Source organism: Cucumis melo, chromosome 2 (assembly GCF_025177605.1).
Source record: "Cucumis melo cultivar AY chromosome 2, USDA_Cmelo_AY_1.0, whole genome shotgun sequence".
Lineage (NCBI taxonomy): Eukaryota > Viridiplantae > Streptophyta > Magnoliopsida > Cucurbitales > Cucurbitaceae > Cucumis > Cucumis melo.
This window is the reverse complement of record NC_066858.1, coordinates 2,617,173-2,684,568: the sequence shown is the minus strand read 5'-3', so window position 1 is coordinate 2,684,568 and position 67,396 is coordinate 2,617,173. Positions and strand designations below refer to the sequence as shown.

The 67,396-nt window shown below is 32.5% G+C and overlaps 12 protein-coding genes and 2 long non-coding RNA genes across 25 annotated transcripts in view; 9 read left to right on the top strand and 5 right to left on the bottom strand.

Annotated features, from left to right (window-relative positions):
• Positions 1-957, top strand: part of LOC103492384 (photosystem I chlorophyll a/b-binding protein 6, chloroplastic) — a 2,921-nt gene extending 1,964 nt beyond the window's left edge. Inside the window, exons 4-5 of one of the 2 annotated variants that reach the window (XM_008452725.3) lie at positions 1-298; positions 763-957. The exon at positions 1-298 is cut by the window's left edge and continues 217 nt beyond it. In XM_008452725.3, coding sequence (XP_008450947.1) covers positions 1-298; positions 763-786 — 322 coding nt within the window. In that variant the 3' untranslated portion in view covers positions 787-957. Of the gene's footprint in view, positions 466-762 lie in introns of those variants that run through there. The other variant, XM_051081383.1, reaches the window with a different exon arrangement.
• Positions 958-1,849: 892 nt separating this feature from the next.
• LOC103492383 (uncharacterized) lies at positions 1,850-5,008 on the top strand. The gene is made up of 6 exons (XM_008452724.3): positions 1,850-2,394; positions 2,640-2,747; positions 3,291-3,452; positions 3,550-3,721; positions 4,360-4,433; positions 4,528-5,008. The coding sequence occupies exons 1-6, from the start codon at positions 2,059-2,061 to the stop codon at positions 4,606-4,608; spliced, it is 933 nt and encodes a 310-aa protein (XP_008450946.1). The 5' UTR covers positions 1,850-2,058; the 3' UTR covers positions 4,609-5,008.
• Positions 5,009-5,920: 912 nt separating this feature from the next.
• On the top strand, positions 5,921-7,961 carry LOC103492382 (uncharacterized). Its single transcript, XM_008452723.3, has 3 exons — positions 5,921-6,291; positions 6,434-6,555; positions 7,431-7,961. The coding sequence occupies exons 1-3, from the start codon at positions 6,168-6,170 to the stop codon at positions 7,752-7,754; spliced, it is 570 nt and encodes a 189-aa protein (XP_008450945.1). The 5' UTR covers positions 5,921-6,167; the 3' UTR covers positions 7,755-7,961.
• Positions 7,962-8,408: 447 nt separating this feature from the next.
• LOC103492380 (protein NEGATIVE GRAVITROPIC RESPONSE OF ROOTS) lies at positions 8,409-10,518 on the bottom strand. Of its 2 annotated transcripts, XM_008452722.3 has the most exons (5): positions 9,814-10,518; positions 9,662-9,734; positions 9,020-9,564; positions 8,764-8,932; positions 8,409-8,585 (listed from the first exon to the last, which is right to left on the bottom strand). In XM_008452722.3, the coding sequence occupies exons 1-5, from the start codon at positions 9,817-9,819 to the stop codon at positions 8,566-8,568; spliced, it is 813 nt and encodes a 270-aa protein (XP_008450944.1). In that variant the 5' UTR covers positions 9,820-10,518; the 3' UTR covers positions 8,409-8,565. The 2 variants fall into 2 exon arrangements, with proteins under 2 accessions (XP_008450944.1, XP_008450943.1); XM_008452721.3 differs by having other exon boundaries at positions 8,764-9,564; positions 9,814-9,994.
• Positions 9,181-12,350, top strand: LOC103492381 (uncharacterized). The gene is made up of 4 exons (XR_538248.3): positions 9,181-9,329; positions 9,431-9,541; positions 10,517-10,701; positions 11,832-12,350. It is a non-coding gene; the product is annotated as an uncharacterized LOC103492381 (long non-coding RNA).
• A 968-nt stretch (positions 12,351-13,318) lies between these two features.
• Positions 13,319-18,476, bottom strand: LOC103492379 (uncharacterized). Its single transcript, XM_008452719.3, has 13 exons — positions 17,757-18,476; positions 17,385-17,540; positions 17,061-17,276; positions 16,891-16,980; positions 16,657-16,770; positions 16,309-16,578; positions 15,701-15,863; positions 15,475-15,552; positions 15,218-15,318; positions 14,884-15,054; positions 14,536-14,610; positions 14,062-14,163; positions 13,319-13,965 (listed from the first exon to the last, which is right to left on the bottom strand). Exons 1-13 carry the CDS (start codon positions 18,144-18,146, stop codon positions 13,624-13,626), a joined length of 2,268 nt encoding a protein of 755 aa, XP_008450941.1. The 5' UTR covers positions 18,147-18,476; the 3' UTR covers positions 13,319-13,623.
• A 6,422-nt stretch (positions 18,477-24,898) lies between these two features.
• On the top strand, positions 24,899-31,434 carry LOC103492378 (methylthioribose-1-phosphate isomerase). Its single transcript, XM_051081381.1, has 11 exons — positions 24,899-25,235; positions 25,371-25,499; positions 25,664-25,719; positions 26,516-26,674; positions 26,829-26,928; positions 27,160-27,302; positions 27,384-27,489; positions 27,698-27,836; positions 27,921-28,189; positions 28,266-28,380; positions 30,632-31,434. The coding sequence occupies exons 2-10, from the start codon at positions 25,404-25,406 to the stop codon at positions 28,341-28,343; spliced, it is 1,146 nt and encodes a 381-aa protein (XP_050937338.1). The 5' UTR covers positions 24,899-25,235; positions 25,371-25,403; the 3' UTR covers positions 28,344-28,380; positions 30,632-31,434.
• Positions 29,235-30,632, bottom strand: LOC127148190 (uncharacterized). Its single transcript, XR_007818987.1, has 2 exons — positions 29,747-30,632; positions 29,235-29,546 (listed from the first exon to the last, which is right to left on the bottom strand). It is a non-coding gene; the product is annotated as an uncharacterized LOC127148190 (long non-coding RNA).
• Positions 30,681-31,573, top strand: LOC103492377 (uncharacterized). The gene has a single exon (XM_008452717.3). The coding sequence runs from the start codon at positions 30,681-30,683 to the stop codon at positions 31,134-31,136; it is 456 nt and encodes a 151-aa protein (XP_008450939.1). The 3' UTR covers positions 31,137-31,573.
• Positions 31,574-34,808: 3,235 nt separating this feature from the next.
• Positions 34,809-37,402, top strand: LOC103492376 (cation/calcium exchanger 4-like). The gene has a single exon (XM_008452716.3). It carries the CDS (start codon positions 35,225-35,227, stop codon positions 37,145-37,147), a length of 1,923 nt encoding a protein of 640 aa, XP_008450938.1. The 5' UTR covers positions 34,809-35,224; the 3' UTR covers positions 37,148-37,402.
• Positions 37,403-38,509: 1,107 nt separating this feature from the next.
• Positions 38,510-40,300, bottom strand: LOC103492375 (protein LURP-one-related 6). Its single transcript, XM_008452715.3, has 3 exons — positions 39,820-40,300; positions 39,457-39,705; positions 38,510-38,858 (listed from the first exon to the last, which is right to left on the bottom strand). The coding sequence occupies exons 1-3, from the start codon at positions 40,033-40,035 to the stop codon at positions 38,718-38,720; spliced, it is 606 nt and encodes a 201-aa protein (XP_008450937.1). The 5' UTR covers positions 40,036-40,300; the 3' UTR covers positions 38,510-38,717.
• A 3,417-nt stretch (positions 40,301-43,717) lies between these two features.
• LOC103492372 (guanine nucleotide-binding protein subunit gamma 3-like) lies at positions 43,718-47,169 on the top strand. Of its 10 annotated transcripts, none has more exons than XM_051081375.1 (9): positions 43,719-44,182; positions 44,326-44,417; positions 44,767-44,859; positions 45,124-45,193; positions 45,380-45,556; positions 46,226-46,278; positions 46,421-46,465; positions 46,556-46,600; positions 46,717-47,169. In XM_051081375.1, exons 5-9 carry the CDS (start codon positions 45,410-45,412, stop codon positions 47,078-47,080), a joined length of 654 nt encoding a protein of 217 aa, XP_050937332.1. In that variant the 5' UTR covers positions 43,719-44,182; positions 44,326-44,417; positions 44,767-44,859; positions 45,124-45,193; positions 45,380-45,409; the 3' UTR covers positions 47,081-47,169. The 10 variants fall into 10 exon arrangements, with proteins under 10 accessions (XP_050937337.1, XP_008450935.1, XP_050937332.1 ...); XM_051081374.1 differs by having other exon boundaries at positions 44,572-44,859; positions 45,112-45,193; XM_051081380.1 differs by lacking the exons at positions 44,767-44,859; positions 45,124-45,193 and having other exon boundaries at positions 43,718-44,182.
• A 713-nt stretch (positions 47,170-47,882) lies between these two features.
• LOC103492374 (subtilisin-like protease SBT1.8) lies at positions 47,883-50,815 on the bottom strand. The gene is made up of 2 exons (XM_008452714.3): positions 48,979-50,815; positions 47,883-48,851 (listed from the first exon to the last, which is right to left on the bottom strand). The coding sequence occupies exons 1-2, from the start codon at positions 50,609-50,611 to the stop codon at positions 48,187-48,189; spliced, it is 2,298 nt and encodes a 765-aa protein (XP_008450936.1). The 5' UTR covers positions 50,612-50,815; the 3' UTR covers positions 47,883-48,186.
• Positions 50,816-64,828: 14,013 nt separating this feature from the next.
• LOC103492371 (RING-box protein 1a) lies at positions 64,829-66,507 on the top strand. The gene is made up of 5 exons (XM_008452705.3): positions 64,829-65,182; positions 65,274-65,324; positions 65,416-65,475; positions 66,080-66,151; positions 66,242-66,507. Exons 1-5 carry the CDS (start codon positions 65,050-65,052, stop codon positions 66,277-66,279), a joined length of 354 nt encoding a protein of 117 aa, XP_008450927.1. The 5' UTR covers positions 64,829-65,049; the 3' UTR covers positions 66,280-66,507.
• Positions 66,508-67,396: the final 889 nt, after the last annotated feature.

The window sequence follows — 67,396 nt, the reverse complement described above, 5'->3', positions numbered from 1 at the left end:
GAGGCGATGGGCCGACTTGGTCAACCCGGGAAGTGTGGACGTTGACTTGAAGCTGCCCCACAAAAAGAAAGTAAAGGCAGATGTGGGCTACCCGGGGGGGTTCTGGTTTGACCCTATGATGTGGGGGAGGGGGTCGCCGGAGCCGGTGATGGTGCTCAGGACTAAAGAGATTAAGAATGGGAGGTTGGCTATGTTGGCCTTCGTTGGACTGTGGTTTCAAGCTATTTATACTGGCCAAGGGCCCCTTGAGAATCTTGCTGCACACGTCGCAGATCCCGGCCATTGCAATATCTTTTCGGTACGATTATCTTCCCTAATCAATAATGTGTTTCTCCTATCAGTACTATTGATTGCTAATAATAGAAATCCATTGATGTCTATCGTCAATGAAATCTAATATTTTGTAATATGTCATAAATATTTTAATTTATTTTATTATATTTAAAAGTATTTTTTTATTTGTAATTTTTTTTTTATTTTTGAAAAGGAATATAAATAAAAACCATGATAGAAAAGAGCCTAAACTAGTACACTTTTGAAAATTCATAACTAAAATTAAAATAATTAGTTGAATAAGGTCAATTTGTTATTTAAGTTCAATTCACACGACTTGAAAATATGTTGAATTGGTATATAGTTTTTAATTTTGTATCTAATAAATAAATTTTAATTTTGAGTTCGATAAGGGCTTATGAGAATCGAGTATTTTTTTTTCTTTTATAAAATTTGTTAACTTATTATTATTATATTTTTTTTTTGCAGGCATTTACTTCTGGTTCGGGTTGAAATCGAAACTTTCATTTTGGTTCGGTTGAGATGGTGAAGTGTGTACATAAAGCAAAGAGATGAGAAGAATTTGTGATGGTTTACTATATATAACCCTATAAGTACTATTCAAACTCTTAAATGATAGATTCCTATCTTAAATCATTGAATGACGATCTAAAAATTTACGTAGATGAGTGAAAACAAATTTGATATCATATCATCTATTAGAACCAAAATTTTTCGTTTAATTCATGGCTTTAAACCACATAAGCTAATTTTAATTACAAAAAATAAAAATAGAAATTGTCACTCAATATGTCACGCCATTTTACATGAGTTAACTAATGATAAAGTTTAAGCAAACACAATCGAAAATTATTTTTCAAAATTGAAGCTCTATAAGTATTAGTTTTGAAATCTGATTGAATCAAATAGAAGCGAAATAGTATTTTGGCTAAATTACCTAATGGTAGCTTAGATTCAGCTTTAATCAACAACTAATTGGTAAGATCTTGTCTACTTTGACCATAATCCCTCTTACTTTATATTATTTATTATAAATATAATCCTAAACACAAATCAAACAATAATTTAAATTGGTACGATATTTGTTACTTCAGTTTTACTTTTGGTTAAATCCATAATGTTTTTACTATTAACAAGATAGTTGTTCTCCTTCTAATAGATTACCACGACTAGATTTTTCGTGGTCACCCACTTCTTTATTTTGCACCAAGAAATCTAACAAACTAAAATGGTTAAGTTAGGGCATGACTCTATACCACTTGTTAGGGATAATGGACTTTTATATATCTCTAATATTACTCATTTTTAGCATAACCCTAACGATTTTACTTTTTTTATTTCACCTAAAAGGTCTCGTGCTATCAAAAATAGTTGTTTTCTTTTTATAAATACACTACCATCCTCTCATCTAGTTAATGTAGCAGTCTTAACAACAATATCAAAATGAACGAGTCTTATTATCCGTCCATGTCGATTTAAATACTATCTTAATTTAGTTTCACCAACTCTTAAATTTGATTATTCGAAGTGTTTTCTTTTGATCAAAATTAAATAATTATAATTTCATGCAAAGACATGAATATATTTTGCAATTTTATTACATATACAAATATTTTGGTTGTCAAAAGGCCACGTGGCGTTGAAATACATCGCTACGTGGAACCTATTATTGCTTTGGACTCTTTTTTTTCTCTTTTGTGAAAAAATTAACTAACAAATCACAGACTCACCCCATCATTTCCATAGCGGCGGACCGACGGAGACATGTATCGAACGGCGGCGAAGCGTCTGATCGGCGGCTTGACCCCTGGCAGAAATGGCATTCATCACCGTCTCAGGTTGCCATCGCCTTCCACTTTCCCTGACCATTGCTCCTTCTCCACAGCTACCAATTCACATGAATTTCCTAATTCTCAAATACCCAATCAACACCATATTCGTCAAGAGACTCCTACTTCTACCGATTCTGCATCTTCTTCATCTTCTTCTTGGTCCACATCAACTTCCGGCGAAGAAACCCGAAGCCATGAGAATCGGCGGCCGAGAGTTGAGTATCAAGAGGAGCAGGCTCGCATCCTCCAGGCTGCTCTTTCCCATGTGGTCTGACCTCTCATATATTTTAGTTTCCCGTAATTTATTTAGTTGTAATTCAAAGTTCTACACAGAAAAATGGATGCCCCTTTTCGATTCTATCAGAAATTTTATCATTTCTTATCTTCTACTGTAACTGGCATGTAGAGCTGGCTTTATTGCAAGAACTGAGGTCTCCTTGGTTTGATTCAATTTTTAACTTTTTCAAGATTTAGAGATTTTAAGTCGAATTTTGCATTTGTGAAATATTACAGGTGAAGCTAGGTTGGACCGAGGCGGCCATGATTGCTGGTGCAAGGGATATTGGGATGTCACCTTCCATTGTTGGATCCTTTGCCAGGAAGGAAGCTGAACTAGTCGAGGTACACTCTTCTTTTCTTGATTTACTTTCCCCATTTTTCGAATCTGTCATGTGTATTGCTTACATACAGGGCACTGAGGTTAATAAGCATGAAGTTCTTGACCTTGCCTCCTAGTTAGTTCAAAATCTGCAGTGTTCCTTTTTATATTCATAGTTCATTAGATCTATCAAATTATCAGGGTTCCTCTAGGAGATTTTTGTTATTTATACAATCACATTGTTATTTATAATTTCTTCTTGTTCGTTCCTATTGTTCTAAGTTTATTCAGTCTGATCGCTTGCACAATCTTATTCGTGATAAAAAGTTTTAAATAGTTTTTCAAGATGCACAAACAAAACAACCATAGCAGATGGTTTAATCTCATTAACTTTCTTGTGCTAGTAAGCTAACATTTCTTTTTATGTTGTTCTATTTTGGAAATTAACTTTAAGTTGCTATCTATGGTTCATCTGTTTGATTGTGTGCTTTTAAGTGGCTTCTCTCTTCTACTAGTCTGCTGTCTGCCTGACTGATCGAGGGATTTACATTCTCTTTCCATTTCAGTTTTTCATGGATGATTGCTTACAGCAGCTCATCGATCTAATTGAGGCAGACGAAGGCCTTAAGAATTTGATACTTCGTGAACGTGTTTACAAGCTTGTTAGGGCTCGCCTAGAAATGCAAACTCCCTTTATATCAAAATGGGCTCAGGCTCTTAGTATCCAGGTATCATTCTTGGTACAGCATACCCTTCAACATATTTAACATGGAATACCTGATCGGGATCTTAAAAAGTAGTAGTAGTTATGAGTTGGTCCTACAGGCACAACCAGCAAATCTAGCAACTAGCTTTAAACAACGGGCAATGCTTGTTGATGAGATATGGCATGCTGCTGGCGGTGACACGTCTGACATTGATTGGTACGTCAAGCGCACTATTTTGGGAGGAATATACTCAACAACTGAGATATACATGCTCACTGATAGTTCTCCAGGTGCATTTTCTCGAGTTCCTTGACTTTGATTTTGAATTTGCTTGAACTCTAAATCCTTTTCCTTGTTGGATGGATTGTCAGAGGTTTTTATATGGACGATCCATTTCTCAAGGTGTTAATTTGAGATGACCCAATCCTGAAAAATGAATGAAAACTAACCTTTTGTTGACGTTACGAGCTCTATCACGTAAGAGACATCCCTCCTATTGCGAAATAATTTGACCCCTGATGTGATATTCATTTCAGTTTAGATTTTTGTAAAATCAACAATCGGCCAACCAAGATTAAAAATAAAAGTCGCGTCAGTGCTCCAACTATTTCACGATGAACAAGACATCCCCAATGCACTAATGCATTCAGGTTGTGTGATGGAGTGCTCTGTGACATAAGTAAAGTGTTACTTCCATTAGTTTTCTAGTACTAGGTCATTTTGCATAAACGGTGCTGGGATTGGGTCAGCCGGACAAAAATATCTGATATCCAACTGACTTCCTACTCCTTGTAACTAAATACTAGAAATTCTTCAAAACCTCTTTTCATTTTGCTCATTCGTTTATATCATTGATCATTGATAGACATGACTCGCAGACATCTCTATGATGTGATTGAAAATCTGCCATTTTTCTCCTTCCCCGTAGGTTTTCAAGATACATGGACTTTCTTGGACAATCGCCTGAAAGATGCTTTTGATATAAAGAAAACCATCCAAGAGGTACCAATTGTGCACTTTTCGGTTCAAATATTGTAACATGCCCTAATGAGGAAATTTATCTGAAATGCAAATTCTTTTGATTGAGGTTATGCAGGCAAAGTATCTGGCAGAAGCTGTAGGTGCTGGGATGGGGAACTCCTTTCAAGGATTTGTTGGAAAACTTTTCCAGAGATAGATATTTGACAACAACTTTTTTAAGTTTCTAGAGTGAAGAGTTGCTTGTTTTTGTGTTTTTTTTAGTCTTGCCTACTTCCCGCATTCATCTCATTATGCATATCTTAGATAGATGAATTTGAAAACTTAGAGAGTTCCATGGAATTGTGAGAAACAGAAATGAGTTATGGTAATTGTTTAAAGCATAAGAATTCTGGTTTCACTTTGCTGTTTTCACCAATTAACTCCAGTTTATTCTTAAACTCTCAATGCCTTTCCCTCCAAAGATGTTAACAATTAGGAGGGAGTGTTTTGGTATTGATCAGTATTGCCAGATTCCATTAAATCAAATATATATGTGTTCGTGCACTCTCAAAAGAAAAAGAGAAAAAGAAAAAGAAGAGAAATCCACCTTTTTTTCATCTCCTGTTCCATCTCTCTCTATCCTTTCATTATTCTTTTATCTATCTTTTTGTGAACTTTTAAAATGATGTCTAAGGTATCGTTTATTATCTAGGTCGAACCTTCTAACTTATGGATATTTTAAATCTTGATGACATGAGCTCATATCAGCGCTCTGTTTGGTTGTAGCGACCGATACTCTATGACAATGTGTTTCGTTCAACAAATCTGCGGTCAATGAGTAGTAGTGTTGTGATTTGCCCCTCCCTCCCTTCATGTTTCCTTTTTGACAATACAACGATCTCTCTATTGATGCTGGACAAGCTGCGACAATTATAGCTTATCCATAAATGAACATTTTGATGTTTAGCTCCTTGCAAATCTGCAGTCATTTGACTTGAGTCGTTTGTTGCAGAAGACAATTAAGAATCTCCATATTAATTTGTCCTAGATTTCACCAAGAAAGACTAAACTAAATATATAGAATTTCTTTGTTAATTCGATGAAGATTTAATGATCAATCATTTAGAAGAAAATATAATAGTTTTGAAAAGTAAAAACTTGATGCGGCTGTCAATCATACTATCTAAGTCGAACATTCAAACTAAAACTGTAACTTATTTCAAAGATCAACAACAGAAAAGTAATCAGTTGGCTCATTTTTTCTTTTCTTCAACAAAAGTCATGACATTTCAAATTTATATACCTTTTTTACTTGTGAAAATGTATATTGAGACCGATCATATCATGCTTCTAACGAAAAGGGAAAAAAAAAAAAAAAAATCATATTTTAACTCAAAATGTTCCCCTATACTCGAATTACACACATAAGAGTTTAATTTAAAATATAGCAAAATGTAACTACAATGAACACCATAGAATAATATCATAATAGACAAAGATCAGTATCAAATTTAGTTAAAGTTTTGAAGACTCGAGTCTCGAGTTTATGTTCTTACGGTTGGTTGTATAACAATCGACCACAAAGTTAAAAACTACTAGATTGTTAAGTATCTTCCAACCTATTATAGGCTTAGGTTCAAGTTCAAAATTTTTGGATCTGCCAAATAGTCAATGTTATCTATCAGAATAGTTTGTTATATTTATATGAAATTATCAGTAATGAGTGATTGCTTTAGGTTGAAGGGGGTTTGGTGAAGAACAAAAGAAGCAAAAACAATGGCTACCGCATCACAAATTGTAGCGAAATTGAATCTGAAGCCACATCCCGAAGGCGGTTTTTACTCTGAAACCTTCAGGGACTACTCCGTACATCTCTCCAAATCTCAACTCCCATCCGAGTGTAAGTCCAATCTCCATTTCATTTCTCTATAATCTCTTCCTTTTCTTCAATTCATGGACTCCTTAATTTGTCGTCTATTGAATTTTTCCTTTTCCATGTTTGATCCATCTTTTTCATTGATTTCAATTTTATTCCGGTGCAGACAAAGTTGATCGAGAGGTCAGTACTTGTATTTACTTTTTGATGCCGTCTGGATGTGTTTCTGCTCTTCATCGTATACCATGTGCTGAGACTTGGCATTTTTACTTGGGAGAACCTCTCACGGTAGGTTTCTAATAATTGAGATAACGTGAAGTGATTCAAGTGATGTACTATTAGTTTGTCCATGTTTCTGATCGAATATTTTGTTGTTCTCCTAAGTATATTTCCTTTTTTTGTTTACATAATCAGAAGATTTTTCTGCTTCTGATCTGGTTTTTAGATCAGATATGATTTTCTTTTATCATGTCCACAGTTCTCGAGAGATTTGTATGCTATCGCTAGACTTCAAAAGACGAGTTTGACCTACTTTGTAATTACTTTTTTTCTTTCTTAAAAGCGATTTTAGTTACAAGTTCGTTTGGTTCTGCTAGACTTCATTTTGCGAAATTTCTCTAAAGTGATACTTGGACTACTTTTTTGGAGAATATGTTTTGAATTGATTCTTCAAACAATATTCTTTAACCAATCTAAAATTTTCAAAGTTGATTTCTTTTTGTTGTGGAACACTATAGACATTCTAAATCACTTAAGAAGCCAATCCGATCCAATTGATTCAAAAACTTAAGCTGGTGAGGTGGAAATCGATAGTAATTGCGGGAGGAATTTACATTACCTCCTAGGTCACTTGATCTGATATCATGTTAGATTATGAATCGACCTAAAAGCTTAAGCTAATGAGGGAAAATGTATATAATTATATCTTCTAACACAAGGTGATGCTGGAACTAAGGTACTGGACATAGTTCAAGGATAGTTGCATTAATGTGTATCCTCATGAAAATCAAAATCAGGTTACTTCTTTGTTTAATGCCGGGGGTAAAATTTGTAATGAATCCTGGTTTTTCTGTATTCAACTCATGTATGCTGTCTTCTTTATTCTTATCCCACCTCTATGATGATACTTTACTTATTCTGTATTTATTTCCTCTTGATTATAGGTTCTAGAGTTGAATGAAAAGGATGGTCGAGTCAAATTGACTTGTCTTGGGTCTGATCTCATAGGAGATAATCAATTACCTCAGTATACTGTGCCTCCTAATGTTTGGTTTGGTGCTTTTCCAACCAAAGATTTCAATATTTCTGCCGATGGAACTCTGACCAAAGCTGCACCAAGGGACTCTGAGAATCACTACTCGCTTGTGGGCTGCAGCTGTGCACCTGCTTTCCAGTTTGAGGACTTTGAGTTAGCAAAACGCTCTGATCTTGTTTCACGTTTTCCCGATAGTGAAGCATTTGTCTCGTTGCTGACACCAGGTGCCTGATTCAACTGAAGAATACCGTACCCTTTTTCTGGAAATCATAGCTTAGATTCTGATTATGGGGAGATGTGGATTGTATGATGTGATTTTGGTCTCTGTTTATTTTAATATCACAGTGTAGTTGAAGCTTTCCGTCAGTGGATTTTGTTCTATTGGAACCTCTTATGGCTTACTGAAGATAATAATAATGAATAAGGCTCTTTTTTACTACGAATCTTGTAATCCCGATATGTATTCAGGTTCTGTAGATGCCGCCCCCCACATGATAAGAGAAATGTACCCGTCACAAAAGGAAAAAAACAGTGAGAGAGACCTTACCTCTCTCTATCTCTCTCTCTCCATGAGTTTAAGTGTGAAGAATGTGGGCCATCTGTAAAGTTCTTGATTTCATTCTGTGATTTAGACATGTTCCTAATTTATTTTTTTCCATTCTAGAATATTGTCAGAATAATAATTTTGAGAACTTCTGGTGAAAGGCATATGATAAGAAAATTGTGATTTCAACATCTTTTACTTATAGGAAGGAAAGATTACGAAAGAATTATTCATCACGGCAGAGTCCTTTTGCTTCTCTGTGTGATGTTATATAATAGACACTGAATTGTGAGTAATCCCCAGTTGTTCATTTGTATTTCCAAAGGATATTGTAGGAGTCTCTTAAAAGATAAAATTGAGCTCAGTTTCAATTCCTCCAAATGTTAGATAAGTACAATAGCTAAATATTCAAATAAACAATCAAGAAACCAAGCATGAAAATAATGTCTTGTGAACTGTGATCTTTTCTTTGGCAGAGTCACACATGGCAGGTAGCTTCTCAGATTTCTAAAACGATATCTGCACAAGAAAATGAAAACAAATAATCAGGTTAGTCTATAAAAGTAAAACAGTTATAGAATTTTGTGTATTATGGGAAAAGCATATTAGAATTTTGTGTATATGATGGCAGAAACATGCATGGTTGATGTAACTTGAAAGTTGGTTCATAGGTACTGATTATATTGTTAATACTGACATTCAGAATCAGTCTGGACCCATTTACTTCCATCACTCGTCTTGTCGTTCTTTTCGTCTTCATTTTCATCTCTTTGCTTGTTTTTCTTCCTCAGGTACTTTTTCTTTGATGATGTTCTGACATTAGAGCTTCGGGGGTATATCTTCTTTTGGAGTATTGTCCTCAATATCTGTTTACATCCAGAAATACTTATCAATATTAGATTACCAAAGTTAAGATCGAAAATTTGAGCGTTGATGTGCGTTCTCGATTCTACCTTCTCCATTGTTGACTCTAGAGTTGTGATTCTCAGAGGAGGAGTAACCACAGCAGGTGGTGCGGTACCACCTCCACAGACAAAAATCTTCTTGAGAAGGAGGGATAAAGTTTTTTTGCCAATAATTGCGGTGTCATTAGCTTCCACACCTACATCTTTGCCTTTACTGAGTATGACATGCTGGAAAATATTGCTCTTCTTAATCAGCTCTTCATAATATAGTTCTTTCTTTGTTGTTTCAGATCCAAAGGTTAATTGTCTGTTAAGAAATATATTTGATGGACAATGCTTGCTGACTTCAAATTCCAAGGTTGGACCCGATTGCTTAAGGTGTTCAGCCAATAACAGATTGAACTCTTTTTGAAGTATATTTAGTTCTTCAGGTGTAAGATCTTTAAGATGTTGTTGCAGGGAAGATGATGGATTCTCTTGTGACCTTTTCGGCCGTGCTTCATTCAGATTCTCGTCTCCAAACGTTCCAATTGCCAGCAATACATGAGACCAGTTGCTGAATTCTTTTGGGTGAGTTTTGTGCACTATCTCATCTGTTTGATAAAGAATTTTTAAGTTACTTGCACTCAAATCATCTAAAAGATCATCATACCATTTGAAAAGAAACTGAATAGTAGAGTCTTTGCTCACCGTTGATTGAATTTGATGTTCTTTTGCTCCCCTTTCTGCCACTAGGCTTCTTCCCTTGCATCCAATTCAATATCTGCACCCAAAAACGAGTTGTAATCAATCATGAAGATTACAAGACAAAATCTAGATAGAACACTCTTGCATTAGCTTACCCTCATTTGTGAAAAGATGGATTCGCAACAGGGATGTACCCTGTTCTTCGTCCTCTTTGTGGCCTCTAGTTAGAGTTTGAATTCTTGTTGATAAGGCCAGATAGAACCAGGTCTTGAAAGATATACCTTTAATTTTGGGCTATGGATCCCACAGCAGGCACAGGGATTGCATACACCAAGGCAAGATGAGTGCAAAACACTTTATATAGTGAAGAGAAATGTGAGAAATTCCACAACCAAACTACTAGTTGCCACTGTTTCAAGTTCCAAAACGCTGACTCTCTTTTTCTCTCTCTCTTGGGTTTGTCACATCTTTGCCTCCCTTATTACAATGTCGTTTTCCTTCATAGAAATATTCAACCTCTCTTCTTTTCCATCAACTTTGATCAAAATGAAAAAGAACATTTAGCTACTTCTCCCTGTCTCTACATCACCTCATCATTTTAAGAACCCATATAGCTTTGCCCAACACATCAACAGTACATCACATGTGAAAAATAACACTGTTATTCCAATATCTCTACATAGGCAGATTATATAAACTACTACAACACACAGCTCGAGAAATCGCACAACCAACCGAATATAACATGGTTTAATGGGAAATCAAATAGCCGGTTATCTTGTTTAGAACGTTTTTCATTGGAGATAAAGGATTTTCACTATGCATCCATTATTATTGTTGATGTGTTTCTTATGATAGAGATCATCCAAGCGATGCAGAAAATCCGGGTGGCTGCTCTGTTGATGGAAGTGCATGGAAGAAGATGGACAAGGAAGAAAAGGACATGAAAGACTGAGCTATCACGCACGAAGAAGATTTGAGGAAGAACATCTCTTTTTTATCAGAAATATAAAATAATATATATGGATGGCCAATGGAAAGAGGTAATATCTCATACGTTATATATAATGTATATATATTTTCTATAGCCCACTTTCTCGTGGGGATGTCTCTTACTAACCGAACCACTAGGGTGCACATCCTAAATCTCACTAACATTGGTTTTAGCACCGAATATAATTTTAATTTTTTTTTGTTAAATTGTAAATTTGGTCCTTTGATTTGGAGAAAGAAGTCCACGTGTTTTATTATTAGTATTTATGCTCTATGGATTATGGTTTGATAAATACTCGTAAATAATCCCTAATTTTAATTTCTTTTGGGGTTTGCAATTTTGTTCCTCTAGTTTGGCTAAGTTAGAATTTAGCTCAACGTGGTGGTTTATAATTAAAATTTAGTTCCCTTGGAGTGTTTATCAAACCATACAGACTATTTAGGAAATTTTATTAAACCAAAGAGATTAAATCCTAATTTTTAAAACCACAGGGACTAGACTCTATGCGGACATTTGGGGTAAGGGGGTGAGTTATTATAATTCTAGATTATTGTAGTTAGGTTATAATAATTTGTGTTTGGGGTGTAGATTATTTTAGTTAGGGTTGTAAACATCGAATGTCAAATAGTAAATACTATAACAACTAGTCAATATTATAGCAAATGGAAAAATTCAAAATAGTGTTTACCGTAACCAATTGAAGAATTTTAACTAGTCCTTATTGTACCAAGAGATAGTTATTATAATCTTAGATAATCTTTGCCTCAAACAGCTTCTAAGAGAACGTTCAAACCCTTATCATGTCTTGTATGGGTAGAGCTATTATGACCCATCCAATTTTTGAATCTCCTATTATAATAGCTGAAGTTACCAATTATTATAACTCACCCTTAACAAATAGAAAACTATATATTTAAAACTCAAGAATTCAATATTTGAAAACCCTTATTATTTACCGTGTTTACCATTTTGTAGTCGAACATCTCCCATGCAAGCACTCAAACACATAGACTATTATAATTTATAACCCACGGACTATAATACTCGACCAAACAACTAGCAAACCTTTTTAAAGACATAGTAACCAAACTTATAATTCAATAATTTTCTTTAACCCACACTTGAATTTGAACCATTTTCGTGTCTACTTCCTTCCTAATTTATTTATTTATTTTCCAGAATCCTCCAAAAGCAGTAGCCTGGATTTGTTTTGGACACGTGAAGCTGTCCATAATTCATATGGCGGGCGGTGGAAGCTTTAAACAAAACTGCATATATCGGACCATAATCGAATCAGGCTTTGCTTGTTTACATGAAGGAGCAGGTGAGTAATTAATTGTATATATACAAAATAATACCCCTTCTTGTGAATGATGACCCTACACTTTGATGTCATTCCTCCCTTCAAACAGTATCCGAAGAATTGTCTTGAGTGCGTTTGGGCACAAGTTGAGTTGAATGAAGTGATCTATTATACACCATTCAGTGTTTGAACTTCTTGTTATTATAGATGATCAAGTTGGTTACAATCATAAATGATTAGCTATAGTGAAAGACTATTTGGAAAGCGTATGAAGCTACAGAGAAACCCACAATTAGCTACTAAATACGAATTAATGTAACTTTGTTTTGTTTTTGTATGTTTAAGTACTTGGAAATATTTTCACATAATTATTTTGTTCAGTGATTTTGGAAACGTGCTCAAAATATAGTAAAATTTCATATTATATTATAATTGATAATAGATAGATAACGATAGAAGTCTAGCTACGATAGAATATGGAATTTTGATATATTTTGTGAATATTTTGGTTTACTATACTACATTTGAAAATGTCCCATTAGTTTTCTATTTTCATTTGTATCTAAAATAATAGAGAACTATTAAATTACATCCAAAAGAATGTATTTTTCTTTACCATTCTTATACAAATAAGAAGTATAAGAAAAGTATTCAATTTTTTAAAAAAAATTAAAAGTATAAAAAAATGTAATTACAAATAAAAAATATTGAAAATTTTTCACTCTAACCTTTTTTTTTAGTTTTAGTGTATTTATATAAAAAAAGAAATAATTTTTTTTTCTTTTTTTTCCAAAATATTTACATTAGAGTAAAACATCATTGTCTGATGTCGATAGATATTGATAAACGTCGATAAACATCGATTATCTACCCTTCATAAACCCTAAAGTTTGTTTATTAAATTTTGTTTTTGCTATATTCGTAAATGTTTTTTCGGTAGTTTTTTCATTTATAATAACGATAATCAAATTTCATACAAAATCTAATTGCAAAATGAAAATGAAAATGTTTCAACTTTGGTGCTTTTCTCCCTTTTTATTTTGTAGTTTAGCATAGTTATAAAATTGCAAAAAAGAAAAAGAAAAGAAAATCCATCTTTTAAATTAAAGCATAAACAAGTAAATTGCACAAATACATATTAACACAAACTATTACAACCGAGACCATTCAATTCAGTTGCATACTATTATAGTCTACAAAATTGTGATAATCAATTCAATGTCTCAATCTACCCTAAAATATTTATTCCATAGATGGTAGCTTGTAAAATAGAAACTGCCCCATTTGGAGGCAAAAGGCAGCAAGCAATGCTTGAATTGCACATGGGACCATACATTAATAGCTAATCAGAAACAAAAAAGAGTTGAAAGCTCATAAGTGACAAATATATCATAAATTTGAATACTTCTAAAGGTGGGGGGGAACTAATGTTTAGTTATATGAACAATTTACCCTTTTTGAGTTCATGTGCGGTTTTTGCTTAAATAAGCCAAACTTTTTGTATACAAACTAGATTCACATATTTGTTTTACAACAGTAATCATATTTGGTTTCCTTTTTGACTGTTCTAATCCTAATAATGGAACTTTGGGTTTTAATACACAACACACACTACTAATGCAGACCAACAAACAAACAATCCTCGTATAAATTTTGTTTCAGGTATACCTATGAGGCGCTTCGATTGTCGCAGCACATCTCTAGACAGCAGTCGAAACAACCGAAGCAGGCCAAAGCGGTACAAAGTTGTGTCAACAAAATTGCACATTGGTTATTCATTCTAGAGCAGGTTTCTATGCAGCAGGGACAACAGCAGAAGCTACACAGATTGCCGCAACAATTAGAAGCTGCTTTGACGAATATTTCCGCTGCCTCGGGCTTTCTTTCGCCGGTTCCGAGAGGAGTGTTATCAGATGTTGCTTCCAAGTTTCCAAAGCCAACACCACAGAATGGTAACAGCATCATTTTGTCACCTTTAGGTGGTACCATTTTCTCATAAGCATTTTTCTTCTGTGAAGTTATTATAATAGGTAAACTTAGTAATTAATAACCAATTTGCTTGCAACTCAAATTTGAGGTCGTGGTGGGTGTAAAGCTTAAGCTCACCTGTTGCACTTTAATTGATTCATTGACTTTATCTGCATTCTGAAATATGACCATTTGAGTATACTCACTCATCACACCCGCTTTCGTACTCATCTTTTTGACCTAGAAGTTATGAAGAATATCATGGTCTCTATCATAGCAAATTCGAAACTCAAAGGAACTTCGGCGCTACGAAAATAAAAATCTGGTTAAGTTACAAATTTGGTCCTTGTGATTTGGAGAAAGTTAGAATATAGTCTCTATAGTTTGATAGAATCTTCATAAATTGTCCATAAAGTAGGAGACTATTTAAGTACTTACGAAGTCATTATAAAGACTATTTATGAGGTTTATTAAACCATAAAAACTAAATATTAACTTCCAAACTATAGGGAAAGTCGGGACCAAACTCTTTCTCCAAACTACAAGGACAGCATTTGTAATTTAACCTAAATTACACCCGTTGAAATGAGACAATGGGTAAGAAACACAAACCGTTTCCACCAGTTGTTGATTTTCTGAACACCAAGCCTCAGCTGTTAGTTGTTCAATTTGATTTTTAGCAAATAACTGGAAAAGAAGAAAAGTTTAAAGCAAGAAATATTAATTTACATCATATATGAAGCTAAAAATGGAAAACATTGCTATTCACCCTTTTTTATTTCCCTGAGAAGGGATATGTAGGTTGACCAATCATTAGCAAAATATTAGCCAACCAATTGTAAAGAAGATGTGAAGGTCTTGAGTTCAAAATCCAAGACTTCACCAATTAAGTTTTAACAACCTAAGGGCCAAGATAACAAGAAATTCAGGCAACTTTGACCATATTTGGGGGTTCCCTACCTTGTCAAGAGGTATATCCTTTGCTTGTTGTACATTGAGGTCTAAGACAATGTTATCTAAATTGGCTAAGAGGCCTTTTGCCTTGACAACCTCTGGAAATTTTCCGCGGTATCTGCCAGATACAGTTATTGGACTCTCAGAAGAAAGGTCCGGAATTGAGGAAGGGTAAACCTAAAACAAAAGCTTGGAATTAGAAAAAGATAAAATAAAAAAAGAAAAGAAGAAGAGCTGACTGGAAGAATGGTTTATATTTCTTGCCACAGGAAAGTGCATGGCCTAAAAATGAGAATGAATGGTTCCGAAAAAAATTTACAAAAGGAAAAAATATGCATACCTTGACTTCATCTAGATCATCAAATGCGTCCATGGCTATATTAACAAAAATAGTGGATGCAGCTCTTTTGTACAACTTTTGCATTTGGGGCTCAACCAAATCTGAAAAACGAAATGGTTATTGATGTAGTCTGCGTTGAACAAATTAAGCGTCAAAGCATACAGATTTTGGATATAGATCCAGCAGTTATTGGGATGTAGCCATGTTGTGGCAGTTCCTCAGTTGGAGAGAGAAATAGAGTGAAGTACAAAACTCACCCACGTCATAAGCAGCATCATATTGACCCCTACCAATCATCGCAAGCATTCTTAGAAAATAATGGTTGCAAAATGTACCTGGTAGACATACAAGTATAAGGTAGAATATATATGTGTGAAATCAAAATCCTCAATCTACGAGTTATAGAACAGTCAAAGCTCAATGGAATTTTAAGCCCGCTCGTCAATCCTTCCATCCAGTTCTAGATTAAGACCAGAAACATACCTATTCCAAAAGTATATATACGAGGATGGATGGATTGCTTTTCTGTTTGATTTTTCCGCATCACATCACAGATATGTCTCTCGTTGTGGACAGCACCATCAGTAACAAGAAAGATGATAGGAACTGAACCACCATTACCCCCATCATTCAGCATCTCAGTTGCCTGGATCCAAGCAACCAAAAATTTTGTGTTGCTGATGTTGAGATATTTCAGAAGTAAAGAATAAAAAGAAAAGGATGTTTGATTAAAGAACAAAAAAAAGACATGTTATGGAAAGAAGTGAGGTCAATTCTTCAAAAAGAAAATAACTCCCACCATCTTTTTCTTTTAAGAACTGTGTAGGTAAAGGGACCAAATCTCGCATTATGCTCATGGTTCACCTCCCTAATCTTATGGAGGCTTTGTCCGCCACCCACCATCTTACATGTGTATTACCAGGACTTGTTTTCCACATAGTAAAAATACTCGATCCAACAGTACTCGTACAAATTCTACACCTAAGTGCTTTCGGTGTTAAGAAGGAAAGTTCCACATACTCAATTTGACAATCGACGACAATAAAAAGATCCGCATGAAGAATAAATGGAAAAGAATTGAGATTGGAGACCTTTGTTAATGGAAGTAAAATATCGGTGCCACCCCCTGCAACAAAATTCATCTCGATCCACTGAAGGGCCCTTTCAACCGCATCCTTGGTGGCCATCTCCATGGATTCTGAGAATTGACGAGTGTCCTCGTTGAAAGCAATAATATTAAACATGTCTTCTGGAGGAAGTTTACTCAAGGCTGTTGATAGTACATTTTTCACACCGTCAAGTGCCTTGCCTTGCATACTTCCACTTATGTCAACAACAAACACTATCTTCTTTCTGAACACCTGTTGAATTTAGTTAAGATGAGATTTTATGCAATTCTTTCTAGGGATTAATAACAATATTAAGAAACCCCATCCTACCTTTCCTTTTTCCTTTCCTGGATACAAGTACATGCAGAACATCTCTCTTTGATCAGCATCATCAACAGGAGGAGATTGTAGGAGAATACCACCGGATATTTGACTTGAAGAAACCTAAAACATCCAAGAAGGACAAGATTTAAAAGATTTAAATGCTGAGCATAGATGAACAGGCTTATCTCAAGGCTTGTCTTTGACTCAAAATACCAAAATACTGATGAATGTAGGACATACACTATATGAGAAGCTAAGATCAGATTTTGACCACATGAGAACTTCCGATTCGTATATAAAGCTCAGCTTTCCAGGTTTTCTCATTGATTCCTGAATCCATTATAGGAACAACATCAAAGACTAGAACAACAAACAACATCATTTACTCAAAACAAAACAGAGTATCAAACCTTTAAAGGATGACTCGTTGTCTTGCACAAAACCTCAACTGCGGAACCAACATTCATATTCAACACTATCTTCTCCTTTTTCGCCATTTTCTTCCCTGCAGGAATGACATATTGAGGAAAAGTAAAAGGAACATCCAAGCTGAGATCGCCCGATGAGTTGTACAGTAGTTTTTGAGACCAAGTCATGGTAATAGACAAAGTGGTGCCCCCGTCAACCTTAAAAACACAAAGGAAAATACAAGACAAGACTTCCATAGATACAACAAACAATCAAAATCAAAAGCATTCACTTACAAACAAAATGAAGGGGGTTACGTTTATCACCTGTGGTATTGTGAGGGTAAAGATATTAGGAGTCAAGAAACCTCCGTCTAGTCGTTCAGGTTTCTCCGAAGCATTTTTACTTTTATCTTCAAGTGCAATAAGTGAAGTGCGATGTGATTTTCTAGGATCGTCTACCTCACAACCTAGAACTGAACCCTGTTAGCCAAATATAATATCATTCCCTGAGATTGCAATAGAATAACAGAACACAAAAAACCAAAAACTCTTCCTTTATCGCCTTCTAAAAAAACAAACATTATTGCAGCACCATCAAACCCATCAAGAAAAACATCAACATAATTCTTCACGTACAGAAAATTATAAACAAACTAGATTCTAATAATTTCCAGAGGGAAAATCCCAGAGAAATACCTGTTCCCCCATAGGAATTGCAATGCGGCAATCACAACTCCGACTACCCATAACGCAATGGACCCTCCAAGAGCCAGTGATCCGAATAATCGCTGTATCCAAATAACAATCAGCCTGAAGCTCAATTGCATTCATCTGAAGCGGAATCAAAGCCGGTGGGTCACAGCGGCCATGAACGTGAGGCTGGTAGCTTGGAATATCGGGATTATCAACGATACCAGGATCATGAATTACAGCATAAACCATGGGAGCCGTAGGGAGAAACGAATGATCCATCCTATCCATGGTGGGGAAGGATCTGGGTGGCGCAACAGCTCGGTCTTTGCCGAAGTAGAGTCTTTTGGAGAGGCGAAGACCATCATCAACGGCTTTGGCGAAATCTTCAGCCATGGAAAGATAGCAAATTCTGAAGAAATGTGATAAGGGGAGGAAGAAGATGAAGAACGTGATTGGATTGGAGAATGGGGAATTCGAAAAAAAACCGATTTCTTGTCTACAAATTTATTGAAATTTTGTTGTTTATGGGTTCTAAGAATTGGGATTAAAGATAAGGAATCAACTTTTTGGAAAAGAGAAATGAGATTTTCTTTTTCTTTTTTCTCTTCTTAAACATGATTTAATGTCACTAATCACAATGCTAATTCCTACAAACTTTTAATTCTCTTTTGTTTAATAAAAACAAAATTTATTGTCTTTATGTTCAACCAATTCAATCAATGGGACCCATTTTTATAACGGTTCTATTCACTCTTCAAAATTATATGTATATATTTGAATTAAAAAAAATTACACACTCCATGCAACAAAAATTCATTACTCAAATAAATATTTTATTTCTCAAAATTTCTTATCTTATAAATTTTTTAAAATAATGTTATTTAAATATTTATCTTTAAAAATAAGTCACTTGCACATCTGAAACTGAATTGCTCACGTGGTATTGTTGATTGTCAGTTGTCCAATATGCACGAAGTCATGGATCATGTATAATTCAATTAGGAGACAATTTATCCCGGGTAAGAATTTTAATATGATGCATTTTATAATTAGATGACATGATCGTTATTTAATATAATTATATTCAATCGTATAAAATAATTTTGTTCAAGACATATACAAGTAATTGATGGAACATAATTTACCATATTTGAGTTTAATGCGTGATCAAACCTGGTAAATGTAGGACATGTAATTTAGCAAACAAGACGACTTAATGTTGCTGACACGAATCGAAGATGTATTCGAACTACAGGACGAAGATGTTGCAGAGGGAGATGCAGGCCATGTTTAGTTTTGTAATTCAAAATTTTAATTTATATAAATTTCAATTTTTAATTAAAAATTATAGGAAATTGCATTCTCCTTTTACACCAAAACTTCGGCCATACTAAAAATTTAAAGAAAAGTAACAAAATTAGAAGAGTAATTTATTATGAGCTAGAAAGAAAAACATTATAAGCTTAAAGAAGAAAAGAATGAAATTGAAGAAGGAAAAAAAAAAAAAACTTAATTGGTTTTGCATTCATGAAAATTGTGCTTTCAATATATTTCGTTATTGACTAAAATATTTATGATTTCATTATTAAACAAATAACTAAAAAATATTAAAGATAATTAAATAAACTAAATAAATAACAAAGTGTGTGCTGACGTGGTTGGTCGTATAGGCTATGATTGGATCAAAGAAAATCGTGTACTCGGTATATGGCTTTCTCCACTCAAAATTCACTATATTTTTTACCATAGTTTCAACTTTAACAACTTTTTTGTTTATTATTTCATTTTTGTTATTATTTTGAAAAGAAAACATTACTCTTACGATTAACCCAACATATGGTATTTAAATTTTTCGTGGAAAAATGATATTTGTTGAGGGTAATTTATGACTTTAAGGTAATGTCAGGTTGAAGCTTGAGAAGTTTCTGAGAGTTTGTGTATCTTGGAAAAAGAAGTTGAGGACTTAAGTTTTGGGGCAATCTAGGTCAGGCTCGTTTTGTTTTTTTAAAATGGTAATAGTTGATTGAACTTACTAGTTAGAACCTTGCTACCTCAAGGGTTGCACCTATGTTGACATTATCGATATTACATATGTCCTAAGCAGATATCAAACAAAGAACTTTATAAACAGGTCTCATTTCACCTTCTAAATAGTTATGCAGTATTATGCCCCCTTAGTTGAACCAAGCGTTTTTGTATCAATTGAGATATTGAAGTGTACTCAGCTTAGTACTAGATTTGTACGAGTTTGTTTTTAGATTAGTTTGGACAAACTCTCTGAATTAGAAGAGCTCTACATGGAGAGAGCAACATTATATGCAATGAAAAATTCTTTCTAAGCACACGTTAAAAATCACTATCTTTTTTTAAAAAAATAATAAAAAATAAAAACAAATATAAATTTTAACTGCGGGAGTCTTTTAAAAATAGAAAAATTCACAAACTACTTATATTTTATAGAAAAGAAAAACTACTAAAAAGATAAAAAATTATTACACTCAATTTTTTATAAAACGTAAATATTTTGTGAATTTCCTATTTTTAGACCATTTCTTTTAATTGAATGGTTTTTTTTTAAGTAATTAAACAAATGGTTTCGTTAACGTCATTTCTATTTTAGATGACTATTTTAGTAGAAAGAAATTGAATGAATGTCTTGACAATAAAATGGTTATAAAATTTATCAACACATAAAAGTTATTAGTAAAAGAAATCAATAATAAAGTTGATGTTTTAAATTTTAATTAAAAATACCCAAAACACTTTCAAAAAAATTTCATATTATAATGTAAAATCAAAACTTTACGTCATTGAGTCAAATTTTCCATAATGATATACAAAGTCTATCCAATTTAAAAACTAATTATATCAATAAAGAAACCAACCATAATAATACAAAAAAAAATGGAAATAAATATACAATAACTACATGACTATACAATTAATTAAATCCAATAGTAATTTAAGTGAAAGAATTAAATTGGGGTGAAGGCCCACGTGGACAAGACACGTCGGAAGCCGTCGGAAAGGAATGAATAAAGGAGAGAAATTATTGGACACGTGGATTTTTCTTCCTTTTTGAAAAAAAAAACAAATCATTGGTCTTTAAATTAGAGAATAAGTTTCTAATTCGTCCTTTGAAACCAATTTAATTTTGGTTAGGTCCTTAGGTCAATTATTAAAAAAAAAAATGCTCCTAAAAGGCCTTTATTAATTTCATTGATTTTGGTATATTATTTTTGTTAGTAAACTTATAAATCGAATAGAAATTTATCATCAAACCAAACGATAAGAGTGTTTTTCTTTCTTTTTCAACAAAGTATTTAAAAAGAAAAATATATTTGACTTGTATATAAAGTTATTACTTTCTTAATGGTTAAGTTACGTTCTATTTATAGTTGGATTTTAGCTCACGGAAAAGTTTTAAAATATTATAATCAATTAAATTATCCTTTACATTATGTTTGGCTTAAAAAGGCATAATTATAATTTTAAAAGCGTGTGATTATCTATTTAAACATATTTCTACTATTAGTCTATATCACGCTCATCATAGAGAAGAATACACTACTTTGTTATTGTGTAACCACTTAGGCTCGAATAATTATAATAAAACAAAAGACATGTCTTCATCGTTAGATTACAACATTTCGTATCTATAGTTTGTATCACACTCATCTACAGAAGAATACGCCACTTTGTCGTATAACCCACATTGATTTAATATAATTGTAATGAAACAAATGATATGAGTTTAAACATATCTTGATAAATTGTTGGATTATGATATGATTTTATGTGTGTGTGGTTAAGCAAAAGTGTGCACTTTTTTGTATTTCCACTTTGTCTCGAATAGTTGCAGTCAATAATAAAATATGAATGGATAAGAACTCGTAACAAGAGTGTAAAGATTACAGTTACTCACTCTGAAACGGATTGTACATGATTTTTCCCGACTTATTTTGAATATATATAAAACAAGTAGCGTCATAAATATTAGGTTAAAATACCATTTTGATTCCTATATTTCAAAATTTGTTCAGTTTTAGTCGTTGTACTTTTAGCAAATCTTAAACTTAGTACGTCGTAATTAGTTTTTATTGAAATTAATTAAATAACAATAATAAACTTTATGTAAAGAAACACAATAAGTGAATATATTTTAAAAATTATAATGAAAATGTTAATAAAAAATGAGCTAAATTTAAGATTTATTGAAAATTCAAAATCTAAAATTAGACATTTGAAAATATAAAAACTAAAATTAAACCAACCCTAAATTATAAGAACTAAAATGATATTCAGTGTGAAGTGTTAAGTGAACCTATAGTAACCTCCTTGGGGTTAAATTTCTAGATCATATTTTATTTGAAATAAACTATTGAAATAATTAATATATATCATTTTAAATTTTTTTCAAACTTTTGATCATGTTATATACTGCTTTATTTATAAAAATAAAATATATATGAATTTTAAGAAAATAATGTCCAATTTTATTGTGAGAAAGAATAATTTCTTTGGTTTTTTGTTTGTGGGAGACAAAAAAGAGAAAAAAAAAAGACTTTATAAAGGCATATGACAATAAGAGAATAATGGAAAATTTCATGCTAAACCAACTAATGTCATTATCTTAGATTCTTAGCTACTTATCAATAATTGAAGGTTATTTTTATTTTATTAAATAAATTTATATTTAGAAATTAAATTGCGAAAATATTTCCAAAATATGAAAACATTATAAAATAGTAAAAACAAAATATTTATACTTTATAGAAAAACTCATTAAAGAACATAAATTCACTACGCACATTTTTGTTATGAAGTGTAAACATTTTGTGAACTTTATCGTTTACAACAAAAACTCATTACATATAGTTTAAAAACTTGATTTTTTTTTTTGTAAAAGATGTCTCTGTATATGACTATTGGAATTAATATATCCATATAAAGTAGTTAATTGTAGGTTTGTATATTTTTGTCTAAAGAAATATATATGGAAAAATAAATAAGGTGAGGACTAAATTTAAGATTGATTGAAAGTATATTAACTAGATCAATTAGACGATAGGATAAAAGTTTGGTCTTGGAAGGAAGGTTCGACACTTAACTCATTGGATAGGACTATTGGTTTGCAGAGTTCGTCACTTGGTTGGCATAAAGCAGAGTTGGAGGGTGGCAATGCTGCCGGATGAGCTGCTTTAGATTAGACACAACCTAAAGCAGGACATGGTATCGTGCTTCCTAGTGTTTCGATACACTTTGGAGAAGATCCCACGATTACAACCATAAACTTATTGACCTTAACACATGAGGCTTAGAAAACAAAATTGATAAATGAATGAACATAGATAGGACTTAGTGAAATCCCTTAGATAGTTCCAAAATCGGTTTTACGTACAACAATGTGTTGAACTACTTCAACAAGTCTACATGTAAGATATCCATCATTTGATATCTGTACAACAATATCCACAACTTCTTTCTACGCTTGTAAAAAATAGTAAAAGAAAGTCCTACTCATTCCTAAAAGAAAGTAAGAAAGATCTGAGGAGCTTCTGCGTAGGCTTAAAAAAGAAGGCCATAATAAAATAGGCTCATTACATTGAAAAAGATATATGGGAATTTCCTAGAAATATTATAAATAATTGAAGCATGAGAGCCAAATGAATCAAAAGATTCATGTGTTGGTTCGGAAATGGATCATCGAAGTTTTAAAATGAATGGAAAAACAATCCTTACTTCCTTGCTTTACTCAAGGGCCCAATCCATCTTTTGTCTATGACCGATGGGTACGAAAAGAAGGCATACTCGCAGCGAGGATTCACTCACCTACTCCAACTCTTTAATTTCTATCTCGATAATAGTTTCTTCTATCTACTGAATTCAAAAAGCAACCCGCCACGTTGGACTACAAAATGAGATACAATTGTTGTACTACTTAATTGGTAATAAAAAGCTTATTTAATTGCTTCAATAGATAAGACAGAGCATCATCCTTACATTATAGCACATAAAAGCTTCAACGCTTTGCTAACTCAAAATGCCTCGACATCCAAAATGAAGAAGAAAAGAGAAAGCAAACAACGCTAGCTCACGAAAGAAAACCTTGCACAACTACGTTGTATATTGATATTGCATTGCAACTACGCTAATAAGGACATATCCACATTCTCTATTGCTGGACTTTGTAGCCGTACTAATCAAAAATAGATGCAAAAGCTTTTCCACTTACCCATTAGAAATTAAAGTTAGAATAAACTATGAAGATAGTACTTTAATCTTTAAAAAAAATATTTTTAATTAAGAAATATTTAAGAAAATAAAAAAGAACAAATAGACAAAATTCATTACATCTATTTTTTATGAAAATAAATATTTTGCATTTGTTGACATGAGATTAATTAATTAATTTTTTAAAATGCAAACCAGGGGTGTGCATGAAAATTGCCCCATGGTTTCAATCTTCTAGAAAAAATATTTATATATTTCTAAAACTATCATAGAAGTTAATAAATGTGGTTTAAAATTAAACACTAATTTTATAGCAAAGGGTTTCAGCATTTTTTATGTTTCCATTAAAACTAAAATTTAAATTTAAGAATACATTATTTTATTAAATAAAATTAAATATTTAAAAATCAATATATCATCTTAAATAAAATTAATAATGGTTTGATTTTAGATTAGAAAATATTTTTTCTCTCTAAACTTTCGTAATATTAACGATTTAGTTTTTGAACTTTAGTTTAATTTCTTTACTTTCAAATTTATAATCATTTTAGTTTTTAATATAAAAAATATTTATCAAAATTTGATGTCAATGTTTAATATTTTGTGATGCAACTAAACATTTGTATTTTATAAAATTATTAAGTCTTCTTTATACCATTGATTTATCTATAGAAAAAATCTCATAAAACCTTCACACTCGTAGTTGTAATAGACACTAAATTGTTATAAATTATAGGAGAGAATTTTTTCTCTCTCGACACATTCATCCTATTAGGTTGATTGTACTGGAAAGGAAAATGTGATTGAACTTTACAGCTTTGGAACTTATTCGATTGAGTAGACAAAAGCAAAAACAAAAACGCTATCTTTATTTTTCAAACAGGACTGCCACAAATAAACCTTTATCAAAGTTTTAACCTAAAAATTCCTTCTTTTGTTCAACGGGCAGCGATTCTACTTGACTACATCGTATTTCTTGATTTCAATTGACCCCTTCTAGACAAATTCGACCCCGTGATTCAATTATATACATACATACATACATACATACATATAATATATATATACATACATACATATAATATATATATATATACATACATATAATATATATATATATACATACATATAATATATATATATATATATATATATATATATATATATTGTTCCTTTAATCCAAGAAATGATCTTCATTTTCGTTGGAAAGTATTAGGAGGGTCGCCGCCTCTGTTCTGTCATCTTCAGGTCTGGGATCACCCCTTTCCTTTTATTTTCCATTTATTTTTCAGTTCTGAAGAACCCCATTAGAGGAAAAGTTGAATTCCATCTTTTGGGTCGTTTTGTTATTTGGGTTTCTTTTTTCTTCTTTTACTTCTGCAGATTTTGCTGGTTTAGTTTCTTGTAAGCGTAATAATGGCTTTGGATTCGAACAATGGCGGCGAAGTTGGAGTGGATAACTCTCTTCAGTCCATTTGTTACAAGCGGGGCTCCTTGCGGCTGCTCGATCAGGTAGTTTTTGGTTTTTGGTTTTCTTTTTAAAAGCTGAATTATGCATGTTGAGTTGAACTTGTTGGTTTTCTGTTCAACACTTTCCTTCAAGAAGTGAATTGTGTTTGCCATTGTTCATTATTTAGCCAAGACTTTTTAATTAACAGTTGTTGTTCTTTTAACAGAGGAAACTCCCTTTGGAAACTGTCTACTTGGATATCAAGGACGCAACAGATGGATGGTAATTTATTGCAATATTTATCTAATTTTTCCTTATTCAAGGTGTTTGTTTCTTCCCATTCTCGTGCGCTCTTGAAGAAACCCTCCCTGAAGTTCATGTTCTTTTAAACTTTTATTGGATACCTGAACCTCCATCAGCTGGGCTGTGGTTTTGGGTTTATTGATGGACTTGTGTGTGTTCTTGGGATCATGGTTGAACCTATATTTGATTGATTTACAAAAAAATTAAATCTGTAGTGTTAGAGTATTGATATAATTGAATTTACCTTAAGTCATAATCTTAAGTTTTTGGATCAATTGGTCATTTGATATGACATAAGAATTGATGTTTTCAAACTTCTGAGTGTTATTTTCTCTCTGTTTAATATTGATTTCCTGGGTCTTCTACATATTTCAAACCCATAAGTAGAAGGAAGTACCACAAGTAGAAGTGTTGATATAATATTAAATTTAGAACCATCAACTTAAGTTGTTGGGTCAATCATCTCGTTTGGGCACACCCTATTGTTAAGAAAATGTTGAGCTCCTAGTGTGTGTTCTCTATGATGTGAGGCATCTGATTGTTAAAACAAGTTGTCTGGCGAAGTTGTGTAATACATTTCTCCCCATGTTTGACTATAACAAAAGATACAAGACAGTTGCTCGGTATTTTCCCATAAATTATACCATTTCTTTAACCTGCCGTGATATTACCCATCACTGCCAACAACTTTGACTTGTTGAATGTAAAGCATTTCGAGTTTTGGTTTGGTATTGGTAAAAATTAATATACTCCAAACAATCTATTGGTATGTCAGGCATGCAATTAGGGATATGGTTGTACGTGGGGCACCTGCCATTGCTATTTCAGCAGCTCTTGCTTTGGCAGCAGAAGTTTACAACTCAGCCCCTTTTAATGGGACACCCAATGATGCAGCGTCACTTATTGCAGATAAATTGGACTACTTAGTCTCCAGGTATTACATGCTGTGGATACAATAATTTGCTCCATTCATTACCAGTGTTTTTCTGCAGACTTTTCATTATTTAGAGACAGCAATGTTAAATTATTTTTTGGGCATTCCTACAGGCTTTGGTGTAGTAGCTTATGTGTTTTTTCTTAATTTTTAGCCGGCCAACTGCGGTTAATCTTGGCGATGCTGCTATAAAACTTAAAGAAATTGTATCCGGGGCCGCTGCTATTTCGTCTGAAGCCAGGAGTGTCTTCCAAGTATGAATGTGTAGTTTCATCTGTCTTTTTAGTTTTGAGCTGTTGCTTGTTAGTTTACTTGTAATTAAGCTTAACAAGTGCTAGAACTTTTGGTACAGATTGTGTCAAAACAATTTGGTTGATTTGTTTTTTATTGAATCAATTTGACTGAGCTTGGTTAAGCTGGCATTTGAAACAATGAATGATGGCTCATTCGTAAACTCTTTTGAGTATTTATAACTGGTTGAACAGGCTTTTATAGAGGCTGCTGAAGCAATGCTGGAGGATGACGTTGCTTCAAACAAAGCCATTGGGTTCTATGGAGCAAATTATATCCGTGATCAACAAAAATCACTGGAGAAGTTTTCCGTTCTAACGCATTGCAATACGGGCAGGTATTTTCTCGAACAGAAACTCCAGTCTCTTCCTTCTCTTTCAATTTTGTTCCTTTGTTAGTGAACTTCTTCACTTTTCAGTCTAGCAACAGCTGGATATGGTACTGCCCTTGGTGTTATTCGTGCACTTCACTCTGCAGGCGTGTTAGAAAGGGCATACTGTACTGAGACACGGCCCTTTAATCAAGTGAGTTTCTCTTTGGGATTCTTCCTTTTCCGAATTTCCTGTCTTTACATTCTAACTATCAACTATTATTTTTTTCCCTCTCTTTACCGGAACGTAGCATCCTTTTTGAACATGTTATGGCCATTGTCCTTATTTTGGTAGCTTCAAACTGGTGTATTGGATGGTTTTTGGAACTATTTTAGCCATAACTGTCTTGACATGTTGTTAGGGATCTCGACTCACTGCCTATGAGTTGGTTCATGAAAAGATACCTTCTACTCTCATAGCCGATTCTGCTGCCGCCGCCTTAATGAAATTTGGAAGAGTGAATGCTGTTGTAGTTGGGGCAGATCGTGTTGCTGCAAATGGTATTTTGATGTTCCTTTGTTTATATTTGCCTCGGTCGGTTTGTCCAGGAAGAGGGATCAGAAGTTCTGTTTAATGAATTGCAGGTGATACCGCAAATAAGATTGGAACCTATAGTCTTGCATTGTGTGCGATGCATCACAAGATTCCATTCTTTGTCGCTGCACCATTGACTTCCATAGACTTATCCCTTTCTTCTGGAGAAGAAATTGTTATCGAGGAAAGGTCACCCAAAGAGTTGTTGAACTCTCGTGGAGGTCTCGGCGAGCAAGTTGCAGCATCTGGTATCGCTGTCTGGAACCCTGCTTTTGACGTCACTCCTGCTCATCTGATTTGTGGAATCATAACAGAAAAGGTCCTCCTCTCTACCTCTTTCCTGTCTAGAACTGTTGAAAGTATCCAACTTCATTTGACATGTATTATCTTTTCAGGGAGTCATCACGAAGGCGGGTTCTGATTCTTTCAACATAAAGGAGTTTGTTCAAAAGACAGCAGGGCCTTCCACATAGAGAGGTGGCCGTCAACGAACGACGTGCTATTCTACAGGTACACTAGAAATAAAAATGAATGTATGATATGTCTATCTTAAAATTTGAGACAAACTACATAAGTGAGTTATTGATGAAATAAATGTTCTTGTTCATCAGATTCAATAGATACAATATTGCAATGATCAAAATCTTTGGCAATTCATGGCTCTCTTTCTGAAGGTCTAATAACAATTCAATCGTTTATTTAACTTGCTGATATTGTGGCGTAGTTCCCATTGCGCATTGTTCAAATTAAAATGTTTCTAGTTTTCTTTCTTTCTTTAACTTATGAAAGCAATGATGAATCTAACATCAAAATTGGAGTGAGACTTGAACCCTTCACTAACATATTGCCGATTGTTTGCCCCAATAAACACAAAGAATCGTAATGTAGTTTTGCGAGTGGATCGAACACAACTGAACAAATTGTGTTGGTTTCACTGACTTGAACTATACTTGTCAGTCAACTCGGCTTTTGTTAAAGATTCAACCTTTTTATATATTTATAATCAATTATCTGAATCGATTTCATTACACCTAGAATTTAATGGTGTGGCCTAGAAACCACACACTGAAAGTTGTACTTGAGTGGTTCAATCCACCTAACCTGACCTTATTTTCCTTTCCAATACAAGGCCATCGAACACTTTCCATGCTTCTTTTTCCTCTTTCTTTGTTTTGAGCTATTGGACAGAAGAAAAAAATCAGATGTTTATTTTATTTTATTTATGTATTATTATTACTATGAAGAAAACCTAGGCCTAAAACCTACACTTCTCGAGGATGCTGAGAATGTCATCTGGACAAACATCTTCTTCCCATCAAAGAATCACTTTGAGAAGATGCAAAAGTTACAATAGCATAGTTTGATTTGTTATCAGTAGCAATGTTAACATTATTTTTGTGACAAAAGTTTACAATATTAACAATATTCCCGACATAAAGAATGTCCTAAAAGAAGACTACAATTTCATAAAAAACAGTATCTCTTCTAATCAGAAGCTTAATAATCCCCAAAGCATCATACTCCACAAAATAGGCAAGCTAGAATTGGCCCACTCTTGATCAATTGTTTTCAATTCCTCCAATAGAGCTTCAACTTCTAGAAAACTAACGCACTCCACCTCTATCGATTGAAAACGCAACCGCCCAAGATCGCTCGGCCATCCGGTCATCCTTAACCTACAATGAGATATGGAAAATATCTTTGGTCTTAGTCTCAATGTCGAAACTAGGAGCAAAAGAGAACAAAGATGAGGATGATGCATAGAAAATAATAATAATTAAAAAAAAAAAAAAACAGAGGACTTAGTGATGCATATAGCTCTATCTGTCTAAAAAACACTCAAAAAGAGAAGAAAAAAAAACAGACCGCCATGCACCTCATTTTGTAACCATTCATCAATTCCAACACCATAAAAAGATTCCTCTCTTTGAATTTTGGAAGAGACAACACGTGTCCCTAAACCGACGAACAAGTCGACAGACACAAAACAACAACTCCCAATCGAATACTATGGCTCTGTTTTTGTTGCTTGTCGCATCAGAACAAAGTGGTATTGCTTTGCTTTGATTTTCTTTGCTTTGCACATGGCTCATATTATGTCTTCTATATCCGCTTCTTTCAAAATCTCACGTCCTTTTCTGTTACTCCAAATTTCAATCTTTGCAGAGAAAAATGTAAAAAGCTTTTCCTCTTCCTCTTCCTCTACTTCTATCTCTGTTTTTTCTGACTCGTTTCAGATCCTTTTTGCTATCGGTCTCGAAAGACAAAAACCAAACATTGTTGTTTAATAATGTTAATTACAACAGTTTTGTGTCTAAAAACGTTTTGGGAATCCAAACGTTGTTGGAAATTTCAAAGGATAAGACAGACAAGTATAAATAAAAACTCACGAGCTTACAAACAGAGTCTCTATCTGATATCTGATAACGATTCTGATGAAATCAGAAGAAGAAGTAGAAAAGCATTGCTTTTTACAAATGGGGTTTCTTTGTTTTATATTGTTTTCAATCAAAAGGCAGGAAGATTCTCAAATCTCACCCAATGACCTTAAAAACTCCGAGTGTTTTTATTTTTCTTTTACTTTCTTAGGGAAAAATACTCACCCATTATTTGGAGTGGTTTAATGGCAATAAATCTATTGCCTAAATCCTTATTATAGCAATGCATTTACTACAAATAGGAAAGTGCCAACACCTCAATTCTCAATAAATGATAAATCCTTTTGCTTGTCCTCTGCTTTTCTCTTCCTCTTCCCAAACAGAAACAAAGAGGCACACAAGAACGGTGTAGACAGATAAGAGCTCGTTGTCATGCTGCTGGCGATGGACTTACCAAATACCGACTCTCAGACGGTGGCAATTACGGCGGAAGTCGAGTGTGTGAAATGCTATTCTTGTGGATTTACAGAGGATTGCACGCCTGCTTATATTTCTCGAGTTCGCGATCGCTTCCATGGCCGATGGATCTGCGGGCTCTGTATGGAGGCGGTGAAAGACGAAGTTGTGAGATCGGGGAAGCTAATCTCTACTAAAGAAGCTTTGATTCGACACGCGAGTTTCTGTAAAGAGTTTAGATCGACAAATCCTATGGATGAAACAGAGCATCCTATCTCCGCCATGGGACGGCTACTGCGGCGGAGCTTAGATTCTCCCAGAGTTCTCCGATCAAATTCAAGTAATGTAATCAAACTCGAACCAATTGTGGACATCGGAGATTCGGCTAGACTCCAACGATCCGGGAGTTGCTTTCCTTCCTTGTCTAGTTAAAAAAAAACAAATAAAAGAAACAGAGTAACATTTTCAAGCGACTAACTAGCTTTAGTGGGTGGTTTCAACTTTCAATTAGACTTCTCCGATGATTTTCAAACCATTTAAAGAAAAGGGTTTGTGAATTTCAGGAGTAAACTGACCATTTTCTAGCTTTTCTGATTCGTAAATTTCGTCGTCGTAGTTTGTATTTGAACATCGGGTTGGGATTTGTAACGAATCATTAGGTAATTGTGTTTGCTTGAGAAGTGTACATTGATAATTGAATGGAAAGATCGAAGAATCTTTCAGTGGCTGTCGTCTGAGCTCTCCTCTGTTGCTATTGTCGGGATAAAGCTCTTCTCTGTTGGAAGCCGCCGGAAATGGTTTAGCTTTCTTGTCTCTTTTTCATGGAGAGCCATTAGAATCCATATTAATTGACCAATTAGTTTATATCATTACCTCCACTAATCTTATCATCCCATATTTGAGTGACAAGAAAATTCATAATAATTAATAAAAGATATCTCTTTACTGATTATTATGAACATGAAATTATCGAATTGAACATTGTAGTTAGGAATTTTGGTATCGTTACTCTTTCTACTTTTGCTCCTTTAGGGTATCTGTCTTTCTCTTTCCTTATTTGCTCTGTTTCTTCTATTGCTCTCGCTATTTGTTGTGTTAAAAAGGAAACAAATAGATAGAAAGATCAGTGAGAGTCAAAGTGAAGAGATGTTTAGGAGTGAAAGTTGAAGAGTTACTCAAAGTGAGGGTGTAATGGTTAACAGAAGTGAGAGACAACAGTTGAGAGTCCATCACACTCACACTTGTACAGTAAGTCCTTTTTGTTGTTGATGTTGAAAAAGTTTTACAAGGTAGCGATCGAGGTCGATGAACGTCGGGTCACTAAACCAACTTATGGTGATTAAAAAATGTTCGATGTTAAATATTAAAAAAAAGGTGTTTGTAACTTGACAAACCATAATTAAAGAACTAAATGGATAGCAATTTTCTTTTGCAAACTCCTGAGATGGAAGGTATAAATGATTGAGCAAAGTAAAGTATTTGATGGTGAAATATCAACTAAATTGGTAAGTTAGTTAGATAAAATAAAGGATACCTAAAACATAACAGTAAATAATGAAAAAAAGTTATGTATAGATTTTTGTTATGCATTTATGTTATTCTCTCGTTTATCTTCACTGTCGTTTGAAATCATTTAATATTTATTTCGATATCACTGGTTAATGTTGATAATAGTAATATAATATTTAGACATATTGAAATTTAAAACATAACTAAAGGTAACTGTTGTTTAGATTCTAACTTCTGTTCTATAATATGATCGTAAATAAAAGTTAAATAAATGAAATTAGTCCTTGATTAAACATATTAAATCTTTGTTGTTAAGTGATTGTTAAAAACTTTAAATCTAATGATCGTGTTGACCATGGTAACGACCATGCTGATAATGGTAAAAAATCGTGTTGACTACGCTAAACCATCGTTTAGATAATATCAACACAATTGTATAGTTCGTTTTGAATGATGGAAAAATGTTTCAAATTTAAATGATCGTGTTGACCCTGGTGAACGATCGTGTTGATAATGGTAAACACCGTGTGAATCATTGAGAATGATAATTAAATAATCTTGATATTCTCGAAATATAAAGAAGATGAAGAATAATATTGAAACAATCATTAAATAACTTCAAAGAATCTTACAAAAAGAAATAGGAGATTTGAATAAAATAATAAATCGTTTAAAATTAAAAGAAAAAAAGAAAAAAAGACGTGATGCAAGGTCAAATCTGTAAACTATGAAAATGTTTTATCGACTTCATGCACTTTTGTTTTTCTTTACACATTCGTAAATATTTTTTGGGTTTTTGTTACATTTACGTAAATTAACATAAATCTTTTACATTCCATCCTTCTTTAAAAATTACACATATTAATTATTAATTATTGATAATTAATAACTATTCTAATTTATTATTTATTATTAATCTTTGACGTTAATAATAAATAATAAATTTAATGTATATTATATTAGTTAAGGTGATCAAATTATTTTTCCAATTTTGGATTTAAATGGTTGTAAAGTTCAAAAGTTTCGATTTTAAAATATAATTTTAGATAACGTACCAAAATCAATATTTTTTTTCTTTACCTCTTTGTCAATCATAACAAAATTTTGAATTCTAACGAGCTCTATCTTTTTGTTCATAATTAATTAAGGATAGTTGCAACTTTATATATCATCCTCGTTGTTTTTTTTTAAATATCTCAATTTTTTTGTACTTCTATCATTCTATACAAAATGAATGAAAAAGTTAGATTTGATCGATACTTCTCATTTAGTTTTACAAAACTAAGATTCTAAAGAAGTAAAATTACGTATTTTGGATGGACAAAATAACCAGAATGATTGAATTTCTATTGAAAAAAAAGTGAAAAGTATACCACAAAAATGATAAGAAAATTTACAAACAAATTAAAATATACAAATTTAATAGAAATACACAATGTGAGGATTTAACAATTTAATTGTAATCAGTTTCAATTTTATAGCATAAATGTTCATAGTTGAATTAATTTTAGGATTAAGTAATTAATCTAATTTTAACTATAAGCCGTTAGATAGTAGTATATATATATTACATTTAAATTACAAAGGGTAAATATATAATTAATGAAAATAGGAGAGGACAAATTTGTCTAAAAATATTTTTCTACAATTTTTTTGAAAGAGAATTTAAAAAAAAAAAAAACAGAATATTTGATAAAATATTTACCATTAAAGAAAAATTTTGTCGTAAATAGTTTGTCAAAATTTTCACTTTTTGAAAAAGATCTCCCTTTTAAAATTCTATATATTATAGATTTGAAAGCAACCCTTTTGGTTAGATCTCTTTTAAAAAATATAACAAAACGACAAAATATTTATAGAACAATTTCAAAAACAAAAATAGCTCATAGGCCCACCGTGGAAAATACCAAAAATGTCCCGTCAATCACATCGTTAACAACGCGCATAATATATTTGGTATATGATTGTTTAGATTTGGCTATTTTTTTGTACAGTTTATTTTGGTTACATTTGAATTTGTATACAATCGTTTAGATTCACCGACGAATTTAGTATAGATCTAGAGGAGCTCGAGTCCCCCTCAACTTTATTGTCATTCATATAATATATATATAAAAAAACTATTTAATTTTTATTTTTTATAGTTAGCTTAGTGGTTACTCGGTCCCTTCCAACTTAGGTTCAAATCTTATCTAGTTTATTTTTATTTTTTTTCAAGATTCTTATGCGGACTATAAAAGAGAAGGGTAAACAAGAAATATTTAAAAAATGACTATAAATGAACTTTGTTACACGGATAGTAAATATTTTACTTATTTATAAAAAGTTCCCTTATAGTTATTATACTTTTTACTCTACTTAATTTGAACCCTATACGTTTAATACAATTATTTTAGTTCCAATATTTTTAACTTTGGTTTATGTTTTATTGTAATATTTATTCAAAATATTCATTTTAACGATTGTGTTAGGTCCCTTCATTTTTCACTTTTAAGTCACTTGTAATGGTCTAAAATTGTATATTAAAAAGTAAAACAAACTATATTTTTAAAAAATAAAATTAAAAAATTATAAAGTAAAAAAAAAAAAAAAATCAAAATCAAAGGTATAAAGATTCCGGGTTTTGGTTGGAAGGAATTGTTTGATCGGGTCGGGCGACTTCAGTTGGGCCGTCGTCCTCCGCCGTGCGTGTCGGCTACTCTTCCCGCTTTCATGTCATCTCCGCCATTAAACTGGATCACCGGTAACTTCTCCCTCTTCTTCAATTTTAATCCAACAATTTCCTTGCCGCTTTTCTCCTCCTCTTGACCCTCCGCCAGATTTCCTCGTAAAACCCCAATTTTCCTCCTCTCACCGGTGACTTGTTTTCTGATTGTTTTCCTGCAATTATATTTTGAATTTCATCATCCCCCAGTCTTCCTGACTTGGGTTTCCAACCTTTCGAAGTTCGATTGCCTATTTCTGTCATATTTGTGATCTGGGTTCCAGTTTTCGGTTGCTAGCGGAAGATTATGACTAGAACGTATGCAATTTCTAGAACGAGAAACTTTCGATCTCGAGGGATTTTTCATGGAATTTTCTCCATTGTGTTGCTTTGTTTATACCTTGATCAGGGAAAGTTCTTGAGAAATCCGTTTTATCAAAAAAGCACCATTGATGATAAGCAGGTCGGGGTGATTCATAGGAGAATCGCTGAAGTTTCTGCTTCTTCTTTAAACAATACCATTGGTGTTGATGAATCTCTTACAAATGATAATATCTCTTCGAGTCGTCCCCTAGCGTGCTTTGGATTATCCGAACTCAGAGGTTATAAGAGCCCATGTGAGTACTTGATTGCCCATCCTGATTGCAATTCAGGTGGATTTTTCAATTACATCACATTCTTCTACTGTGACTGTGAAGGTTTTAGACTTTTGGGTTATGTGGCTTTGATAATTTGGCTTGCTGCTTTGTTCTATCTATTGGGTAATACTGCAGCTGATTATTTTTGTTGCTCCTTGGAGAAACTTTCAAATCTCTTGAAGTTGCCAGCAACTGTCGCCGGAGTGTCGTTGCTTCCTCTGGGTAATGGAGCTCCTGATGTTTTTGCTAGCATTGCTGCTTTTATGGGAAAGGACGCTGGTGAGGTTGGTCTTAACAGTGTGTTGGGTGGAGCTGTGTTTGTAACCTGTATTGTTGTTGGTGCTGTTTCTCTTTGTGTTGCTGACAGCGACGTCAGGATTGACAGGAAATGCTTTATCAGAGACATTTGTTTCTTCATGTTTGTCATCATCTCACTTGCTGTAATCTTGGCGTTTGGTAGGGTCACTGTCGTCAGTGCTATTGCGTTTGTTTCAATTTATTTGGTCTATGCATTTGCAGTTGCTGCAAATGAGATTTTGGAGAAGGACCCAACAAAAGTGGCTCTGAACTCTGTCACACCTTTACTTCCTGTAACTGGAAGCATGTTCTCTGTTGGGAGTGAAGAGGATGATACTATATATGCAGCTCTGCTTGAGACCGATCCTGATGGTGATGTACCACATCTCCAAAATAAACTGCCGCAATGGATGTGGTCTTCAAATGTTGCAATCTATTCAAATCAGGCTAGTAAGGGCAGTGTAGATAGTCCAAAATTTTTGTGGGGTTGGAATGATGAGAATACATCAACTGAACACTCTTTGTTCTCTTGCTCCAACTTATTTTCACTTCTCGAACTTCCATTGACACTTCCAAGACGTTTGACCATTCCCATTGTGGAGGAAGAACGGTGGTCCAAAGTTTTTGCTGTTGCCAGTGCTACGCTAGCACCTATTCTTCTGGCGTTTTTATGGAACACGCAAGATGATCTAGGACCTCTGAGTGGAAAATTTGCTTACATTTTGGGGATTTTCCTTGGTGGTGTTCTTGGTGTCCTTGCATATTTGTATTTGAGCTCTGATCAGCCACCTCAAAGGGCTTTGTTTCCATGGGTTTTTGGAGGATTCTTTATGAGCATTGTTTGGTTTTACATTGTTGCAAATGAGCTTGTTTCTTTGTTGATGACATTAGGTTTAATTTTTGGAGTCAACCCATCAATTCTTGGTTTAACAGTGTTGGCCTGGGGGAACTCAATGGGGGATTTGATGTCCAATTTAGCCCTGGCAATGAATGGTGGAGACAGTGTACAGATTGCTATGTCTGGGTGCTATGCTGGGCCTATGTTCAACACTCTTGCAGGGCTGGGTATCTCCATGCTTCTTGGAGCCATTTCTCATAGACCTGCAGCTTACATGCTTCCTAGAGATAGCAGCTTGTTTTACACATTGAGTTTTTTAATGTCAGGACTTATTTGGTCAGTTGTTGTGTTACCTAGAAATGATATGCGCCCAAACAAAAAGCTAGGAGTTGGCTTGATTGTTATATATTTGTCGTTTCTCATCCTCAGGGTGAGCACATCTATGGTGAAGCAGTGATGCTGCTGGAAATAAATTTGAACTAATCGTAGGCGTCTCAATTAAAGGCAGGCCACTGTAACCTACATTTTGTTTGAACTGTAGCCAAAAGTCATGGATGTTCTCTAGACCCAGAACAGTTATTATGACAATAGATGATGTCGTAGGAGATCATGATGCCTTGACTTTGTATGGCATCATCAGCCTGTTAATATCATGACTTGTATATCATAGCATTGTTTAGAGAAATGAAGTTAAAGGTTCTTATTACAATCACATGTATATGTTATTCGTTTTTAACTCTCTTTCTCCATCTGAAGGTTGTATTGGTCTATCGGATATGATTCTTGATCTAGGAGATTGAGGATGACACTCATTTAGGATTAACAATGCAGCCCAATCAACAATTGGTCCATTTACAGTTTTAGTCACGTCAAATATGTCACATTTTTATGTAAGCTTAAATTCTCAACTGCAAATGCTTACCAGAATGTTCCTTGTGGTATTCCCTCCGTGAACTTTAATGGAGGTTTTTATTTCAGTGGACGTATGCTTTTATGATTTGACAGATGGGAATGTTGAAGACACCGGCGGATTTAGCATAGGCCCAGGGGGCTCGAGCCCCCCCTCAACCTTATTGTCTTTATATAATATGTATAAAGAAAACTACTTAATTATTAATTTTTATCATTAACTTAGTGGTTACTCTGACTATTAGCGCCTCTTCCCACCCAGGTTCAAATCCTACCTATGTAATTTATTTTCCATATTTTTCTTTTAGCCCCCCGTCAATATATTTTCTAGATCCGCCACTGGTTGAAGAAAGCAATTGGGAACTTATTTGTAGTTTTATTTACAAGTATCAACCGTACAGGCTCAATTTGGTTTATTTTTGGTTTATTTATCATCTATGTCCAAGTAATCCACAGTTTGTCTACATATTCATTGCAAAAGCTTTTCTCTATGTTTCTTTTCGTCCATTCTTCTTAGTAATTGCGATTTGAAGACGAGTTTTCTTGACAAGTATAGCAGGTGGAATTCAGAAACTTATCTTTAGAGGGAATACTGACATTTGAATTTGCACTTTGGTTGCCTTCTGGCTGTTACATTTTACGAGGATATTATATATATGCTTATATATAGATATATATTTTTTTCTTTCATGGACAATAATGCTAAAATGTAAGTACAGTCTCCTGATTCCTTAATTTTGTTTTTTCTATTATTAACAGTTAATATGATATATTCAGCTTCTGTTGCGTTTGTCTTGAACAGAGTAGCTTAGTATGACTTCCCGTTCCAGGAGAATGGCCTGCTTAATCTACTCTTATATGGTTGCAAGGATTCTAAAGGAAGGCATATGGGAGATCAAAAGGCAATGGAGAAACTAAAGAGTTCAATTACATTTACACAGAAGAATGCTATAAAATTTAAAAGAATACATTGTAGTTGACAAAAAATGCAGACTCAGTTCATGGAGACAAGCGAAATAGAATGCCACCACAAACCTCCAGTTTAATCACTATTTGATGGAAGAGCAATGAGTAATCACCATCCTCCCCTTGCTTAAATTGTTCTCCTTCTTACAAATTCAGCAGCTGGTTGATTCGCCATAGATGTTGTCGAGAATAGCAATGACTCCAACAACAAAGGCCTGATCAATTCCAGGTTTTATTGACACATAGTAGATATCCTTACTCAACATCTCCCCAGCCTTTTTATTTGTCCCAATCTGCAGTTATTTGAAACAATGATTAACATAATTCTCATCTCTAACATGTTACTAAAATATATATTAGCTTCACCAATGGAACACGACGAACATCAATACATCTACTCCCTACAATGATATTTAGGTGGTGTTGGACAGTATTAAGCCAGATGTGTGCAGTTGCAGTGGAGGCTTGTTGGTAGATAGCAAGCTATGAAATCGACCAATAGGTAATTGCTTTTAGTATAGTACTCTTGTACTTTGAGCATCGGTCTCATTTATTACTAATATAGAGGCTTGCCTCCATTAAAAAAAAATGTAGGTATCCTACCTATTCCTATTTTCAGCAACCGCACCACCTCCGCTAATCTAAAGCATGTGCATTTTGCATATAGTGCCATTAGGGTGATTTGGTAGAAAAAGTTGGTTGCTCTGAATTGTGATCTTACCATCCCAAAACAGGAGGTTGAACTTTTTTCTTATTTAGAATAAACATTTTAGCGAATGCAGGTTTACTTGTTTAGTATATGGTTTGAAATAGTAATTTGTAGTTTATAGAATATTTTCTGTTCCATGGTAGAGAATCTAGAGATGATAGTCTAAAGAGAATAAATCATACCTGAGCTACTACATTGCCTTGAGAATCAATGATGCTACATTTTTTACCAGGGAAATATCCATTGATCTCGAAGTCCCAATCCTTTGTGCTGACCTTTGGTTTTGTGTTGATTTTGATTCCAACATCGTTTTTCACAGGAAGACATGACTTAGGCCTTTTCAAGCTGAAAACTACCTTTTTAGATCCTTGGAAATCGTATTTGTAAGCCCTCCACATCTTATGAAAGCTTAGAGCCTCAAAAATCCCTCCCTGAGACACAAGAAGGTTAAGATTTTCAACACATTCCGCTTGGAATCACCCATTTCTGTTCATGAAAATTACAATAGATTTGTTTGGGGAATATGTAGAGTAACTGGATATTACCTTCCCACGTAGTAAAAGCAAAGCATCCCTCTTCCCATCTCTCAGAATCAGTTCATCTTCCTTTCCGAGAACTCCACACCCATCAACACTAAAAACAACTTTCTGATCACAATCTGTCACTACAAAACCTCCTCCATTAATAACATGTGGTCTCGTCCTAACGACAAACACAACCTCGGAAGATGAACAGTATAATTTGCTAACTAGAGGAATCATCTTTTCGATTGTAGCTAAAACAATGATTCTTTCTTCGTCTTTCTCCAATTTATGAGACTCCTCTGAACAGCCAGCCTGTCTATGTTTTCAACAGAGTTTGGCAAATGATTGATTATTTCTCATATTCAAGGTTTTAAGAAGAATATTAATGGCTCTAAGTCATAGTTGCTTGTCTCAGGACACAACAATTGGTTCACGCACTGTGAGTGAATTTAGCCAATAGGGAAAGAGAGAGGGCTCCAGGAATTATTCCACTTGCACTTTGGCTTCCATGGATAGATGCTAAAAGTTTTGAAGCCAAAGAAAAGTCATAAAGAAAGATTCTCTCTAACGCGTATCTTGTGAAGACAAGCAATAGTTTTTCAGAAGTATTTGTTCAACAATCCTAGTGATAAAGTCATAAAGCCATCGACTTTGACAATCTACGGAGTTCCAAGTTCCAAATCAGCTTTGATGAAGGGACTTGATAGGAGTGAGAAGATCCCATGTCTGTAGTTCTTAAAAGAAAATGTTTGGGGAAATAGTCAGAATTTAGATATATCCTCCAAAAGTTTTCATAGTTCACAGCTAGCAGCATTTTTTATAATTTTGTTACAATTGTTTTCCTCGATCCATCTGGGTCGTAACACATCCAAACTATTGAATCTTTTGGACTTTCTCAACACAAATTTTGCCAAGACTATATGGAATCTCTCCGAAATCTTGTAATCTCGAATAGAAACTGATTCAACATAAATATTAAAAATGTTGTATTTCTTGAGATCTAAGAGTTAGACAAATATAAGATTTTATTTATCATAAATTTTAAAATCAATCATTAAAAATCCTAAAATTTCTTTAAATTTAAAGGAGATTAGATAGTACATAAGATATAAGAAGGACGACCTATACTAGTATTCGTCTTGCCCAAGATTCCACCGAGAAAATAGATACTTTGGATGTGTAATGGAAAGAAGTTAAATTTTTATTTGAATCTCATGGTTAATCTCGATTATCTAGTAAGGGTGTCGGTGGTGAAACTGAAAAGTGTTTTAGATTAATTTTGATAATTTTTCCAACGTTTGAGTCAAGTAAAGAAAGCACTTTTGAGAGCATATTGGCTACTTCAAGAATCAAGAACTTTTGACTAGGTTATAAAAGAGCACAATGGTTACATTTCCAATTAACCCTTTCCAAATTGAAAACTATCCTTGAATGCCCTTTGAAAATGAACCTTTCTTTCAAGTTTTCTTTGGATTTACTGCTTTTTGACTTATTGGTGTTGGTTGCCTTTCCCACAAAGAAACAACAGCTCTAGATCATCTCATGGAAAGTCCACAATTCAATTTGGTTTAAAAGAAACTTTTTGACCATTGAAAATTTTCAATTTTCCAACCATAAAATATTTGAATTTATTGGTTGCTTAAGTTTGTTTTCATTTCTTTTGTACGTGAGTTGTATTACAATAGCCAAAACAAACACTATCTTATTCTCGTAGTGTTCATCAACTTCAAAGTTACATGTTTGATTTTTCCGTTCTAGATATTGTTATATAAAAAAATAGGGTTGTATTAATCAATTTAAGCCTTAACAATATAAGACATTTTGGTCAAAATTATATCTGAATCAGATAATTTAGAACGAGTTTGTTACATGATGTCAACAAGTTAAAATCATTTCGATGGATATAATATGTAACATATGTCAACATTCTACTAGTACTTGGTTGGTGAAATTGAAAAGGTCACAAAGTTAAAAAGGAATAAATTGACCTAATGTATAGTGATAAATTTTATTTACTTTTAATCTATATACAAATTCTTTTTTTTACCAACAAACAACCTAAAATGTTAAGCATTTATTCACTATTTATTTATGATCCTTTCTATTATAGAAAGAGAAGTGGACCTTCTCAAAATGAAAATAATGTAAAGGAAAAATAAATATGACCAATATTTATTTCTCAAAAAACAATTTAATTCAAGGAAGCATGAGGATGGGAATAATTGGTTGGAAGCGTAACCAAAGTCCTATTCACTCGAGTTTCATGCTTATTGATTGTTTCTATTATAATGTGAAGATAGAAGATATCGGAGATTTTCAATTATTTTTTCGTTCATTGTTTGTTATAAAATAATAGTGTTCGGTTCGAAAAATAAAATAACATATCATTGAATGGCAGTATCAAATGTCGAATAAATAATGAGTATGTGACATCGTATTACTAAAAAGTTTATATTCTTTTGTAACATTTTCAGTAATTAGGGATATTCTATTTTTTTTCGACTTTTTATTGATTATTCTTCTAACAAAAAAGGAAAAATAAATCAAAATTTTAACTTTTCCTCAAATTTAAATTAGTAGTATCGTCTTAATCTTCAATTTTAAAAAGTCTTCCAAATTTAACGGTTTGATAAATTTGTATTATGAAATTCAATAAAAGTAGTTGTAAATTCATTCACAAAATTATTGAAAAAATGACATTGGAACTAAAATTTATGAAACAATATAGGATTTTGAAAAATGTACTAAAATGTCCTTATTCTCCCACAAGCACGGGGACACGTGCACCATGACACGGTAATAGATAGCCATTTTGATAACTAAAATGACCTAAAACCATACCTCGTGAGATGGATTATGTTATAAAATTGTGCATGAATAGCTCCATAGTTTTAACAAAGTTATTGTTGAAATGTCTTAAATCCGTGAGTTGACATATTTATATTATTTATGATTTTGACTTTAGAGTACATAGATTTATACTAAATTTCCAATCTAGAGGCGTTAATGTTTTCATTCGTAAAATGTTTTTCTTTTTACCCTCTATTAGCATTTTCTACTGCAAAATTGAGAAAATTTTCCATTTTAGTTAAAAGGAAATATTTCATTTTCCCTTTTGGAGAAAAAAATAATTAATTTATAGATTTCATGATTTTTTTTAGAATTTAAAGTGAAAGGATTTGAATTCATAACAGATATTCAATATATTAAATCGTTTGTTACTAAGAAAGAAAAGTGATTTCAAAATCTTGTTTTTAGTTAAAAACTTTCTAAACTAAATTCAAATTGATCGATTTTGCGAGATCGAAAATTAAGATATTCATTTGATATTTTTAGATTCTAATTTTGATAAAACTATTTCGACAAATTCTTGACTTTGATTTCTTTTTCATTCTCATCAAAATATAAAATTTTAAATATATTCATTTCAAATATTTACTTTTTGAATTACACTTGAGTAAAAAATAAATAGTACATATATATAATATAAAAATCAAGACTGGTTAATTTGAGTGCTTCTTCTCAATTTTCAATTAAAAGCTAATTGCAATTATTATCGATAGTTTTTAATTTGAAAAATAAATATTACGTACATTTCGAAAAGCATTTACTGCTAAAATTATTAGACGATAACTTTCTATTTGCTACAACTGCGAAGGGTTCTACTCGATTTGTTAAATTGAAAGCTATTATTAATTGTAACTGTTATCGCATTTGATATAGTTGCAAATTCTTATCACTAATAGATACCATCAATGAAAACCATGGTATCACGTTTTTAAACTATGTTATTTCTCATCATTTTTAAACTTCCAAAAGGAGAAATTATCGTAAGTAGCAAACAAAAATTGAACCCTAAATGAGCTCTTCCAAAATCTCAAATCACATAGATTAATAATTTGTTGGATTTTTCTTGAATCAAACTTCAAAAGGAGAAAGTGTAAAAAAGTCGGTGGGTTTCTATGAACAAGAATGTCAATACTTCGAGTGTTCAATTACGAATTCATGATCATCTTTCTAAATGGCAGAAGATTTCGATTTCTCATCCCAAAACCGCCGTTTTCGAATTTCAAACACAAAACTCATCGGATGAGAATGAAAAAAACAGAAAAAAGAAAAAGGAAAGTCAATAAGAATCTCAAATCGCGATAATGGGTCCTACTCTGCTCCACCACGGCAGCGAAATCTCGACTGTTCTCGAAACTGATAGCTATGGCAGCAGTTGGACACATCAAAATTTCTTATAACAAACGTGTTACACCAAGTTTTCGCCGTCGACGAACAGAATTAGAACTTGGAGTATGAGCGATAGCGTAAAGGGGAATTGGATTTGATCTTTATCTGAACTTGAATCAGCAATCCTCTGCAATGGTTACCCATTTGAGTACGTTACTACCCCACTTCCATTTTGTCTTTCTCATCTGTTTCTATTCTGTTCGATTCTTCCTCATCATCAGTTCCAGATTCTCGGAGGCCCATATCGTTATTTCTGTTCATATGATTCTCCAATACTTATCAATGGGCCAGATTTTGAGTGGTTTTCATCACAATTTGAAATATGAGGCCCCGAGTGTGGTTGCCAAGGTCACAAGCACACTAACTGTTTGTAGAAATGTCAGGTATTTTTCTTTTTTCTACATGTGGAAACTACAGATTAAAATATTTGATTTAACATTCTGAGCTTAGTAGCTTGGAGGTTTTTTTTTTTTAACATTTCAATGTGTATTATTCAGTGCTTACATTACATTAATCTGTAGTTTCCTCTTTGTCTAGCTTGAGATGCTGATTCGTCATATGATCTATGCCGTCTCTCTTTTCTAGGCATTTTTCTCCTCCACGTGCATTCTGAGCTTACCTACTTTCCATTTTGCTTCTTTACTATAACACCATCTTTCAACACTGAAAACAGCTCAAGCAAAGACATAGAAACTTTACTTACTTATGCTTATTTCTTTTTACTCTATTAAGGCTAAAGAATGAGCAAATTCCAAAATCTCACTTGAAGGTTACCCAGATGCCTATTCTTTGCAAACTAGTCTTATACAGGTTTGGGCATGCCAGGTACAGGCTTTTCTTACAGCCGTCTTTACATTATTAATGGAAAAATTGAGTCTTTTTAAAAAAAAAAAATATTTTGACCCCTTTTATCAGTCTCTCTCATAAAAGAATGCTATTGCCTCGAGTCGTGAAAAGGCTCGTTTTTTCACTCAAAGTCTGTGACAATAATGACTCTCTTTCTGGCCTCATTATCACTTGTATCATTAAAAACTCTGCAACCCACAACTTGATAATACATACATTTATGTGCTGTAGTTTTACTTACAGAGCGGCTTTCTTTTTGTGGGCTGTAATTATCTTTGTCAGCCTTTCTTATTACTTCTCTGTCACCACACATGTAAGAGCATTCATACCCAACATCAATTGCCTCTTTAGTTTGTCATTTGCTTTTACAGTTACTATTTTTCTCAATTCTCTTCTTCTACCTGGCTTACTAATATTTCTGCTGTTATTGCCATTCTTTGTTGCTTTATTTCTCTTCTGTGCTCTGTCTTTTGGTGATTGGCAACTGGGTTTCTATCAGTGTCGGGTTTCCTGAGAAGAGAGTCAAGCAATGGCTGCTCGGTCGGTTTACTCTTCATCAGTGTCTTCGCTACCACCCCCGAGTCCAAAATCTCCGCCTGAGTACCCTGATTTGTATGGGAAGCGTCGAGAGATAGCTAATATTCAGACGCTTGAAAGAGAAATTGGCTTTCTTGAGGTGAGTTTGAATTTGAAAATGATTATCTCTGTCTACATCATTTCTTCTCCCTCTTCGTATGTTTCCCCTCTTTGAAGTTCAATGGCATAGTGTCGAAAAGTTATTGTACAATTGCAAAGCACTTCCTTTTTGTTTTTAGCTTTGTTAATTAGGCACAAAATTTCGAAGTCCTACATGCAGATCTATTTGTTTGATTTAGGGAGTTAGTTTTCCTTACAAAACAGGTTTGAGAAGCTTAGAACTTCCATTTCGTCCCGTGAAGCTTCTCCTAGACCTTCATTTAAAAGCATCGCCTGTGGAGTCTAGGACAAGAAAATTCTAAGAAACACTTTGGCTCCTAAATTTCTTGGGATTCCTTCCCCCGAGCAAGGGGAACGAGAGGGAAAGAACTAAATCAATATCCACCTTTTCTAAAATTTGTTGAATTTGAATATTTATGGACTCCATTTATGTCTTCTCTTTCTAAATTTACTTATTTCTTTAGAACTACGTGTAAATTCTCCCTCCTGTTACGGGATTTTTGGTTAGACAAATGCCACATCATACATCATGAACCGAAATAAAATCATTTTCACGCATGTCATAAGGCACAATTCTCTGTTTCAAATTAACATGGCTGCTTTTATTATTTGTTCAATGTGTTAAATATTTCTAGTTTTCTTGAATCAGGACGAACTAAAATCCCTTCAAAGTCTTCAACCCGTCTCAATATGCTGCAAAGAGTATGTTTCTTTTTAATCTTCTCATTTTTTAACTTAATTATGTTCTAATGTAGTTATTCAGTCGACTGTACACACAATTAGTTAGGAGATCAATCCGTCCACTCTTTTGCTTCCACTGCTGATTAGCATCACATTCTTTCAGGATTAACGACTTTGTAACAGCAAATTCAGATCCATTGACGTCTACGTAAGAGTTCAATTTTTTGGTAAACTAATCTGCATTAATTTAAAACTGCATTGATTATGAATCCAAGTGATGTGTCTTTTCTTTAAGCAGTTGCAGGGTGAAACAACAGCGATGTCGCATCTGGAAATGGTTATGGTTAGAATTAGAACTTTCAACATAAGCATTCTGATTTCTGCTATTTGAGAATGTTTATTGTGTATAACATTAATGACGTTTTTGTATATAATGTTTATGTTATAATTGTTATGCAGTGGGTTTCCTTGCTTTAATTTGTCGTGGCTATGCTGCTGCTCTTGCACCGAGTGCTCTGTCTACCTAGAGATGCCTCGCTGCTGTGGTTGCAAACCATGTAAATTCCCATCATGTTTAAGGTGTTGTAGTATGCCAAAGTGTAGTTTCTTCTCTTGTCCCACTTTGTCCTGCTGTAGAAACTTCTCGTGCCGTAGATTGTGTTGTTTTTTATCATTACCTTCAATCTCATGCCCCCACTGTTGCAGTTGCTGCGAATGCAAATGCAGCTGTAACTGCTCTTTTCCAAAATGTTCACAGGTACCTTCTTGTCGTCTTTGTACAAAGTCTTGTTGTAACCCTTGCTCTTTATGTTGTTGCTTTTAGTTCAGCAACACCATTCCATAAAGTTATTTTGATCTTCTATATGAAAAAATCAATGTACATTATGATGAATATCTTCTACTTTTTATTAATTTTGTCCAAACTTTATTAGTGGGAATACGGTTGGTATTGGCTCTTAAATTATTTTAGACAATATTTTGAGTTGTTTAATCAGGGTCCTCCTACTGGATTATTGATTTAAATCATTGGAACTGGATGGCCACAATTTGTCTATATGGTTATAGAGTTGTCTTATCACTTTGTTACACTATTGTGAAAATAGCCTCCTGTTTGTTTAGACTTTGAATGAGTAATCGTACTGGAGGCTTATGGATAATGATAATTTGTATCGATCTCTATTTAACATGGCCCCCCATTGCAAGCATGCTGAGAGGTACAATGATTTCTTTATGATTGCGGTGTCCGCATCCAATTGAAGTTCCATTTTAGTGCCCCTAACATACAGACGTGGATTGCTTCATGCTAGATATTGCTTTAGGAACAAGTGGTTACACAACAGGTGCACGATTGACTCTGCGATCTCCATCCTTCGACCCTTTGCCTATTGGCTTGGTAGGTATTCTACCTTGATCCGTCTCTAGTTTTGATTCATTATGTTTTAGTATCTCCAATAAACCCTAAAGTTTCTTGCCACCTAAAACTCTGTCAAAAGAGTGCAGCTTCTTAATTTTTACATGTTTGTGAGTTACAACAATGCGGATTAGGAACATGCTCATCACTTCGTCTAGTTATATAATGAGGAAGAGAAATCATAGATGAGAGAATTTTTGGAGTTAAAACAATCTAAGTCAAAAGCACACACTTCACTGGCCTTCATGTTTTTGAATTTTCGTTACAGACAGATGGTAAAACAATTTTTTAGATACCTAGGAATAGAAACGCCAAACTTTATGCCATTACATTAGTTTTAACCCCTAAGGCTTTTCTCAATCAATGGCAAACCAAACGCTGAATTTTCCCATGTTTGATGATGATCATTCTCTTGTTGACTGTTTGTTGATCATCATCTTCTTGCCGTTTCATGGAGCAAGTTGAAGGAATGGGAAAACCTACAACAATTGGAAAACGCCCTATACAAAAAACAACAATCACAACCTAGTCCAGGCGAATGACACAGGGCTTCTAACTTGGTGTTGGTCATTGCTCCACACAATCGATCCAAACCCAAATCTCGTGGTTTGAGCAGCATCCCTGCTCGCAACAAATGTAACAGTGTACCTCTTCCTCTCCCCAACTTTAGTGAACACAAGCTTTGAAGGTTTCACGGTCACCTTCACAACCGACGGTGCAGTAGTAGCCACATCGTAAACTGACCCTGCAGCCCCAACATTGGTGACTATACGAGTGTACCGAACAACCCTCTTGCTCCCGAACACAACTGAAAATGAAGGATAGTTAAGTTGTCCTGGATCAGCAAACTTTCTTGAGCAGGTTATGTTTGAACGTTTCACAATCGCTTGAACATGATCGATCCCATAGTCCAAGGAGCACAAGAAGGCAATGTAGTCATTAGTTGAGATATCATATAAAAGTCCAGGAGAGAGAGCTTTGTGAGGATCAACATGGCCAGCTCCATGAGCCCATGGATTGGAAAACCCCCCTCCGGCAGCATCCCGGAGAGACGAGTTGGTGTTGTCCTGTGTGTATGCAGTAGTCATTAAAGCAGATTTGATTGCACTTGGACTCCATTGTGGATGAGCTGCCTTCAGCAATGCGGCCAGACCACTGATATGTGGGCAAGACATTGAAGTTCCTACATAACAAAGATTAAGATTTATCAGTTACATAATGAACATTATGAGGCTTCTTAATGTAATATAATCCAAAACTAATCCAAATGATTGAACGTTTTGAGTTAGGATAGAGCCAATGAGACATACCAGACATGATATTGAACTGAGTTTTCCTCTTGTCGTTCTCCAATCCAGTAGGTCCAATGGACTCAGACCAGGCAGCCAGGATGTTAACGCCAGGACCAATAACGTCCGGCTTTAGGATTTGGGGGGTTACCAAGTTTGGTCCTCTAGAACTAAAGGCTGCCACCACCGGAGATGGGCGGACGTTCAGAATTGTCCCACCAAAGCTCAACACTGCGGTTGGATTTGAATCTGATCGAACATACTGCCGGATCAAGTCGCCGGTTTTCCTCCCCACCGCCACGGCTGGCAGCAAGTGACTGTCAGCCACCAATTCCTCCCCACTAGCTGCTGTGTTTGCCAGAATCATCCCAATCCCACCAGCATCTCTCACCACTCCTCCCTTTTCTACTCTGGCATTGATTCCTCTGTCGCAAACCACCACTTTCCCTCGAACCACCGCCGGGTCAAGAGAACCGGGCAAGCACATATTACTGGAGGTGTTACTTCCTTTGTTATACACCAAAGCCACTGCCTTATTCCCCATTCCTTGCCCACTGTATAGCGACACTCCAGTGAACCGTTTCCCATTTCCAAGCTGGACATAAGCTGGGAAGTCTCGATCGAGCGTTCCGGCTCCGACCGTCATGATCCACGGTGCTACATTGGCCAGAGAAGCCTTGTTTGGACCACTATTCCCAGCTGAGCAAGAAACAAAAACCCCCTTCTCCATAGCTGCAAATGCTCCAATTGCTATGGTATCTCTGTAATACGGAGCAGAGCCACCACCTAAAGAGAGTGAAAGTACGTCGACACCGTCCGATATTGCCCGATCCATACCGGCAAGAATGTCAGATCCAAAGCAACCAGTTGGCCAACAAGTCTTATAAGCAGCAACTCTCGCTTGTGGAGCCATCCCTCTAGCAATGCCTCTAGCATAACCAAGTAAACTCGCGTTAGGCACATGTGAACCAGCAGCCGTGCTCGCGGTGTGCGTTCCGTGCCCATCCTGATCTCTAGCTGACTGATTCTCTCTCGGTTTTCTGAAATACCCACCACCGGAAGCCATTTGATAACCTTTAGAGAAGCTACGAGCTCCAATTAGTTTCTTGTTACAAAGGGAAGGACTAAAATCAGGTCCTGCTTCACATCCTCCACGCCACCGTGATGGGATCTCCGGCATTCCAGTGTCATCAAAGCTCTTCGATTCCGGCCAAATCCCAGTATCGAGAACACCAATGATGACATCGTGAGAAGCTTGGTTAAGATCCTGAGTGGTATGACCTTCCCATAACCCGAAATCAGAGTCGAGACCAAGGAATCCCGGAGTACGAGTGGTGTGAAGATTGTAAACAGTATCTTCATAAACACCCAGAACCGAATCGGATTGGCGGAGCAATTCCACTTCCTCAGAATCTAGAAAAGCAGCAAAGCCATGGAAGGAGGAAGTGTAGGTGTAAAGAAGAGAGTCCGAGGAAGAAGATGAAGAAAGAGATTGAAGACTAGCAGAGTACCAATCATGGTGAGTGAGATACTCTGATGGGAGAGCATGATGTTTCATATGAACAATGTATGTCTTCTTGGCATTGATGAAGACACAAGAAAGAAGAAGAAGAAGAAGAAGAAAGGGAATGAGAAATCTAGGCATGGAGTCCATGGGAATGAAAAAGGGAGGAAATTTTTCTTAGTTAAAAAGAAAGCATATATGAAGGCAGAGGAAATGGCGGAAACAGAGCTCTAAAAAACAGAGGTGAGTGTGGAAGAAAGAGAAAAGGGGGTTAGAGAAGGACAGTGGAAGGAGGAGTGTTTGGTTTATATAAGAAGATAAAGTTTGAAAAAAGGCTGCCTTTTTCTTTCTCTTACACAAATGCCATTCATGATTTCTTAACACTTTTTTGCTCCCAAATTGGGACTGCTTTTTCAGCTTTCGGTTCCCATTCTCATGAGTAAAAGGATTAATAAAAAAAGTTCATTTTGGAACAAGAAGATGCTTTCCTTTATATGGAAAATATCTTAAGTTGAGTTTAATATCAATCTAAAGTTTCAATTAATCCATTCTAACTAAATTTTAATTTAAAACTGTTACCAATTTAAATTATCCAATCCATAATTATATCAATTGAACTATGGAATAATTTAGATTTTTAATTATAACTTTGATTCTTTGAATGAAAAGTCTAAATTAATTGGTTTTTGAAGATTTAAGTGTTTAATTGGCTACAACCATAAGTTTCTCGTGATATTATATTAGTTGAATGGATGGGAATTTGAATAATGGTGTAAATTTAAATTAAAAGGGAAAAAAAATGCAAATATAACAATTTATATATATCATATGTAGCAACGTTCTAAAAAGTTACAAGTAGTAAAATTTATCAAACTTTATCAATGATAGATTATATTGCAAATATTGGTATAATAAACCATAAGACATCAACGATAGAAGTCTACTATGAGTATATTGGTGGTAGATTGTAATTTTTTAAAAAATGTTATTATACACTCGATTATTATCTACCCGTTATAATTATTCTTAAATTGATATAATTATTAGTTCAGTGTTTGATATACAATCTTAGAAAAAGAGGTCTTTTCGAAGAAGATGGTTACTCTATAACTCTCTCTTTTGCACACTTTCTTGATCTTACAACATGAAACCTGTGAGATATCAAATTCTATATAGGTGGTTAGTGGTCATTATGAATTGAACTCATTATGCTTTATCCTTTATTAAGTTTATGGTCTATTCATTTCATATGTCATTTCACGATAGTTTGACTGATACAATTCTCTTCTTCATATTTCCTTTTCTTCCTCTTCCTCAAAGAAATTTGTTTCTTCGAAAACTTCCACAAGTGGATCCCTTGTCAAGAGTCATTGTAATAGTTTAGTTATTTTTAGTTTCTGATTAAATCAAAATCAAAACAAAGACAACTAATCACTTCCACAAGGGATTCTGATACCGACTCTATAATTCACATTATTGCATCTACAAATCTATACTTAAAAGAAAACAAAAAGAAAAGAAAAGGAGATTAAAATAAGAAGGGGAGAAGGAAAAAGAAGAAAAGAAAATGGGTGTTATCCTCACGGGTTTAGCTTTGTTTTGAACAAACCCGTGAATGGGGATTTTGTGTTGTATTGTACCTCAGTCGACAGTTTTTGGAAATAAACTCAAAAACCACTCTCTTTTACATTTTCTCATTTTTACTCTTTTGTCTTTCCTTTAAATATCAAAACGAATGGCTACAAATTTCAAACCCAAAAAAAAAAAAAAAAAAAGGGGTTTACTTTTGTTGTTTATTGAGTTGATATTACTATGCAATTTCCTTTCCTTTCTTTTTTTGATTTTTCTTCTCTTTTATTGTTGTTTTCCCATTCCATGACAGAACACCCCCAGCTGGAAACCGCGTCAGGTTTTGCCATACTAAGTAAACCATTCTTCTTTTTTTCATTTATGTACTTACACAAACAATACAAAATCATTTAGATTTCACCTATTTTAAAACGTTGTTATACATTTAATTATTAATTTTAGATTATATAGCAAAATTAGAGAATATGTTGTGCCTAAAATCCTTTCGAGATGGTTAATGTTGCCTATTACAATTACTCGATAATTTAAGGTGCTTGGAGGAGGTAAGGAGTGGAGTTATGAATTCTTTAGATTCGTTGTTTAAAGGGATAATAGAGACATAAAATCGATGTTCTTAAGTTGTAGACTTATGAATTTTTTGAGCCAAATAAGTTGTAGATGCCTTGAATATGTTATCTAGCACTTCGAATGACAAGGGAAATAGTTTGATCCTGATCAAGGTAGTCAGTCAACTGACACTAAGAAGCAGCTATCACAAAGCAAACCATAGGTGCTCGATCGGACGGGGGAAGCATGGCCCAGTTTCAAAGGAAAAGGATCAAACCGCTTTGTGAGGATCTTAAGCATGGAACATCTAAATTGCGTTAACAAATCAGAGTAGGAGTAGTTTATTATTAGATAACCTTTCCCTTTTTCACTACATGGGTAACTCCTCTTACTTTAGAAACTCCCTCGAGCCGGAAGGCTATGCATAATTGAGGATTGAGCCAGTCTCGAGGGTTTTGTTACATGATCGGCGATTCGTGGTCTAGAACCGAAACCGACACGCTTTGTGAATGCTTTCAAAACACGCTTTATGGCATTTATTCTCATATTTAGAAAAATGTACTATATAAACTTTTAAAATAATTTCGTACCGATAGGATGATTTTTTTACCGTCACAAAAAAGCAAAGTTTTATACAAACACACACTACGCTTTCTAACTTATAACCGCCGACGTGTTTGTGTTTGTGTTTGTGTTTGGTCCAAACAAGTAATGCGGTTGCGTTGAAATTGGGGGTGGGAGTGGCTGCAATAGTTGAATAGGGAAATTGCACACAAAAAGTGTTCGACAAAATGCCAATGGGAGAGTAAGTGAGTAAGAAGATGACAATTTAGTGGCATTTTGGGGAAAAGGAAAAAAAGGGATGGACACAGCAGTCAATAAGAAAGAAAAGAAAAAGGTGATATCAAAGAGTGATAAAATGCATAGAACAAAGAGCCCCACAACAAAATGGGTCTCTTTCCTTTTACCAATTTTAAAACACACAAAAAAGGGGATAAGAGGGCACGACAACACATAGCCATTTGCGTAAGGTAACGGCTACAATTTTTTGCTTTTTTGACTCAAATCTTGCCCATGGCCGTTGTGCCTACGAATGCCGATCCCACTTTTCCCTCCCTATATTCTTCAACCAAAATAAATCATACCACTAACCCAAATATAATCAAAATCATTCAAAATCCGAGTACTAAAAAGAGAAAACAAAAGAATTAGATTGAATACCGACAGAATAAACTAATTTTTGTATTACAAATCGAGTCCAAAACGTTTAATTTAAACAATGATTCTTTTATTACATTACAAACTTGTTCCAAAACGTTATTTTATATTCCTTTTTACTATAACTAGTGGTTATGTTTGTAACGACTTTTACAATTTTATACTTATTCTCACTTTTTTACTATATTAAAACAGTTTACAACTTAATTACAAATTATTATAATCCAAAAACCATAATAACTATCTAAACACGCGAAACATCCCTTAAGAATTACATGAAATTCACAAAATAATATAAGTTAATAAATAAAAATTTGAGACAACTAGAAAATACTACTAAATTGTTCATTGTAGTACAAGAAATTTAAGTCAAACAAATGAAAAAAGATACATGTCCCATATAGTACTAGAAACCTGAAAAGAGTTAGAATGAACGAAAAAAGTATATACAACCAAATTACTAAAAGTTTGATATAACTAAACCTAACGTAAGCATATACTACAAAATAGTACAAATCTCTTTAAAAGAAAGTCAAACCGAAAGGAAGAAGCATACACTACTTATAGTACTATAAATTCGAGGCATCTAAGTTAAAAAGAAAATCATCGTATTATTAGAAAAAATGTTTGATACTATACAAACCCTTTAATCGCACTTTCCAACTGTGTAACACAACAATCAAATCGAAGAGAAAGAAGCTCCTTTATTCTTCGATATGAAGTGATCGAAGTCGAATTAGTTGAAACAAATATTGAGATTTGAGTAGAAATAATGGGGGTGGCTCCACCACTAAAATGGCACCATAGATGGTGGCGGCGATTGAGGAAATATCTAAAATTCTAAATTTTACAAACATTATAATAAAAATTGTGTAGCAAAGAAAAAGAGAAACGCACGCTTAGGGAATGGAATCATATGGAAATTAAAAGAGGATATGGACATAACTAATTAATCTCATCACTTTTATTTCTTTATTAATTATTTTGTTACTCACCGACTTATTAATTATTGGGATCTGTGGAATAATAAATAAATCTCTATCTATCTATCTATCTATTTATGTATGTATGTATTTGTTTATTCATTTCCCTCCCCCAATTCCCAATGCTTACATTCTAACCCCATATTTCTTTTCACATCTCATCTCTTAACACTTTTTATTCTTCTTCTTCCTCTTTCATTTATTCTAATATTATATTTCTATTGTTCTTTGACAAAATATATCTTTAAGATCAAGAAAACTATGTGGAAAAATGATATCTTTCTCGATCAAAAACCACCTTGAGAGTAAGGACTTTTCTCGGCTCCTTGTTGAGCTTCTAGACAACTAACACCCCATACACCTCTTATAGGAGAAGATATAATCTCTCGACATTGCTCGACCATCGTCATCTCTCAAAACCCTAAACCCTAAGCCTCTACATCCTCTATTGGCGATCAAGTAGCACATGTTTTTAGTTTCTATTGACTATGAATTTGTATTATTCAATCTTTATACTCTTTTAGTATTTATTTTAATTTATATATTTTTAATTAAATATTAAAATTTTCATCGTTACTTTTTTATATTTATAAATTAAATAGGTTGACGTTGATGTTAAGAGTTAAATGATATCTCAAATATTTTAAAACATTGAAAATATGTCGTTGATGGATCTCAAACGATAAGATATACACTAATTTAGAAAAACTTAATTGTGGATATCATAAATTTTCAAATTATAGAAATATATATTCATGAATTTTATTTTTACAGAATAGAAGTTATCATTTTTTATTCTTATTTTCAATTTTGGTTTATTTTACTTTCGAAAATAAATTATTTTTTTTTATATTTTTAGAAATAATCTTAAATTTATAATAAAACGAATTAAAATATTTATAAAATATAACAAAAATTTCATATCAATTAGTGCAGTGTCTATTATTGATATTGAGACACTGTAGTTGTCGGTGTTTATCATCGACAATATTTAAAATATTACTATACCATGTAAATATTTTGACAATTTTTTCGTTTACAATAATTTTTTTCTATTTTTATTTCATTTTAAAAAGGGAATATATATTTATTTTTATATCAAAAGGGATAAGAGTAATAGTATTCATTTTTTTTGGTGTGTGTGTGTGTTTGATAATTTGTTGATTTCAACCACTTCTATTTTGTCATCAATATTTGAGTCACACATTTTTGACTTTCCAAGAAGATTATTAGATATATATTGAATTTGATTTCTCTTTAGAAATGATGTCTCTTGATATCATATTGTGTTGGCATTTTCACACCTTTTTTTCTTTTAATTTCTTTATCATATCATATGATAGTTTTGGTGTCATTTATCACAACATGTGCCATTATGTTGTATTCTTCATTTTTAAGTTAATCATCAAAACTTGGAATCATTATAATGAAATGCTTTAGTTTCAAATCATACACTTTTCTTTTCTTCCAAAGGAATAATAATTAAAATAATAGACCTATTTCATTTGCCATGCTAATGCTCCCACCCCCTTCTTTTTATTTTCAACCATTGTTATTATTATTATATGGACATTGAGATTCAACTTTAAAGATACTTCCATGGAATAAATATCTATTAATATATATTAATATATTAGATCATAGATCTAGTTTCTTAGAATACATATTAATTTGATTGTTATGAAATCGACAAGTAAAGAATATAGAAACATAAAATGATAGCAAAGATCGACACACACATATATAACGATGTATTAATTATGGTGCAGCAAAAATACTTTCAGAATGCAAAACGACACAGCAATAGGGTTAAAGAGTTTATACAGTGCATTTCTCTAAACCCTAGGGTCGTATTCATAAATAATAACCATAAATAACTAAATATGTTGAATACGAATTCCAGATATATTTTGGGAGTAACTCCTACAAGGACATGTTGCTACTGGACTCTAACTCATTAGTTGAATAATAAGATGTCTCTTCTACCTTTGACCTTTAAGAATGGATGCCATCTTAATACCATCGAATCAAACTTACATTTGTTAATACTGATAATACACATGTATTTTCGACACTAAATTTATATTTAGTACCCAAGTTCGGTTTTTTTTCAAGCTATAATTTTGAACTCGACTTTTCAAATCTCCAAATATCATAAACCCTATTTATTGAAACCATATGCTAATTAATTAAATAACCCCCTAATAGAATATACAAACTGTTTAAACATGGAGTGTACCACATGTCATTATTTCGTAAAGAATGAACTGATAAATTGGTATGGGTTGTTTATAGATGTGAATGAAACTCTCTTTCTCTCTCTCTCTCTCTATATATAATATATAGGGCCTACAACTATATATATATATATATTATGGTATTCCCAATGTTGCTTAAATTATTGAGGGAAAATTGGGTTATTGGGGCAATAAAAAGGAAGAAGTTTCTAAGGTAGGTTGGAATTGGATGATCCATAATTTGCTCAAGGGATGAACTGTCTATGTGACTTTTAAAATAAAGGGAACAATATGCATAGAAAGAGAAGATAGAAAAATAGTGAATACCTTTTTCTTTATATTGAAAAGTGATAAAAGAATAATGAGTACACACACAAAAGTACTTTGAGATCCATCTTCCCACTTTTTCTATTACAACAGAAAAAAAAAAAAAAAAAAAGAAGAAGAGGAAATTTGTTTTTATTGGGTGAAAAATAACTTTTTTTTTTTAGACAATGTAACAATTTAATTCTAAACCTTTGATAGAATGAATTTAGAGAAAATAAATTTTTTAAAAGTAGTTTTTTATGTAATTTTGTTTATAGAGAGGCTTATAGATAATTTTAAAAGTTTTTTTAAGACATATAAAAGTTTTTCAAGAGAGTTAGACATTTTAATTCTTCTTCTTTTCTTTTTTTCTTTATAAAATGACTTAATTTTAAAGTTAAATACTTGAAAAGTTAAATCAAAAGTAATTTTTATATAGAGTGTATTTGAATTATCTTTTAAAGTGTTCAAATTTGAAAAAGAATCATTTAAAAAAAAAAAGTTGAAATATTTGGTAACTTTTCGAAATGCATTTTTAAAAAATATGATTGAACCAAAATTTGAGAAAATAGGGTTTTAAACAAAATTACGTATATTAACACTTATAAAAATATATATATAACAAAATATATAAGTGTCTAAATTTTAAACTTGTTTGAAAGAAAGTGTTTAAAAAATATTTTCTTCATAGATAATCTATACGCACTCATAGACGTCTCCGTGAGTAACAATTAGTCTATATACTTTAATATTTTTAACAATTTAATTCCTATCATACAAAATCTCTTTTGTTTATTATATTAACCAAGTTTTTAAAGTTTATAGAAATAAAGATAAAAAAATTTGATTCCTAATCAATTTTCAATCTACATGGGTTAGAAATTTCATTAAATCATAATAATTTTTTTTTCACACACGAAATCGTTACAGATACTAAAGTGCATGAACTAACTTATTATTAGTTAAAGTTCAAAAACTAAAATTTATCTTTAAAAAAATTTAAAAACCCTAAGTTTACAATACTGTCATCGAATTATTACTTTCATAAAAGTTTAGGGATTGTCCGTGTTTTTTAACTTATCTTTAATAATAATTAGGGTTATTTGAAAAATATCAAAAACCTTAACTTTACAATATTGTCATCGAATTGTTACTTTCATAAAATTTTAGGAATTGTCCGTGTTTTTTAGCTTATCTTTAATAATAATTAAGGTTATTTGAAAAATATCAAAAACCTTAACTTTACAATATTGTCATCGAATTGTTACTTTCATAAAATTTTAGGAATTGTCCGTGTTTTTTAGCTTATCTTTAATAATAATTAAGGTTATTTGAAAAATATCAAAAACCTTAACTTTACAATATTGTCATCGAATTGTTACTTTCATAAAATTTTAGGAATTGTCCGTGTTTTTTAGCTTATCTTTAATAATAATTAAGGTTATTTGAAAAATATCAAAAACCTTAACTTTACAATATTGTCATCGAATTGTTACTTTCATAAAATTTTAGGAATTGTCCGTGTTTTTTAGCTTATCTTTAATAATAATTAAGGTTATTTGAAAAATATCAAAAACCTTAACTTTACAATATTGTCATCGAATTATTACTTTCATATAAGTTTAGGGTTAGTCCGTGTTTTTTAACTTATCTTTAATAATAATTAGGGTTATTTGAAAAATATCAAAAACCTTAACTTTACAATATTGTCATCGAATTGTTACTTTCATAAAATTTTAGGAATTGTCCGTGTTTTTTAGCTTATCTTTAATAATAATTAAGGTTATTTGAAAAATATCAAAAACCTTAACTTTACAATATTGTCATCGAATTGTTACTTTCATAAAATTTTAGGAATTGTCCGTGTTTTTTAGCTTATCTTTAATAATAATTAAGGTTATTTGAAAAATATCAAAAACCTTAACTTTACAATATTGTCATCGAATTATTACTTTCATAAAAGTTTAGGGATTGTCCGTGTTTTTTAACTTATCTTTAATAATAATTAGGGTTATTTGAAAAATATCAAAAACCTTAACTTTACAATATTGTCATCGAATTGTTACTTTCATAAAATTTTAGGAATTGTCCGTGTTTTTTAGCTTATCTTTAATAATAATTAAGGTTATTTGAAAAATATCAAAAACCTTAACTTTACAATATTGTCATCGAATTGTTACTTTCATAAAATTTTAGGAATTGTCCGTGTTTTTTAGCTTATCTTTAATAATAATTAAGGTTATTTGAAAAATATCAAAAACCTTAACTTTACAATATTGTCATCGAATTGTTACTTTCATAAAATTTTAGGAATTGTCCGTGTTTTTTAGCTTATCTTTAATAATAATTAAGGTTATTTGAAAAATATCAAAAACCTTAACTTTACAATATTGTCATCGAATTGTTACTTTCATAAAATTTTAGGAATTGTCCGTGTTTTTTAGCTTATCTTTAATAATAATTAAGGTTATTTGAAAAATATCAAAAACCTTAACTTTACAATATTGTCATCGAATTGTTACTTTCATAAAATTTTAGGAATTGTCCGTGTTTTTTAGCTTATCTTTAATAATAATTAAGGTTATTTGAAAAATATCAAAAACCTTAACTTTACAATATTGTCATCGAATTATTACTTTCATAAAAGTTTAGGGATTGTCCGTGTTTTTTAACTTATCTTTAATAATAATTAGGGTTATTTGAAAAATATCAAAAACCTTAACTTTACAATATTGTCATCGAATTGTTACTTTCATAAAATTTTAGGAATTGTCCGTGTTTTTTAGCTTATCTTTAATAATAATTAAGGTTATTTGAAAAATATCAAAAACCTTAACTTTACAATATTGTCATCGAATTGTTACTTTCATAAAATTTTAGGAATTGTCCGTGTTTTTTAGCTTATCTTTAATAATAATTAAGGTTATTTGAAAAATATCAAAAACCTTAACTTTACAATATTGTCATCGAATTATTACTTTCATAAAAGTTTAGGGATTGTCCGTGTTTTTTAACTTATCTTTAATAATAATTAGGGTTATTTGAAAAATATCAAAAACCTTAACTTTACAATATTGTCATCGAATTGTTACTTTCATAAAATTTTAGGAATTGTCCGTGTTTTTTAGCTTATCTTTAATAATAATTAAGGTTATTTGAAAAATATCAAAAACCTTAACTTTACAATATTGTCATCGAATTATTACTTTCATATAAGTTTAGGGTTAGTCCGTGTTTTTTAATTTATCTTTAATAATAATTAGGGTTATTTGAAAAATATCAAAAACCGTTCATGATGCCAAACCAAACCATATCCAAATTTAGTGGAGCTTTTGATTATGAAGAAACCAACCCAACAAAAAAAGAAGAAATTAATTAGTACCAAAAATGTAGGGTTACCCTTAACAATTAATGATAATAATAATTATATAACTATATAAAGTGGAGCCTTACCAATACCCAACTTTTCCTTACAAATTTAGAGAAGGGAACATATAATTTATTTTAGTGGTAACACCAAAACAACACTAACTCTAATTTATTTTAGAAATCTCTTTTGCTTTGTCCTTTATTAATTGGCTCTTTCACAAGAGTAGGATTTAAAGTCCATTTAAGTTTAGTTTAATTGGTACCAATAATTGTATAGTATGCATTGATTTTTGTGACTTTAATTTATGAAATGTGATCATAATCATACTTTATGATTCATAAATGCCTTTAGTTATTTATATAATAATATTGCCTTTATTTCTTTGGAAAGGGATCATAAGAATGGAAATATTAAATTTGAAAGGAGAGAGTTTAGGTAACTTATTCATTGAGCTTAATTTGCTTTTATAATTGTTAATGAATTAATTAGACTTGATTGTCCATCTAAGATCCATCTTTCGAAATTTGTCGAGTATTATTTTTATAATCATTCATAAATTTAAAATTTTTATTTCGATTTTTCTTTTTATAATTATTTTTTGTGGGTGTGTTTTTCGCCTTTCTTAAAACAAATTTGAATTCTAAGCAAAATTTTGTTTTCACGAAGAATTCTTGAAACAGATTTAAAACAAGAAAAGTATAAATAAAAAACTCGAGAGGGATTGTAAACTTAATTTTAAAAAAACAAAATAGTTATCGAATACAATCGATTAAAATTCAAAATTCTAAGTTCATAATACCTTCTTGCATCTTTAAAATTAAAACAACATAATTAGTTATTTTGACTTTAATTTTAAATTAACATGAAATGCACATTTACACTTGTTCAAGAAAAAAAAAGAAAAAGAAAACCCTAAAATAACATCACCCAAAGCAAAGTATGCTCAATCAAAGAAAACGTCTATACATGGTAGTTTGTGTTAAAAACAAGAGGAATGAAATTACAAAATCATATATTAGATCACAATTTTAAAACTTAATTTAACATGCATGTGAATTAAGTCATCTTGTAATTATATATATATATATATATATATATATATATATAAACGTCAAATGAATTTTAAATATTGATGTTTAAATTGATACATGAAGAGCACACTTAACTTTCACGTGACAACAATAGTAAATTTGTAGTTTAGAAAAAAAAGAAAACAAAATCATATATGAAGAACAATAAAACAATTACAAAATTAGAAGTTTAAGTTTTCTCATACAAAACTATTGCCTTAAGGTTCATCTTGATTAATCAAAACATATGTGTTAGTTTTTACTAACCCTAAACATGTTAGGATTAAGTTTTAATTAACCCAAATGTTTAGTTGACACATGACTAATTCGAATCTAACTCTACATTTATCAAAAACCTATTTTTCTGATCTTCTATTGTCTTTCCGTTCATATTTTAGTAGATCAAAATTCATCCATAACGACTTAACGTTACGGGGAAATAGTGACTAAATACTAAAAAAAAGTTAAATCATAGCAAACATTTTTTGAGATATAATGAAGTTAAAGGTGTGTGTTCTTCTATGGAGTGGTTGGGGAGAGGAAGCACTATGGATGAATAGGAAAAAGGGAAGCAGAAGAAACAGCAATAATCTGCCAGCCTTTTTTCTTCTCAATTGTGTGTTCACATGACAATAGAACACTCCAAAAACCATATAAAGGATAAGATAAGATCCTTCAACATAAACAATAAAATGTCTTTCAATCATAACTCACAAACCCCTTTGTCCCTTTCGCCCTTTATGCATTATTCAAATTATTTGTGCTTTCTTGATTTAATTCTTTCTACCTATTCTCAATCAAATTTTATACCGAAACCATCCTTGTCGAATCAAAAGCGGTAACTGAAATTCTTTAGTTTGTGTTGAATGATGCTAGAACACAACAGTGGGGTAATAACTTTAATAACTTACGTTTGATCTGTTTATATAGTATTCATTTGGTTTTGGAAAATTCAATCTATTCTTTAGTTTGTAATTCTCGCTATAATTTATAAAAAAAAAAATTTAAAATTTTGAGCTATTTATTATTAAATAGAAAAGTTGGGAAAAAATTTAAAATTTACAAGTAGCAGAAGAAAAAGAAAAAAAAAAAAAGGATAGAGCAATAATTTGAAATGTTGGTTTGTTGAAATAAGTAGAAAATTCATTATGATTTGCATGGTTTTTCCATGCTTTTGTAAAAGCAAATTATCATAAGAATTATAGAATTATTTCATATACTAATAAAGTCACTTAATTTATTTGTTCGGAACTTAGAGAAATTTTTTTATTTGGATATATATCAGACGAGAAAATATTAGAATTGCAAGAGTCTCACATCCAGTAGAATCTAAGTTATTATGCACTGAAGTTAGGTTGTTGTCTTTGTAGATGTCTTATAATAACATATAAATACAATGTTGTAGTTGCAAATTATATTTCATCAGGCACACTGCTTCTTAAACATATAGGTAATATATCATATCGAGCTAGGTTATCAAACATTGTGTCTCTTTCTCTTTCTTTTGTTGTCTATTTTATTCCTTGTTATGAAACTCCATGTTTAATTATCAACGTTTGTGTTTATTTCTAATATTTGTGTGACTCATGACAATTTAGGTAAGATCGACAATCCTTGTTTTCAAAACGGTAATGTTCATGATTAATAAGTTTATGAAAGTAAAAGTAATAAAAGAAGTCTTGAAAGTGCTTTGTCCAACAAGTGTTATTAATGGCAATTCTATCTACAATTTCAAGCTTGCAAATGCCCAAAGATGGTTTGTTGAATTTTCTTGGAATTGAATCTTGTGGTAAAATTGGTTGGAAATTAGATTTTGGAGTATTATCATTATTTAAAGACCTATTGAATAATTCATACTTGAAGTTTCGGGTGTCAAATAAACAAAAGTTTGAAAGTTGACAGATTGAACTTTCTATAGAATACATCGAAGAGAAATTCATGTTAAATGTATTCAACTTTATTGTATATTTAAGAAATGTATTATTTTATTTGAATTTGAGTACAAATATATGTAGAATACTAACGTAAGGTAACATAAACATTTGAAAAATGTAATTGTTTACTTTGGAGGTTAATTGGTTAATTATTTAGTTTTTCCTCTTGCAAAATTGTAATTTCCTTTTGTTAATTACATTGATAACTTTGACTTTAAAGTTAAATTAATGTACAATTAACATTTGAAATTTTAGATTTCTATAATTTTTATAATTTATGATGTTTAATTTGTATTTTATTTATCTATTGGACCTAGATGTCAACCTATAATTAGGTAAAAATGTTAGGCATGATTTTTCTAATTTGAGCTATACTACATGATTGGTTTTAGAAATTATTTCAAACAAAAAAGAAAATTGTTAAAATTATTTATAAAAGCAACAAAATTTCGAGATCTAAATGATTGATGATAGACACCAATAAATATCGACAGATTTCTATTTAGGGTGATAGTCAATTCGATTTTGTCGATTTTAGAGCTAACAAAGAACCAAGCCAAACCAATCAATTTTACGCCTAAGAGATCCAAATCAATGTCCAGCCCTTTTTGCTAACTTTAAATTAAAAATTGGTCTATTTTTTTTCTTTCTAAAGTGCAATTTGACAATTTATTTTATTTTTTCATTTTTGCCACTTTCTTAAATAAAAAACGTGCACATAGTACAATAATTAGTCTTTTTTTAAAAAAAAAAATAAATTATAATACAAAACGATACCTAATGGACGATGTATTTTATATGTCATTTAGCTCTACTCGGTTTTTATTGATTTTTCCAGCAAAAATCCGATCCAAACCAATACTTTTTGGTTTCCTCCACATGTAAGCCGAGAAGTGCAATTTAATACTAAAATCCAAACCAAACCACTGGATCGATTTCGTTTTTTGCAGTACTCCTTCTATTGTTATCCATCAATGTAGAAGTCTATAGATGTCCATTATTAATAGATTTAAAAATTATATATATATAAAAATATTAATATTTTGGTTGATGTGAAAAAAATTGTGAATATGGAAAGTTTTGGAATTTTGTATCCTATTTTTCACAAGAAACGAACTTTAAAAGAATCAACATAGAAAGTGAAAATTTAAATCCTACTAGAAATATTAGGAATAGAGTTTTTATGGGCCCAAAGGCCCAAACCCCTTTTGTAATTTATTCTTCTTTGTTTCAATCTCTCCCCAACGCAAATTCTTCGAAATTCTTCCAAACTCGCCGGATTTCTTCTTCGCCGCTCACCGGAGAACTGACTCTTTCCGATCGTGGTTTCATCCATGGCTACCTTGGATACCGATGTCCCTATGGTTCCCGCCGGTGAAGCTTCAAGCAGTGCTGGCCCTTCGTCTTCCAAAAAACCTAAGCGATTTGAGATCAAGAAGTGGAACGCTGTCGCTCTCTGGGCTTGGGGTATTTCCAAACCCTAATTTCAATTTCTTGGATTTTTTTTTATTCCTTTCGATTTTGAGATGTTTCTTACTGATTCTTATTGTTGTTGCAGATATTGTTGTCGATAACTGTGCAATTTGTAGGAATCACATAATGGATCTTTGTAAGTTGGAGGAAATTTTCAAATTTTGTTGAATTCCATGTGTGGTTTTGGATTTTAATTTTGATGTTTCTTACTGTTGTTCTTCGTTTAGGTATTGAATGTCAGGCGAATCAAGCGAGTGCTACCAGTGAGGAATGCACTGTTGCCTGGGGTATGCTATTACGCCTCATTTTCTCTAACATTGATTTTGATTTTAGTTTTCCTTGTTTGAGATGCTTTGAGAGCTCTGTTTGCTATATTTTCTTTCCTTTTTCTGTGAGATACTTTCAGTTTGTCTTTGGATTGTTTGTGCATTTTGAATTGCAGCTCCCTTGAGATATTAGTGGAAAATCATCCTGAACTACTGTGTTTTTTTAATTTAAACTGCTAAAAGATACCAATTGGACTTGCTGAATGGGCATTTCTTTCCTTTGATACCGATGAATGAAAGCTACTTCATATTAATCTAGGATTTTCATTTTTGGTTTCTCATTGCCATTTGTTAGATGATATAATATTAAATTTACCTTCATTTATTAGTTTAAGTTTTTGGGTCAACCAGTGATTTAAGATGGTATTAGAGTAGTGGTCCAAGCAGGAGTATTTGGTAATATAGCATTAAAGTTTACCTTCCCTTCTGCTTCAATTTGTGGGTCATCCGGTGATTTAAGACCATTTGATCTCTTGAGAGTTATTGTGGTAGTTTCTTTGGGTGATTAGGTCTTTATTTGCTTCTATATTTTGGGTTTGTTCTTTATTAAGATTCTTGTTTGCAGGGGTATGCAACCATGCTTTCCACTTCCACTGCATTAGTCGTTGGTTGAAGACTCGCCAAGTTTGTCCATTAGGTACTTTAGTTTACTATAACGTTTCTAATTCATGCAACTGTATAAAAATTCTGCTCCTTTTTCTGATTGAATTCTTGTTATGTTTTTCAGACAACAGCGAATGGGAGTTCCAGAAGTATGGACATTAGGACCTTCACATCGTCGCAATTGCCAATGGGTCAGTCAAACAAATACTACCCTAAAATGTCTAGTTGTTGAAAACAAACTACTGTCCATTCCCCGATCCTGTTGTGTTTTATTCTCATGCATTTTTATATCTCTAGTAGTTTAAGATTGACTACTTTATTTTACTATGTGAACCTTAGATGTTTCTTTACAAATGTTGATTTAAATGTTAATTTTTCCTTCTTTGAACATCCCTGCTTTTGTTTTCCGCTGTCTGTGTTTTGGGTCGAACCGGAATGCTAATTCTCTTCATTAATTTTCGCCTTCATCTTTACTAAATATCTTGATCAAAGTTCTTTCTTCCTATGATTTTCTTCTATGATTGTGTTGGAAATGGGAGTGTTAATGTTTTCTTACAATATGAAATATCATAATTTTGAAGGGTTGAACATGTGTTTTAGTAGTTTCTTTTCAATTTAGTCTCTTCTGGCTAAAGAATTTCAATTTAGTTATAGGATAACTTGACAATCTCAAGTTGGTAAGAATATAATTCCTCCACATTTGTAAGGAATTGGTTAATCATGAAGGAGGAAAGTATCTAATTCCTCCACATTTGTAAGGAATTGGCCAAGTTTCTTCTTCTTTCATATATTAAACTTTAGAACATGCATAATAGATTACAAAAGATTTCGTCTTGTCCCTTGTCCTTGCCTATTAATACATCAGTATATTGTTTAAATAATATGATATTGTAAAATTAACGCAGGTTATGAGCAGAATTTCTTATAAGGTTAAAATTTTAGTTCATTAACTTCTCAATTTATTCCATATATCGTGTGTCTAAATATGTCTACTAAACATTTAAAAAGAAATAATATGACTATTATTGGCTACAAAATTGAAACTTCAAGATTGAATTAGAAACAAAAACAATTTTTCGTCTAATACAATAAATAAATTTTAAGTACTTTTTATATTTTATGAGATTTTTGGATGCTAGATTGAAAGTTTAGGGGTTTATTAGAAATTTAGAGAGGTTTATTTAAGTTGCTTGAAAATCTAAATTTTAGATAATTTATTAAGTAGTCATTTTAGAAACTAAAAAATAAACTTGAACTAGCTCGAATTTAGTTTAAGATA

What these genes read in the sequence shown, in the direction of transcription:
- LOC103492383 (XM_008452724.3), top strand. Translation starts at nt 2,059, where the DNA reads ATGTATCGAACGGCGGCGAAGCGTCTGATCGGCGGCTTGACCCCTGGC. An exon ending in GCTCACTGATAGTTCTCCAG is followed by an intron (nt 3,722 to 4,359) that starts GTGCATTTTCTC and finishes CCTTCCCCGTAG; the next exon opens with GTTTTCAAGATACATGGACT. An exon ending in TAAAGAAAACCATCCAAGAG is followed by an intron (nt 4,434 to 4,527) that starts GTACCAATTGTG and finishes GAGGTTATGCAG; the next exon opens with GCAAAGTATCTGGCAGAAGC.
- LOC103492382 (XM_008452723.3), top strand. Translation starts at nt 6,168, where the DNA reads ATGGCTACCGCATCACAAATTGTAGCGAAATTGAATCTGAAGCCACAT. An exon ending in ATCTCAACTCCCATCCGAGT is followed by an intron (nt 6,292 to 6,433) that starts GTAAGTCCAATC and finishes ATTCCGGTGCAG; the next exon opens with ACAAAGTTGATCGAGAGGTC. An exon ending in ACTTGGGAGAACCTCTCACG is followed by an intron (nt 6,556 to 7,430) that starts GTAGGTTTCTAA and finishes TCTTGATTATAG; the next exon opens with GTTCTAGAGTTGAATGAAAA.
- LOC103492380 (XM_008452721.3), bottom strand. An exon ending in AACATCAAATTCAATCAACG is followed by an intron (nt 9,565 to 9,661) that starts GTGAGCAAAGAC and finishes TTTATCAAACAG; the next exon opens with ATGAGATAGTGCACAAAACT. An exon ending in GGTCCAGACTGATTCTGAAT is followed by an intron (nt 8,586 to 8,763) that starts GTCAGTATTAAC and finishes TTTCTTGTGCAG; the next exon opens with ATATCGTTTTAGAAATCTGA.
- LOC103492379 (XM_008452719.3), bottom strand. Translation starts at nt 18,146, where the DNA reads ATGGCTGAAGATTTCGCCAAAGCCGTTGATGATGGTCTTCGCCTCTCC. An exon ending in CAATTCCTATGGGGGAACAG is followed by an intron (nt 17,541 to 17,756) that starts GTATTTCTCTGG and finishes TTTGGCTAACAG; the next exon opens with GGTTCAGTTCTAGGTTGTGA. An exon ending in ATCAACAACTGGTGGAAACG is followed by an intron (nt 14,164 to 14,535) that starts GTTTGTGTTTCT and finishes CATAACTTCTAG; the next exon opens with GTCAAAAAGATGAGTACGAA.
- LOC103492378 (XM_051081381.1), top strand. Translation starts at nt 25,404, where the DNA reads ATGGCTTTGGATTCGAACAATGGCGGCGAAGTTGGAGTGGATAACTCT. An exon ending in ACGCATTGCAATACGGGCAG is followed by an intron (nt 27,303 to 27,383) that starts GTATTTTCTCGA and finishes TTCACTTTTCAG; the next exon opens with TCTAGCAACAGCTGGATATG. An exon ending in GTGGAATCATAACAGAAAAG is followed by an intron (nt 28,190 to 28,265) that starts GTCCTCCTCTCT and finishes TTATCTTTTCAG; the next exon opens with GGAGTCATCACGAAGGCGGG.
- LOC103492377 (XM_008452717.3), top strand. Translation starts at nt 30,681, where the DNA reads ATGCTGCTGGCGATGGACTTACCAAATACCGACTCTCAGACGGTGGCA.
- LOC103492376 (XM_008452716.3), top strand. Translation starts at nt 35,225, where the DNA reads ATGACTAGAACGTATGCAATTTCTAGAACGAGAAACTTTCGATCTCGA.
- LOC103492375 (XM_008452715.3), bottom strand. Translation starts at nt 40,035, where the DNA reads ATGATTCCTCTAGTTAGCAAATTATACTGTTCATCTTCCGAGGTTGTG. An exon ending in TGCTTTTACTACGTGGGAAG is followed by an intron (nt 39,706 to 39,819) that starts GTAATATCCAGT and finishes CTTGTGTCTCAG; the next exon opens with GGAGGGATTTTTGAGGCTCT. An exon ending in AAGGCAATGTAGTAGCTCAG is followed by an intron (nt 38,859 to 39,456) that starts GTATGATTTATT and finishes AAATAACTGCAG; the next exon opens with ATTGGGACAAATAAAAAGGC.
- LOC103492372 (XM_051081380.1), top strand. Translation starts at nt 45,410, where the DNA reads ATGGCTGCTCGGTCGGTTTACTCTTCATCAGTGTCTTCGCTACCACCC. An exon ending in TCAGATCCATTGACGTCTAC is followed by an intron (nt 46,466 to 46,555) that starts GTAAGAGTTCAA and finishes TTCTTTAAGCAG; the next exon opens with TTGCAGGGTGAAACAACAGC. An exon ending in CGCATCTGGAAATGGTTATG is followed by an intron (nt 46,601 to 46,716) that starts GTTAGAATTAGA and finishes ATTGTTATGCAG; the next exon opens with TGGGTTTCCTTGCTTTAATT.
- LOC103492374 (XM_008452714.3), bottom strand. Translation starts at nt 50,611, where the DNA reads ATGGACTCCATGCCTAGATTTCTCATTCCCTTTCTTCTTCTTCTTCTT. An exon ending in TCAGTTCAATATCATGTCTG is followed by an intron (nt 48,852 to 48,978) that starts GTATGTCTCATT and finishes TTTGTTATGTAG; the next exon opens with GAACTTCAATGTCTTGCCCA.
- LOC103492371 (XM_008452705.3), top strand. Translation starts at nt 65,050, where the DNA reads ATGGCTACCTTGGATACCGATGTCCCTATGGTTCCCGCCGGTGAAGCT. An exon ending in GAATCACATAATGGATCTTT is followed by an intron (nt 65,325 to 65,415) that starts GTAAGTTGGAGG and finishes TTCTTCGTTTAG; the next exon opens with GTATTGAATGTCAGGCGAAT. An exon ending in GGAATGCACTGTTGCCTGGG is followed by an intron (nt 65,476 to 66,079) that starts GTATGCTATTAC and finishes TCTTGTTTGCAG; the next exon opens with GGGTATGCAACCATGCTTTC.